The 71849-nt window shown below is 42.0% G+C and overlaps 2 protein-coding genes across 2 annotated transcripts; both read left to right on the forward strand.

Annotated features, from left to right (window-relative positions):
• The first annotated feature begins 286 nt into the window (after window positions 1-286).
• Window positions 287-11094, forward strand: PERP (p53 apoptosis effector related to PMP22). The gene is made up of 3 exons (XM_065834367.2): window positions 287-722; window positions 7833-7976; window positions 8635-11094. The coding sequence occupies exons 1-3, from the start codon at window positions 512-514 to the stop codon at window positions 8868-8870; spliced, it is 591 nt and encodes a 196-aa protein (XP_065690439.1). The 5' UTR covers window positions 287-511; the 3' UTR covers window positions 8871-11094.
• Window positions 11095-19327: 8233 nt separating this feature from the next.
• LOC136100530 (p53 apoptosis effector related to PMP-22-like) lies at window positions 19328-35966 on the forward strand. Its single transcript, XM_065835726.2, has 3 exons — window positions 19328-19688; window positions 33539-33682; window positions 33944-35966. The coding sequence occupies exons 1-3, from the start codon at window positions 19478-19480 to the stop codon at window positions 34156-34158; spliced, it is 570 nt and encodes a 189-aa protein (XP_065691798.1). The 5' UTR covers window positions 19328-19477; the 3' UTR covers window positions 34159-35966.
• Window positions 35967-71849: the final 35883 nt, after the last annotated feature.

Genomic DNA, 71849 nt, shown 5'->3' on the forward strand with positions numbered 1-71849 from the left:
CATTAGTATTATCAACGTTGGGTAATGCTGGCCTGTCTAGTGAACAGAAAGGAGAAAGATGAGCTTCCACACCCAGGAGGAGGCTAGTGCTTGTGAAACCCAGTCAGAACATGAAGTTTTTTGCTCTGGTTATGCTGGCAGTGCCGGTGCCACGACAGAGAAGCGCTTCCGGAGGCGAGAGGCTGTCAGCCAGCAAGGGGCTAAGTGCAAGGCTGGGTCAGGGAAGGACAAGTGAGGGGATAGGGGATTCGCGGGGCAGGGAGGGAGCCAAGCAGGGCGAGGAGCAGGACCCAGCCCCTCACTCCCTCCTCTCCTCCCCGCCGGTCCCACCGGTTGCTGCTGCCGCCGCCAGGCTTAGTCAGAGGAATGTGGGTGGGACTCTCTCCTCCCCGCCGCCTTAAAACTCCGCTCGGACTTACACGCCCGCAGCCTCCCGTCCCGTCGGAGCGTCCCCGCCGCATTCGCGGCGCTCAGTCCCGCTGATTGTCCCCCCCGCCACCGGCCGGGCAGGATGGTGGTGTGCGGCCTCGCTTGCTGGAGGTGCAGGTGGCTCCTGCCCCTGCTGCTGGGCCTGGCCATCATCATGGGCATCATCGCCTTGGCGGGCAGGGGCTGGCTGGAGTCCGAGTCGGAGCCCTATGTGCAGCAAGCTTCGCTATGGGAGAGCTGCACCCGGCGTGAGGAGGACCTCAACTGGAGCTGCGAGTCCCTCATGGACTACGGTAAGCTGGGAGCCTCCTGCCCTCCTCTCTGTGGGACCTTGGTCCCTGCCACCAGCTGCACCCGGGGACAGTGGCTGGAAAGCAGCGTGTGCGGTGGGGGCTCACCCCATGCACGGTTGCTCCACCACTGTTGTGACACACCTGCTTCCTGGGATGGGGTTTCTCTTGCAGAACCAGTACTAACATTGTTGCAGGGCTTAAACCAGCAAAGGAATATAGGTCTAGACTGCCTCAGAGCAATCTTCTCTACTGGTACAACACTGAGCCAGGGTGGTTTGTTTTGTTTTTAGGAGTTATTTTACAACCAAAGTAAGAGAGCCAATTGATCACAAGCCCCTTCAGCTTGCTTTCTCTCAACTATCAGCAGGCTGTGGTCCCAGCAACCTCACCTGGCACTAGCCAGCACCCCCTCTCTGTGCCGGTGGCCTCGCTGGTCAGATAGTGAGCATGGAAACTTTCACGCAGGGCACACCTGGCCAATAAAAAAAATGGTCTTCCCCTGGCCCTCTGGAGGGAGAGAGCACCTTAAATTAATCCTGCTTGGCCAAAGGAACTTGGATATTCAGATGCCTCCTGACCTGCAGCTTAAAATACTCTGATGTGAGTTTGCAGACAGAAAAAAATGCTGTTTGTTCTCTACCTCTCTATTGCACTGGGGCCTAAATGGAGGGATAATTATGCCTTTGTTTCAACTTACTGAGCTGCTTTTACATCTGACATCACTCCTGCACACTCCCCATTTCTGGGGTTTTGGGGGGCTCTTTGATTTTTTTGCTAGAACACGTGGTTCTGGTTATATCTGCTTTTCCCTTAAACAAAATACTTCTGGACAAATAAGCAAACCTGCCTTAAGATCATGGACAAGGGTGCTTTGGGGACTGAGCAGCTGGAAGGGTGTATTTCAGCCAGGAGAGCTGGGACTGTTGGCTCACGCAGATCCCTTCCCACCTGAGCACAGCGGACTGACTTGCAGAAGCTTTCCATTGCAACACTCCTGCCTAAGCTAAATACTGAATATATTAATTTCTCAGCCAGGTGATGACTGCAGGTTGGACTGTAGGTGGAAGAAATCTGGCTAGTGTGACAAGAATATCTGTCTCCTCCATTACACAGAGAAGAAAAGCTAGTGCAGTAGAGTTGCTGAAATTTGCATTGCACAGGGAAGAAGTGCTAATACAGTAGCAGAGCTGCTGAAATTTGCTTTCTGCTTTAGTGACACTGCTTTTCCTGTCCCTGAGTACTCATGGGTGTGTGCTTTGCATCAGCCCTGAGCGTTGTGGGGCAAAAGCAACTTTCTGCTGGTTTTTTCAAGTTAACAAGCTGTCAAAGAAGAGTAGCCTTGACTTCACTTATTTAAGCCTTGGCTTATGTAGTTCAAAATTTATTTAAATCTTTAACTTATTTAGATCAGCTTGTCTTTGCCTCTGATTTTCATGACATCAATGCCACTGTCTACTCAAATACTATTCAGATCTAGAGACAGGATGCAACATATGAGTTCAGGTTTGATTTATTTAGTTTCCTTTTTCCTATGCTAATGGAATTAGTCTCAAAATAGGTGAGGGCATTTACAAAGGAAAAAATGCCTAGCAGGCATTTACTGAACTGCTGCAGGAAAGTAAAATTAATTAATTGAGATGCAAAACTTGTGCTTTGCATACAATAACTACTGTGCATTAAACATCCTGTACCTCTTCTGATGAAACAAAATTCAGTGTGGATCCCCATCAATAGAGAAAGCTCCATTAGACAGTTTCTTAGTTGAGCTGTGGCATGTGTACTGAGGAGGTGGAAAAGTAGGTGAGTCACCTATTTTAAGTGGGGGAAAAGGGGCAGGAACAGACAAACAAAAATTTGCAAATAAGAATGTCCCCTAAACATTTCTTGTTAATGCATATTTGCAAATGCCACATGAGAGGGAATAAGTGGAAAGGGAAAAAGTAGGATGTAATTTGGTAGGGAGGTGGGGAAGGATTTTTTTAGAGCTCTATACTGGTTTGTATCTGGGAAATACCTGGCTGGCAGTGTCTGTGTATTATCAAAATGTTGCAATGTAGAGCTGCTGCACTACACTGTAATATGATTCAAGATGACTTAGTCCGGACCATTGCAGGATTAAACTGTTGATTGTGTGTTTAAAACATATCAGTAAGTCATCAGATATGACAAGGATTGTTTGCAATGTGGTTACTTGGAGAGCGTGATTGTCTTTATAGCGATGAGGCTCTAAGTCTAGGAGCAGTATTTGTGGGTGGCTGTGTCCTCCTGGTTCTGAAGGGCTGCTCCCAGCAACTTTGCTTTGAATTACCACTGTAAAAGATAGGTGTGTATGTGCTCGGTAAAGGTGATCCCATGGAGGTTAACTCTTTCTTATATTCCTACCAGCCACTTGGTAATTATTAAGTACACCCAACCTAGAGAAAGGGAACCATTCATCTGGGTCCTTAGTAAGTGCTGGGGAAAAAAAAGAGGGGGGAAAAAAAAAAGGTGGAACCTAGAAGCAGGAACCCAGCCTTTGTGAATCATGTTTCACTGTGGCTGTGCCACTGTACCTGTGTCCCTAGAGGCATGGACTTTGATACCACAGACTATTGGTGAAGGTGAGTGCATGTGTCGACTCCACAGAGGGGCCAGGTAAATAAAGGAGGAATGTTACAGGTATGCTTATCTTTTCAGTACGCCTCTTTCCAGGCATGCTCCTGATTTATGAACCCAGGATGTATTAGAGATAAACTGACTTAGTTTATAGTGTCAGCCGAGTGCAGGCATGTGGAAAATGCTAATGGAAGAGGTGTAGGAGTTGGTGTCCCTGTCTACACCCATACAACACTCACTGAAACTCCCCAGTGAAAGATCCTAGCAGGCAGGTGAGGCTGGCACCCCACCCAGTGGGTTTTGCTGGCCCCCAGGCAGGTGAGCTTCCACTGCTAGCAACCTGGAGGTGTTAAAAATTGGAAATTTATAGGATCGTACCTCTCCTGACCTCCCAGCAGAGCTGAGTGGGAGAAGCCAAGTTTGTACCAGTGGGCTTTTATTGAATAGTTTGGTAGTATAGCAATTGGTTTGTATGCACCCCTAAAGCCCAAACAGAGCTGTGATTCCCAACCAGCCCTCCCAGCAAAACTTAGATTCTGGGCTGCCCTGTGCTCATGGTGGGTATGCACGTATCTTCCCTTCACCAGTCGTGCTACCTTGGAAGTTTGCACATTATGTGAGCCAGAAAATATTACTGACAGTGCTCTCTTGCCCACAGTCCGCTACTCCTCTGTTTCATCAACAAAAGGAGATATTTTTGGACATGCTATGTAACAGGCTCTCAAGTCCAAACAAGAATTGCTACAGCCATTTATATACAGAAAAATATAATAACTGCAGTGTAAAAACATGCCTCATCATTGCATGTCATGGTAAAAACTTCAGCCCTAAGATTCCAGTTACTCACAAGCTAACTAGCTTCTGCTTTTGTAAGTGAACAAAGATGAGACAGGCTTGTTACTTCAAATCCTGTAGCAGATCATCTTCTGCTAGACTATCTTCCCAGTCCTTTTATTAATTTCTAAAAGGAAATCTAGATTTCCCTATAGAGCTTCCATCTCCTCCCTGGTGAGGCTGAAGCATGGGTGAATAAAATCAGGAAATAGACCAAACATTAAGGCTTTTTTTTCTTTTCCTTTTTAATTTCATCATATTACTGGTGCTCATCATTAAATAATCCTGACCCCTCCTAGTTATTTGCACAATAACATTTTCAGTTTAGTTCCTTTCCATAGTTGTCATTAATGAAGCCATGTAATAAAACTCTTAATCCTCCCTAATAATTATAGACCTTCGGTCCCCCAAACTTTTTTTTTTTAATGTTCTTTCAACACCATCTAATTGACAAATACTTTTCTGCTGATTAGATGCAAAACACTTGACGCTTCTTTGAGGTAAAGCTGACCTGGGGAATGCTAATATCTCCAACCATTCTGCTTTTCTGCTCTCCTATTCTTCTTCTCTTTTATTTATGCAGCTTCAAATTACTGTGGTGTTATTGTTTGATTTCATAAACAGACATCATATTTATGCTTATTCTGAGTAAGAAGTACTCTCTCTACCAAATGAAGAGACCTGAGAATTTTCTGATTTTATGGAAAACTTAAATTCTGGCTAAATGTCTTGTGATTACTTTTGAGCACAAACCAGCTAGACGCTGGGGCTGATGTGTCTTTCTCTGTGTAGGAGCAGGTCTCTCAGGCTCTTCAGGCAGCAAACAGTGAGTGTGTAAACCCGCACCTCTCCCCTCCCAGCAGCTGGGAGCTGGGGGTGGAGGATCTTGCAGATGGAGGCAGCAGAGCTGGGTCTCTGCGGGGGCTTGCTCAGCTCTCCGGAGCCTCTGGAGGGAGAAGGAACCCGGAAAGCCTGACTTAATACGTACAGGATGAGGGAGACCCTGCATGGAGAAGCCTTAGTTTCAGTTGATAACCTGCAGCAGCCCCTCCACTGACCCCTCTCCCCGTTGATGGGGGTAGCTGTGGTTTGGCAGGGAAAGGAGCATGCCAGGGCTGCAGCCTGCACTTAGTAAGGGTGTAGCCTCCCACCCCAACCTCTTCTATCAGTCACTGCTTAAAACACTTCCAGTTAATTTTTTGAGGTTTCTCTTACACTGTGCATGTGTACAAGTCCAGACGTTTTTGCTGTTCTTCCCATGGCTCCCACCATTACTTATGTGGCAGGCTGGCTGTTCAGTGGCTACTGTCTAGTCCAGCCCAGAGCAAACCCATCCAACACCATGCCAGCACCTGTGACCCAGTGTTATCAGCATCAACCTGCTGATAAAACTGCTGCTGGAGAAGGTAATCAAGAAGAGGAAGGTACAGAGTCACCAGCACCAAGCTCTGTCACACGTGAGCACAAAACCCACTGAATTTCATAATGCAGGTACCTACTACTGCCCTGTTTATGAACACCTGAAACAAAGCTTGATAATTAATCTTCCTGACAAGACATCTCCTACAGCTATATGTCTTGTTATTTACATATCTCCAGATATGAGAAAATAAATCACTGTGAGTGAAGCCAGGGCTGACCTGTGTCCAAAAGCTTGTTGCACTTGTAAATTAAACAGAGAGGATATTTGCATAATAGCAGAGAGTGCACTGGGGACTTTCTGGCTCTTATCTCCTCCAGTCGTGTTTGTGTTGCACCAAACTTCAAGGTGTGTGACTTCCACATGCATTTGAGTCTGCAACCTAAATTTTATCAGACAGATGCAAGACTTTGCTTCCCACACTGTGCCAGCATATGTAATGCATCTCAAAGGGAATGTGCTTTGATAACTAAGTGTTCCTGCTTCTTGTTGTGCTTCTTTTTCTTAATAGGGCAAATATCAATAAATAGCATTCCTAGGTCATTTAGTCCAAATCACTTTTCCTGGGTTGGCTGTGTGTAATGGTTAAATACCCCTTTATATTATTTATCCCTAAACAAAACCTGTCATGGAGACAATACCCAGAACCTGTGTTAGGTACGTCAGAGAATATTTTGTATGGAAAGATTTTATCAGACTGCTGACGTAGCTTTAATCTCCAGATACTCATCGGGTGTCCTCCCTCCCCTCCTCCTTACCCCACAGCACTCTCTTAGCGAAGAGGTATGGAACATGCACAACTGGCTGAAGAACTAGTTTGAAAAGTTTTTGCTGTTCTGAGTGGCTCCAAGAAAGGAGAGAGGAAAGAAAACCCTTTTCCTTACTCTTTCTATGCCAGCATGACTGTCTTCAGGTGTCAGCAGTGGTGGTTGTGAGTTTTGGGCTGAGATCTATCTGATGGATTGCTGTTGTATTTCACTTTTTCTGTTGGAATATGGGAGAAAGAAACCAGTTCGGACTGATCTAGTGAAAATAGCCGTAAAACAATGCTTTGCTTTCAGAGAGTAAATTGATGTACGTAGTAAAGGTGTCTGAGATAGTTTTACTGCATTCTCTGTCTCAAATTACTAGTTTCTCCCCATTTATGCAACTAGTAGACTACTTGAGTTAAGCTGGAGAATTTTAACTCTTTAGGAAAAGGTTTTCTTTCTCACCGTTTTTTTCTACTTGGTTTCTGCACAGAAATATTGGAGGCTAAATTGAGAGCAGGGTGTCTCCAGAGTCGCTTCAGCCATGTTGGAACAGACAGCTCTGATGAAAGATTTTATTTTTTTATTTTTTTTATTTTTTTTTAAATGCTCCGACCTAGGTCTCGCCACTCTTTTTATTCTTACGTTAGGGGGAGCTCTGGATCTGGCCCTACCTCTATCTGAATGTGTGAAAGTAGAAAGCCACATTCTGCAGGCAGGCAAAGTGAGCTGTGATGACAACTGAGTGGAAAACAAAGCACTAGCTGGTATGGTTTAGCCCATGTGGGCAGGTATCCTGCCTCCAGGGCAGCAACACCTTTGCTTGTTGTTGTTTGCATTGGGCTCACCTGAACTCCTACTTGGTTTCTAAAGAGGACAGGATCTGGCCACAACGAGGGCCTTTTCACAAGCCTATGTTACTATGAAAGGGGAATTGCTGGCTGTTTTTCTGGAAGGTTTTCTTATCTTTGTTGCCCTCTCTGGTCCTGCTAATTTTGCTCCACATACATTGTGCTTGTCATAAACAAACGGGCAAAAAGCTGTATGCTGACAGCTCTGTTATTTCCCAGCAGTTATCTCCTGCAGTGATACCCTCTTGTCGGCTCTCATGCTTCCCCATGCATGGAAGTGGCTTTGTAAACTTGCATATTGAACAGGAACAGCAATGATAAAGTGCATTCTCAGCAGTTGTGTGCCCTATCTGCTCAGATGTCTGCGGGTCTCTTACAGATACGGAGTTTGGAGGTGTTATCTCTGTTACCATGCAGCACTATATCCCTCTTTTCAGCAGGACAAGTTAGCGGGTAGGGAGTCCTGTGCTGCTCCACTGATGATGGTGACTCTCCACTCTGCAGCTCTGTGCTTTGGAGGCATCCATTACTGCTTTGATGTAGGGCGTGCTTCTTACAGTAAAGGATTTCAACAAAAATGATTAAAGGAAACCAAAGACCTGCAATGACCTATAGTTCAGTGCACTGCTGTGTGTAACATCTTTCTTGTTTTCTCTTCAAGGATGGGGGAGAGCAGCAGCTGCCACATACCTCGTTGGCTTTGTGATCCTGGTCATCTGTTTTGCCCTCGCAGTCATTGCGTTCTCAATCGAGATACTCCGCTTCAACTTTGTGCGAGGAATTGGAGGCTTGCTCTTTGTTGTTGGTAAGGCTGGGCAAAAAGACAAGGCTATTTTAGATGTAAAACAGGCATCAGCAGAAAAACATGCTGGGTGCAGCCTACCTTATGAAATAAGCTGCCTTTGTCTAGTTTATGACTCATTCTCATGGGAAACAAGGGAAGGTTGATTGATGTTCTGGGAGGATAATGGTTAGGGAAGCTCCAGCAGCCTTTGTCAGCTAGCACTTTCCCAAAAGCAGGGTACAAGGGCAACCAGCACCTTTGACCCTGCATATCACATGCTAAGACTTAGGAGCCAAGAGCCCTGGGTGCTTCCCACTTTGCCAAGGGGAGGAGGAGCACCAGGGCTGTGGTACCAGCAGGAGGTACCTGGCTCTGCAGAGATCAGGGCACCTGGCTGTGGGACAGGGCTGGCCACAGTACACAGGTGACTGCTTCAGCAGCCGGGCAGTGTGAGCCACAGCTGCTGCAACCAGACTGGTGTGGGGATCTGCCTTGGCCAGCAGTCACGTACCTCTGCAAGAATGCAGATTTGACTGTAGGACTGAAACTAGTCCATACTTATCTTAAAAGGGTATGCAGTTAACTCTAAGTACCTTTTTCTTTTTGTCAGAAATGTGATATAATTCATTGTCATTTACTCCTGCTTTTCTTGCTTTCTCTTTTTCCCCCCTCTCTCTAGCTGCATTCCAGATCATAGGCTTGGTTATCTACCCGGTGAAATTCACAGAAGAAATTCCACTGACAGGAGATAACATGTTCAGCTGGGCTTATGGCTTTGGTTGGGCCAGCACTGTTGTTGTAATAGGCTGTGCTTTCTTCTTCTGCTGCCTCCCCAACTGGGAAGATGAAGTCCTGGGAAACATCAAGCCTAGCTGTTATTACTCCTCCCCAGAGAGAGCACCGTACTTAAATTGAAAGATTAAATCCAAGTGCAACCAACTGTCAAAACAAGAGGAGCACCTCTGATGTAAATTTGCTGCAATTATAGGAGACTGAAAAAGCCCACCTTGTTTCTCCAGAGTATTTCTTACTAGCCCTGCCAATAAATTAGTAAAAAACATTGGCATCTTTAAGCAAATAGCTTTTACCTGAAGTTTTATTTATGTATTCTAAAGTTGATCTTGTTTTGGTGGTTTACTTGCTCCTTCCACTCCCAACTAATTGAGTCATCCTTATTGTATTCAAAGAAGCTTATGAATAAAGATGTAGTCTTTCAAGGGTAGAAAGGGAGAGGAGAGATTTTAAACAAGCCATTAGAGGGACCTACAAATTATTGTTTTCACCTCTGACAAAATTGCCTTAAAATGAACTAGAAAAACAAAACAAAACAACAAAACTAAACAGCCTTCCAAAGATTGTGGTTTTATCTACCAAAGTCAGTCCCAAGGAAAGAACTTCCCTGAGACTTTTGCAGTCACCTGCTGCCCAAGAATCTCTTCTCATTCCTCTTACTGGACTATTGTTGACTATTAGCTATTTGAATTAAGGAGAAAATAAAATTTCTTTTCCACCAATTGGTGCTGTTGGACAGAGATCTCCTCTAAAGCATACAACTGATATATATAGCAGTGGCTAAAGTAACACTTACTGGTGTTTTTGTGGCCACAGCAGGACTTGTGATGGAGCCACGTATAATTTAATATACATTGTCACAGAGAGAATCAATAAGTCTTCAGTTGTTAAACTACATACGTTTTTACATGGTACTTGAGAAATGCTGGTTTAGAAAATACCTTTGAGTAGAAACATACTGTTCTTTATGTCTACTTTTTTAAAACTGGAGTGTTATCAGCTGTGCTTTGGAGGGAAGTCTTAGCATAAGGTGTTGAAAACCTCCAAAAGTTTCTGAAGCACACTGTAGGTACTGCAGGGTTTAGTGAACTTGGTTATGCTTTGTGAGTCACTAGGGATAATAGGTAAAAATAGAAAAGCAGTTCTGCGAGGAATTTACATATGCAAACTTCATATAGACACCCGTCTCGGGGTATAATCTGGCTGGTTCCTAACTTGTATTTCTGGAGCCAGCAATTCCAAATAGGTACTCCAGCGAGGCAGAGCCATGTCTGTATTGGTCGTGGACCTGCAGCAGCTTACAGCAGATTTAATTATGGTCTATAATCTTTGTCAGAGCTTCCTTTGTCTGGGGAAGAAGGAAGAGGCTCATTTGTGGAGCTCCTCTTCCAGCTATAGGGGAATTAGATCTAGCAGGGTTAGATTTCTGAGAGGGGTACAGGTAGAGTGGAAAGCAAATGCTGCATGTTACTGTGTGTAATGAGCAGCTGGGGGCTTATTTCTTACTGTCGTGAACCTGGTACTTAGGAGAGGGTGTGTGAGTATATATATTCATGTGTATGTACAAAGTAGAACTTATAAAGCATTAACCAGCATACTCTAAAGCTAAACTCATTTAGAATGAAGCCTTTTTTCAATGCCCATTATTTCTTGTATTATATGTTGTATAGCTTTCTGTTTTGTAACACCTTTTTAAAGTTGGTAAATCTGTATATTGCACGTGATTCTGTTTTGGAAAGGTCAGGTGACTTCTGAAGGTCCCTTCCAGGCATTCACAGAATGTGAACAACTGCAAACTTTAGAACTCAAGCTTAATCATGGTGTATACAATTAACTGTATTTATGATTCTTGCTGAAGAACAGAATCCTGTGACAAATGTGTCCTTTTTAAAATTTTTTTCTGTACAGTTCTGGCTGGTGGGGAATACGGTGTAGTCTCCTCTGTATCATAAGTAATGATATTACCTACTTTTTAATGAATTCCAAAACCAGCAGAGAATCCCAAGTCTTGAAAATATTTGCACAGCTAAAGGTGAGGAGAAAATTCTTAAGAAAATGAACACTCTCTCTAATAAGAGAGAGGGTGGTATGGTAATAGTGTTTAGCATAACTTAAGTCTTTTGTATGTTTTTTCTTTTTTATTGTCATAACTTGTCAAAAAAGCACAAATGTAAAATGAACTTGGCTCTGAATATACTGAGGCGTTAGAAGCATAACCAGCATGTTACACAATTAAGATGTTCAGGAGAAAGCTATTGCAAATAGTCATTAACTGCTCTCAAGTGATACTTATCTATGTGGCCCTCCTTTCAAATGTGGTGGCTTAATTAAAACTGTTTAAAAGATGGATGTAGAAACTTGGTCTTGTTTGTGGTTCACAGATTCATTTAATGAACTCAAGCAAATACTTCTCTTAATGTGAATATCAGTACCCATGAAGTGCTGGGTTAATAAAGTTAGGAGGCAGGAGGCAACAACTTCATTTTCTGGTCAAAAAGTTTGGATGTACACTGCAAAACACAGCTGAGTGCTTAGCTCTTTGCTGAGCCATAACCTTTTAAATGCATCACAGTCTGAGGGGGAACCCTGAACATTTTGAGTATGTTATGGTCTACAGGAGGTCTCAGATGTGGGAAGCCTGTTCTTATTTTAATAAAAATTAAACCAAATAGCTTTCATATACTGATCAAGAACTGTAAATACAGAGAAAAAGATGAAGGGCTCACCTGCACTTCTCCCATGATTAGAAACATTCCCATTTCTAACCTCAGATTATGTATGGCCCATACATAGCCCTGTGCTAGTATCATTCTGTATCTTGAACAACTCTTTCTGCCTCTGCGCAGAGAGCAAATCTCCTATTGGTCACTTCTGTCTTAAACCAGCCTGTGACTTCTGATTTCTGGAAAGACAGGTTTCCCATTCTCCCGATTTTATAAGCTGTCCTCTTCCTTATATATCCTAGATTTAAAACACACTTAACACCCTGGATTCTGGCAGCTTGCTTTTTAAGTTTGTTTTTTCACTCTCCTTCCTTTAATTACTCTTAATTTTAAATACAGAGTTAATGAAAATATTTTTGTTCCTCGTAGATTTTTCCTAAATGCTTTGAAGATAATTGGAGGATTGATAATTCTCATTTTTTTGGTGTGAAGAACATTTGTACTTTTGTTTACCCCCGAGTCTGTATTCAGCTGCAGCTTAATTCTGTGCTCACTAAAATCCACTGAATAACTCCAGTGAGCTTCAGACTGCAGCGCAGCTCCTTCTGACCCAACCCTGGAGAGGAGAGAGCAATTTGGGAAAATCTGAGCACACTTGGCTTTTGTCTCAGGGGAAGTTATGAGCAATCAAAAACATGCATGACTGGGTGCTAGGAAAGGCTAATTGACCTTAATGGGATGATTGATGCTTAATTTTTGTGAATATGGAAAACAGCTGCCACATCCCCAGGATTCTGTATTTTTAGTTGGCATTAACAAGTGACTAATTTTTCAGGAAATTTATTGACAAGGTAGAATTCTTAAGAAATATTCACCTGATATTTGCATGCTACATCTAAAGATTTTTGGGCTTAACATACATACATAAATCAAAGACAGCTTAGTAACAGAGTAACAGATCATTCTAGGTGTGTATGTGTGGTGGTGTGGGTTTTTTTTGTTTTGTTTTGTTTTGGTTTTTGTTTGTTTGTTTGGGGTCTTTGTTTGTTTTGTTATTGTTTTAGTTTTGTTTTGTTTTTCGGGGAGAGACAGAGATTGGTATGTTGGTGAACACTACAGAAACAAAACCAGCCATGTGCTAAAAGGAAAGGTTACACACACACACACAAAAAGAATTGCTGAGATCATCGAGCACTTTTAAATTCACAATGAAGCAAACACATACATCAATGGAAACTGAAATTCTTTCGTAGATTCTCAACAGCTGAGAGAGCTCAAGTCCTGGTCCCACAGTCAGAGCAGTGGAGAGTTACTGGCAATACAGAGCAACACCCTGAAAAAACAGGGTTTTCAGTGCTAGTAGGTGGAGCTGCACAGGTTTTTAAATGAACTTGGGAGATGATACAACCAGAATAAAGTATAATAAAATCTGGAGGACATGTTTGCTAAAAACAGGGATGCTGAGTTTCTGCATGCGATTCCTGCAACGGGGTGTCTGTACATAAGTAGCGAAATCCATGTGCAATGAATTCACAGCACCTGGGACTTGTCAGTGTTACTGCAAGGGCGCAGCAACTCACATATGTAGATCCCATCGACCAAGAATCTGTTGATTTTGCTGTGTATCTACTGCATATTGATAAGACAGGTCAGATGCATCCACTGTGCAGGTCTGCGCTGATGCAGTAAGCTGCCTTTTCCCTGGGGTTGCCTGGCATCCAAAGGTGGGGGCCATGCTACTCCAGCTATGAAGCCTGACATCCAGAAATTCCAGGAAAAAAAGCCAATGCTCTCAAATTTTGCCTCTATAAAATTATATTTAAATTACTTGGAAGCTGTCAGAATAATCCAAAGGGTCTTTTTTATTGTGATTTTTGAACACCTAAATTTAATAAGGCTTTATTTGTTATAGAGTCTGTAGTGCAAAACTTGCAGAAATATATAGAGCTTTATAATAAAATATTATAACTATAAATAATATAAATAAATAATAATGTATTATAATCAATACATATTGCATAATATAAATAATACATAAAAATGTTTCCATGAATGATATTCCTAATGAGTTTGTCTTTGCAGGATTGGATAATATTTCATAGAAGACTTGGTATGTCTATTGCTTTTTATTTATTTATGGGATTGTGGGCAACACATGCTACTTTCCACAGAGATCTTTGTGAATACATAATATTTTATAAGTATTAAAAATTACGAAGCGTCAAGGGGACACACTGGAAATCGGGCTTCACTGAGTTTGAGAGGGCCCAGAAAGATCCAAAGTGAGTGCTTCACATGAAACTGTGAGCTTAAAAGCTGGCTAACTCCTGTTCTCCACTCTGCTGCGCTGGGAAAGACCACAGATCAAAGTACATTAGTTGACTTTCTTGGATACACACAGAGGCATATAATTAGGGCAGAAGCTGACATGTGGCCATTACAATCCCTTTTCAGTAAATAGCCTATTTTTAAGCTCTCTTGGTGTTAGCAATCCCATAGGCCAAGAAATGAGCAGAACTTAAAGTGAAAAAAAAAATTTAGATGGATTGTGATGCTTGAAAATTAATTTCTGTCCTGATTTGCAACAGAAAGACAAAACAACCTGCAAAATAAAACTTGGGAAAACTGTAACTAGCATATTGAATCAAGACAATAGGAAAAGTTGAAAATGTTGATAGGAGACCACCATTTTCATTTCAGGCAGCTTCCCAAATCAATTCCATATCATATGTTTAAAACTGAAGAGGTTATCTCCACATAACATTTTGGTTTCATTGAAACCATTCTTTTGGCTGGAGCATCTCAAAATTCATGGCTGAAATCTTAAAGATATGCTTGGTGTGCTGGTGCTGGTGCTGCTCCCAACTGACCCATAACGCACAGTGAATGAAAATTATTTCTTTGACAAAGAAATGTAAGTAGCAAAGGTGTGGCACCTCGGAATTACGTATGTAAGGCTGATTTTTTTCTCCTAAGGCAACTGAGCTATATGTTTTAAAAGGAGTTACTGTTATGGTTCACTACGATGGAATGACTATTTAGCTAGCCTAGCTATGCCACAGGGAAGTTGTGGGGTCCAAAGCATATAGCTTAAGTAAAATTATCCCATATGTAGAACAGGGCTGAACTGTGCTACTCTAACTGTTTACATGTGGCTGTTTACATGACCCTGTATGCAACATACCTCATGGGTGCCCGCCAGAGAGCTTGTGCTCATGACAGCTGCCTGAGGAAGGTACAGACCCCCACAATGGTTACAAATGGCCAGAAGCCATCTCACCTGGTAACTGCGTGGTGGGCTTACAGGATATCCTTGGTATCAACCATGTGCCTTGGGAGGTAGGCTGAATTCATCAAACCTCTACAGAGCAGCAGCAAGATATAACTGGGGATTAAACCTTCTTCCAGTGTAGAGCCCACCCTGAAAAAAAAAATGTCCTTTAGCAAAAACTAGCTGAAAATTAAATCCACGCTCAGGCACACAGAGATTATTGTATTTTCCTAATTCTGTGTTTTTCTGATTTTGTGTCTTCCTAATTTGTGTTTGCCTAATATGGTCTTGAATTGCTCACATAAATAACAACCCTGGATGTAGCCCTATGTTTGCGACCCAGCTCTTAAAACTTGCTCTTGTGATAATCTGATTTTGCACATGTAGCCTCACTAAGGAAAGAAAGTGCATTTTAAGCCCAAGCATTTCTCCCATTGAGGCAGACCTGCTTTTACCGACAAGAGTCAGCGAGTTCTGCTCATGGGGCAGGCTTTCCAGGTCTGACAGCAAGCAGGTCCTGGGTGGCTTTTGATACAAGTCTTAACAAGACCCCGTGGAAATATTCCTCCAAGCACAGCGGCCGGCAAACAGAGGGGTCTCAAGGCTCTGCAGAGCTTCCCTGCTCTGCACAGGGCAGCTCGAGGAACCCTGTCCCAGCTGGGCAGCTGTGGGACTGAGCACTGATCACTCCCAGGTCACCACAAGCCTCACAGAAGATCCTCAGCATCCAGATGCCACGGGAAAGTCCCTCAGAAAGGTCTGGTGCATGGGAAACTGCAAGATCTCAACTGGGCTCAGGAGGATATTCTTATTTTGAAATGAAGTCAAGTCCTGTTCGAAATGCATTTCCAGTATACTTCTAATTAATGCAAAGGAATTGCAGCTTGGATTACCCTGTGAACACCTTTGATGCTGGAAGGTATTTTTCTGCATGTGCTTACTATGGATGGAATACTAGGCATATTGAGAACACTATTGCCTTGGTGCCTACGTGATGCAGGGTACAGAGACTGAACACAAGGTACAATTTAGCTCAAGCAGGATTTGGCTGACAGGGTTGCATCTCTCTACAGGCTGTGGTTCTGGCTATAACTGCAGTTCATATAACTCAGCTGACCAGGTCAGAAGACTAAAGGTGGATGAAAATGTACTGCCAACCATTTGTTACCTTCTTCTTCCACTAAGAAAACCATTTGTGTCTTGGCTGAAAATGGCATATTTTTAGCTCTAATGCCATATAATTGTTTCTTTTACCAATATCCTACTGCTTACACAATAGCTTCAAGTAGCAATGAATCATAGAATAGTTTGAGTTGGAAAGGACCTTCAAAGGTCATCTAGTCCAACCCCCTGCAATGAGCAGGGACATCTTCAACTAGATCAGGTTGCTCAGAGCCATGTCCAACCTGTCCTTGAATGTCTCCAGGGACGGGGCATCTATCACCTCTCTGGGCAACCTGTGCCAGTGTTTCTCAACCCTCATTATAAAAAATGTCTTCCTAATATCTAATCTAAATCTCCCCTCTTCCAGTTTAAAACCATTACCCCTTGTCCTGTCGTTAATACGCCCTTCTAAAAAGTCTGTCCGGATGTTTCTTACAGGCTGCTTTTAAGTACTGAAAGGCTGCAATATTGTCTCCCCAGAGCCTTCTCCAGGCTGAACAACTCCAACTCTCTCAGCCTGTCCTCACAGCAGAGTTGTTCGAACCCTGTGATCATCTTGATGGCCTCCTCTGGACCCTCTCCAACAGGTCTATGTCTTTCCTGTACTGAGGGCTCCAGAGCTGGACACAGTACTCCAGGTGGGCTCTCACCAGAGCAGAGGAGAGGGGTGGAATCACGTCACTTGACCTTCTGGCCATGCTCCTTTTGAAGGCTAAGTAATATTTTCAGATGCAGGAAGTACACTACTGTCTACCAGGCTTAACATTGAGACTATGTCTCCATTTTCAACAAATGAGGCTGATCTTTACCCAGAGTGACTATCCACAGCATTTGCTTTAACGTAAATAGCCAGCTTATACACTGAAAAAGACAGAGCAATTTCCCAGTAGTTTTTCTCTGTTTGCCATAGGAGTATCAGAATTACATTAAATACCTAATTTTGTCATCTTTGAATACATCCCCCTCTCTGCTGTTACAGACATCACAAATTACCCTTGTATTGAATGTGAAGATTGCTTGTAGTTTTAAGTTACTTAAGGATGACAAAGATGGGCAAGGCACAGAAACACCCACGGTGACTGAACACTACTCATCTTTCTTTCACAGCATGATAATGTGTTCTGCAGTATCATCTCACAAACGCTAACATTTGTGACAAGATGCATTCATCCACAGGTGAGTTATAACAAAAACTGATGATAAATCCTTTCGTCATAAATGCCTATCTGAAACATGGCTGAGCGTTCAAAAAGCAGGGAAGAGGATTTTATTCTTCAACAACTACTGGCTCTCAAATACCTGAGAATGCCTGACTTCATACTTGATTTTGGCTACAGAATTTCTTTAACTTGATATGGCTGTTTTCTGTGAGAGGAAAAAAAAAATAAAAAAGAAAAAAAGGCTATATTTTAGAAAACTGTAGCTATTCCTGAAAGACTGAAACTTGGCAAGAGACTGCATATAGACAGCTGAGCGACGGCTACAGTCTATTGCCACATGCATGAGTATTTTGAAGTAATCTTTAAAAAAACCCATTTAATATCCAAATCCAAATCTGTGTTCTCTCAACCTTCTGGTGTTTATTGTGCTCATCTCTATCTCAGCTGTGACAACAGAAAGAACATGTGTAAACAGAATTGGACAGCTTGAAGGTACCAGCATATTGTATGAAGGGTGAACTTCAAATGATATTTGTTTTAATGTAAATATTACAAATAAATGCATAAAACCAGTATATCACAGTGCTATAGAGCTGCTAAATTGCATTTTAAACATTATATTGAAGTTAAATAAGGTGCATTTGTGGACAGTACAAATGTGGACTACAGGGGAAGATACATAATATTCTAAGGAAATGGTGGTTCCCTAAAGTGTCCTTTACAAAAAATACTTGAGATTGTCCCTTATTTCCAACCCAAAAGAAGCAGCTGGGGTGTCTGCATAGTTGGCTTTTTCTTTAAGTGACATTCAAATTCAAAGGCCAAAGCTGTAAAAATGTCTCCTGCACTAACAGAGACGTTGATTGCCCTGATGGACCTCTCACAGCTGCAGGGATGCTGGGCTGTGTGCCATGGGGAAGCCGCTGGTAGGTTTCTTCAGCTGGCCAGAATTGCACCGGCTGGTGAAGGAGTGGCAAAGCAGCCCCACCACTGATAATTTACCACCAGACTAATAAGTTATCTCTTATTAGAGGTAAGGCACAGTGTCACGTTAATCTGTTCAAATTGCATTCAGGACAGAGCTATTACTTCTGCACAGTGCTGCAGCTTATTGCTGTGGATGTTTTAGTGTGGGTCAATGCAAGCTCAGTGCCTCTGCATGCACTCCTTCGTACAGTGTATAAATTCAATTTAAATTATTAATTTATTTTATTTAGTCCATTGTTGGTTTATGAATACTAATTCAGTAAAATGCTGTGGAGTTTGCAGTTCAGTATGGATGTCACATTTCACTGTGAAAGCTACAGTACAGTAGCACATCTCTGTGAGTAAACAAGGCCCGTACCTGCATGCAGACCCCTCTGACAATATCCACCATGGGAACAAAGGATACTTTGCATCCTCTATGCTCAACCGCGTTTCACAGAAACCAGCTTCAATCTGCAAGAGGTGCAGTTGCTTCCAGATGTAAGCATATCTGAATGCTGCCAAAATACTAGCAGCTGTAGCACCCGTACGTTCAAAGGGAGAGTGATACAAACATGGTTCTATTGCTTCTGAGCTGAAAGACAGAAAACTACCTGCACTTGGCTGGTGGCCTCTTGGAGCACAGGGAGATGATGGTTCATCTCTACATTGCTCTCACAGCACGTTGCAGACAGGCTCTGACAGGCCTTGGGCAGTACACATGCAGCCAGAGCCACGCACAGGGAGTGTTCATAAGGCAGAGTCAAATCAAAGCTCAGTTTCTGTTCTCTCACTAAAGCTGTACCCGCGCCATACTATACTTTTAGTGGTAAATCTTGTTGTTTATGTTCCCCTGCAGCTATGCACCAAAGTAGGGAGGGCAGTCAGACATTCTTTATTGCTTTAGCTTTATAGCAGCTAGAGGAATTTCTTTTTAATTGTAAAAAAATAATGTATCATTTTATTTTTAAATGGAGTCCAAGAAAAGCAGCTTTCAACCTCCAGGTGGCAAGTTTCAGAAGCAACCACCCTCTAGTGCAAATAGTTTTCTGTTTTTTCTCCAGTATTCGCCTACCATCATGCAAATCCCTTAGGAGAGAGAAAGGTGTAAACACAGCTGTGAGATGCTCCTGCTGGTGGTAAATGGCAGGAAGGAAAGTGTTAAATGCCGAACATAAACAGCACCCGATTTGTTACCTAGTCAGCAGGACAGAGAGGATCCCACAGATAAACTCAGCCTCAAAGCTTCTCCCCAGCTCAACTGGTTATTGCTCAACAGCAGCTCTTACTCATCTGAATCTAGGTGGAGCTTCCTCCCTCCATCCTTCCCTCCCTCCCTGCCTTGTCTCTCCTGATTAAAAACCTTTTCTCAAACACCTGCACACGCTCTTGCAGGTACTGGCACTCGCTTTCCAGGAGATTTGCAGAAGTACCCTCGCTTCGTGTCGCTGAGTTGGTGGCAGAGACGACCACCCTTGTCCCGCCAGCCTCTCCCCACCCTGGAAGATGGTGAAGTACGGCCTCGACTACACGCGGTGCAGATGGATCCTACCCCTGCTCCTGGGCATAGGTGTCATCTTTGGTATCATTGCGCTGTCGGGCAGGGGCTGGCTGGAGTCGCAGACCTTGCCCTACATACATCAAGCATCATTATGGCAGAGCTGCAGGAGGCCTGAGCAGGGGGGGGAATGGAGCTGCGAGTCCCTCATGGGTTACGGTAAGCACCTGCAAGGGTGGTGGGGAGCAGGCTCTGAAGTAGTGGGTCATGTCCTGGGCTCGTCTTTCCTCAGCTCTCATAACTGTATCGGCTAATATCTGTCATTTATATATGAAATTATGGGTAATAGGGACTGTCTATGAAGTACATCAAGGCTTTTGACTAAGAAGATGAAGAAGAAAAATGCTCTCACCCCTTGCTTTTGAACCATAATTGCATAGTACAAAAAACCCACATGTGGTAATGTACCAGTGCAGAAAATATTACAGCCTCCAAGATTTTATTCCTCTCTTAGAAGAAGCTACTAACCTCTTCTCACAAATTACTACTTTCCAAAACATAACAGCTGCTGCTGATCAAATGTCCAAACAGCAAGTTGTGTTGGCAAGCCTGGCATTAGTGTGATAAACCAGTCCTGATTGTCAGCAAGGAGGTAAAAATGTAAGATGGTGACAAGATATTCCCAGGGAGTGTCAGGCTGCAGAATGCTGCCCTGAAACTGCTCTGGTAGGTGGGTCGTGTGAAAGAGTCTTCTTGTGATTATGAAAGAAAGCTTTAAAAGATGAAAGGATTTCTTGTTTGTATTGAGTTGAGTTTTGGTTAAGTATGCCATTAAATATGTTGACCCAGGTGCAACCTTCGGCTTGAAAAGGTGTAAACCACTGAGAATAGGCCAAGAGAAGGATCGCTCTAGATGTCTGTGTTTCTTTCTTTAATTTTTTTTTTTTTAAGTGTTTCCCCTCCCCCCCCCTTTTTTTTTTTCCTTCCTCTCTCTCTTTTTTTTTTGTTTTCTATGTATCTGTTATTGGTCACAGTCTGAAACATGTTATTCTGAGTGGTGGACTGTTAGTCTAAGCCAGGAGGAAAGTTCAAGTGTTTTTACAATTTATGCTAATTCAAACTAAAAGGAAGAATGTTTTCTCTAAGACTCAGAATCTCAGCTGCTCTTGCTGAAAATGGGAGGAAAACACTTGCAGAAGCAATCTCAGGGATCTTTCATTACAGTTTTTAAAAATTGTTCCTGAAATTTTATCTATGGTCAAACTCTGCCTTCTATGCACAAAATTCATCTGTGAGGAGTGAATTGTAGCAGGCCTCTGTGAGTCTGGGGTTCCAGGACAAGACCGGTTCCATTCAGCATCGCTCCCAGTCCTGCCCTCAGAGCTCCTGCGTCAGCTCTGTGGCTGGGCATAGATCCAGCCAGTTTGCTGCCTCTGGTACATGGTGCTGGAGAGCAGGACAGAGACCATGATGTTTGACAAAGGGCTTCTCAGTCCTGAGTTTCCACGAAAAGTGAGTCCTCCTCCTGATCTCCAAGTTAGGCACTATCTGTGTCATGAATGCCAGGTTTAACAGGACAGAAAGTATTTAGAAGTCTCACCTTGTTTCCCTTGATAGTACAAAAGAAGTTTCACCTTGCTTCCAGGTCCTACGCGGTTGTTCGGCATTTCACTTCATTATCCTGCCTCACTCTTACATGCTTAAATTCTCAATGGGCATGCATCTATCTTCTGACCCCTTCAAGCCTACTAAGTACCTAGAAAACCTAAGAAAATCCTCCAAATCCTCTTGGACAAAATTTCAAGATGAAAAAGGAAGATATGTCTGGAACAAAAGAGTCATTCAGTCAATGGGAGAATATGTAATCCTGTATGTAAAAAATGTGTTCATAGGCCAAGCGATAGTGGGTTACGCTGCCTGCTTCCACCTCTGCAAGATCTTGCCATTACAATGTAGATTTTGGCCATTGCAGGAGTGGGTTACCCCTGACCTGTAAGAGGGCTGTAGGTCTGACTGTTAAGGATCTAAACTCATGTTACTGCCTTGATCCTTTCCAGCCTCTTCCTACAGACACCTTCTCTCCAGAAGCCGGATGTGTTCAGATCCAATCCTGTCTTCAAGTTTTCCCATCATTCTGTTCTTGCTGAGTTGGTGTGCTGTTGGGATTTTTCTTCTGGAGCTCCTGCCTTTCCTCGTGCAGGGTGCAGGCACCTGATGCTGGATTTGGATTCCAGTCAGAAGAGCTGGCCATGAGACAGCATCTTAGAACATCCAGGTCTTGCGTTGAGCCTGATTCTACCTGCCTTAGTGCTGAAACATAGGGTTTTAATAATTCTAGAATTACATTCATCCACACTGCTCCAGAAAGATCACAGAAAACAAGCATTCAGCATCGCATTCTGTGGGATGTTGAACTTCATCTTGTGCCAAGTTAAACACAGTGCTTGATAAACAAAGTGTAATTACATACCTTCCTGAGCACAGAGACAAAAGATGTAGTGTAAACAGAAAGGATGTAAGTGTTTTACATTTTTCCTGAGATGAAATCTTTCTCTCCCCCTTCTATTCCACAATTCTCATCTCTTCTCCTCTGGGCTTTGCTCTCAACATCCCCGCCTAATCTGCCACAAGGTGGTTAGGTTCTGAAATTCGGTCTTCCTACAGGGATGGTTTCACTGATATAAGTAATACACAGATGTACCCCAGCAGCTGCCAGCAAATATTCTCAACACGAGTTGAACAATGTAGCTATCTTAATCCACTACAGACATCTTCATCCTATCATAATTAGATATATTTGTAATGTAATTCCCCTTGAATCTCAGCCATTTGGCTAAACATATGTATATACACAGACAGAAGACAAAAAGCCAACATTGTTGAGGTCAGTCAGTTTGGAAGGGAAGAAGGCTGAATGTTTCATTGGTTGCACCAGTGGAGTTTGGGGTCTCTGGATAGCTGCTGAAGCTGACAGAATTCAAAACATCACAGGGAAGACAAGATGCCTGTACATTTTTTTTCTTTTTTTTTTGAGAGCCAGGAGAATAACTCCACCAGTGCAGTTATCTTCTCTGAAAGCATCTATACACTCTAGGCCTTCTACAAAGTTAATTAACTTGGTGGAAAGTGAGAATATGAAGAGTTTATACACTCTGTGATCTTCTCCATGAGTTCAGATCTTCCGTTTTAACCATATGACACTCATCTAGACTTTTCATCAGAAGCCTTTTGCTTTCCAAGCATATTTAGCTGAAATGAATGGAGCTTTCAAGGAAAAAATATTCAGTGCATTAGGACACTTACTTGAAAAGAATTGAGTTTAGGATGAGGGACTGAGAGATGCAAACTGCAGCTCTGCAATGTTCTGCCACTTGAAACAAATAGAGGACTCAAGTTTATAACATACTTGAACCTTTACAAAGACAGAGACAAAGACTTTTGGATACATAATGAGTACAATATGGAATGTATCTGGCTGGGACATGGCTGAGCTTGCAAAGAAAATGCAGAGCTTAAATCCCTTCATGAAGCTGGCACAGCACTTCTTTGTTTTTCTTGATTTTTGGCTATATAACCTCTCTTGAATAAGGTGTGTCTCACAGACCTGAGATATTTTTTCAGTGTGTAATTTATTCCACTGCAGGCTTTGAAGATGTTTAAACATGTGTGGGTTTGGTTGGGGGAATATAACTGATTTTATTTTATTAGTCCCAATATGATGCACAATTGGATGAAAAACTCTTGGCCAGACTTGTCCCATCTTACATTCTACCTGGCCCTGCAGCTCTTCCACATGCAGATGCCACTATTAAAATAACTGCAAGCTTAAAGCTCTAAACTTAGGTTGAAGTGGTCCACTGATTTGCACGTGCAAACAGAGATCTCGGGGAAACAATCACGAAAAGACATTTCCACATGACAAGTGGAATCTGGTTATTTTCACATCATAGTATTCAATTATAGGCTTTTCGTGGGACGTGTTCAGGTTTTAGTGACTGTGAAGATTAGTGGAGGGATGAATGATTTTGCCCTCTGGAAAGGACACCTTCCTGAATCTTGTCTTACAGACAAATAATTGGTAACTATGTTCTAGCCCATTTCAGTTTTATTTTGGTATTAATGCAATACTACAAGATAGGATAGTTAGTACAGTATAATTATAATGAACAAAAATTCCTTCAAACATGGCACCAGATGAGTATGTCTACAGGATAAGTGAAAGAAGGGAATGCTGCACAAAGTAACATGGTCTTGAGGAGAGAAATATTCTCCTTTAGTCTCATAAGACCCCCATTGATGGATAGATTCTGTTCCCTGTTTTGCTTATATCAGGCCCTTAGGTCTGGGAAATCTTTTGCTATGATGAAGCACCATTTATTATTCTGGAGGACTAACAAAATGGAAATCACTTGCTAACAATCCCCAGCTAATGATACAACAGTGAGGTACACAGTGTGGTCAGGATCAGTCTCTGAGCGGTGAAGAACATCTCTTGTTACTACATCTCCCACTGGCCTTGCACTGCTGGCCCTGTGGCTCTCCCTCAGGAAAACTCATTCTCCAGCAGACCCATGACTCATCACACCCGGGGCACAGGACAGATCAGACACCGAGTTCTTTGTTGCCACGCTGCCTACGTAAAACTGTTTCGCCTTCCCCCATGTTCCCATCAGATCCGACAGTCAATACCTAATCCCAGGCATGGGGAAGCCCTTGCCTGCCTCAAGCTGAAGCAGCGCCCTGGACAGAGTAACACGGGGATATTTCCAGGGTGATGGGCTGAGAATCAACCCCTCCCAGCAGGGTCTGGGAAGAGAAGCAGGCTATCCTGGTGGCTCTTTGGCACCCCAGGGTGTCTGCAAGTAGGAAGAGAAATGAAGCAAACAAGGAACTGTGCTTTTGAAACAGGAACCAGCTCAAGTCACAGGGCCCTCATTGCAAACTTTCCCTGGAGTCAAGGTTCTGCACCTAAAGGCTTTCAGAATTCAGTAAAATTCAAGTAGATTTCGAAAAGTGTCCTTGCAGCTCAGAAACAAAGGCTGGGGAGGTTTCTGGTCAGTCCAAGGAAGCCCATGGGAGAGCCCAGGATGGAGCCCAACTCTATGCTGTGTGCATTGTCTGGATTACAGGGCAAACCTTAACTCCTTTGACACAGGGTGAACTGAAAACAAAAGCTTGTTGCTGTTCCTGCTGCATTGTAGCATGAAACAGTTATATTTATATATGCTGTCTGCCAGTAGTTTTAATGACAGTGTATAGAGAAGCACATAATTTCCTAAGTCATTAGTCTCCTTAAAGTGCAATGTTATCTGGGACTAACCAGTGAGAAATGAGAATACAAGATCAGTTACTTAATAACATAGAATATTCAATCATTATTCAAAACAGAATGCTAGCAAACACAGGCCCCATTAAATGTATTGAAAATATCACAAGAACAGTATATTTGAGGAACTCTGATGCAAGAAAGAGAGAACGAACTAGATTTTTCCCCAGCTTGTAGGAAACAGTCTGTTGTTACTAAAGAGGTGTAAGAGAAGGGAATAAAACCCAGAACATTTAATTACTATGGCAATTTTCATTCCTCATCTGCAATTATTAACATGCATTCCCTTGTAATTTTAGGGCTTGTCCTCTTATATGTTTAGTGGCAGATTCATTTAATCAGACTATTTTCTAAATAATAGTTATGCTCTTCAGCAATTAACTGTACAGAGAGCAATTGCAGATGGCATCCCACTGTTTATTATCAAACCTCCTTTTAATAATTACAGTTAAGTTGTGAGGAAAAATAGCAATTATGTGGAGGGTTCTTATCTCCCTATCAGGAGATATGATCTGCTGGTGTTGAGGACTTTGTGAAGATGCTTAACACTTTGCATTGTCAGGACCTTAAGTCCTTGAGAGGACACCACCCACACAGACAGAGGGGAGGCATCTCTACTGAAAACATATGGAAACTTGTGGCTAAACTCTCATTTCTCTTCACCTCATCTCTTCCTCCAGCTTATTGAGGTAATCTGATACAGTAGGGCTATAATAATCTTTCCATTGGAAAGTGGTGGATTCCCCAGCACTGAACAATTTTAAGATTCAGCCAGACAGGGTGCTGGGCCATCTTGTCTAGGCCATGCTTTTGCCAAGAAAGGTTGGACCAGATGATCCTTGAGGTCCCTTACAACCTGGTATTCTATGATTCTTAGTGTGAATGGTGATAAGGACTACAAGATGGATTTTGAATTTCACTGCAGGGTTAAACAGTCAGGTTACTTAAGCAGGAAAGCAGCTGTGCAGGAAAATAAACAGAACTCTCAACTACTGTAATTTTACATTTCCATGTAACTTCTCTCTGACAGCTTGTGTTGTTCTAAGCAACCTTGAACACGTTGAGTCAGTGACTATTGTTATGCCATGTTTCTTCTTTGTCAAACACTAACTCTCATGGATCAAAAATTCCCAGGAACTCAAGTTGGTTGTGACGTAACAAGAGTAGCCTGTGTCCCAGAGGTTTCTGGCTTCCTTCTGCTGGTACTAAATAACACTTCAGATCACACACAGTCCTGCTGAAGTACTAATCTGCAAGTGAATGCATCTAAGGTCACCTGTTATGTTGAATATGCACACAGTGCCCAAATCAGGCCCCAAACATAGGAAGCCTCTGTGCAGTTCATTAACAACCCCATCAACAACAAGCAGCAAGTGATGCTGCTTATTTTGAGATGCATTGTAGAGCTTATGATGTATTTTATGAACACAAAGGACCATTTCTGCTTATATGCTGGGTGGTTATTTTGTTTTGCAAATAGTAAAATTTTGCTTCTAACAGAAGATTAAATCCAGATTCACAGCTCTTCTCCATCAGAAAGAAACTCCCTGGTGCAAAAGGCAACTTTCAGCAAGGTTTCAGAACAAAGTTTGTTCACAGCATGAAAACTGTGGATTGAGTGAGAACAATACTTCGTGCACATGGAAATAAGATGTAAATTCAGTGCTCTTCAACCTCAAATGTCTCTGGGAAAATAAAACTTAAAAAGAAATTCGTGGAAAGGTTTCACTGTGCTGTTTCAATTAAAATTCCTAGTTCAATAGCCTGTGTTATCATGGACATTGATTCTGTTTAATTCGCATTTAATATTTTAACCCAGCTTTAACTCAGGCGTAGTCTTGCTACTCTGATTAACTGAGCTTATGCATATGTACTGATTAGTCAATACCTTACCTGTTTTATTTACCTGACCCACCCACCCAACCTCCATATACACATTGAAGTGTAGGTAATCCTGCTTTAATTTACAACAAATAGGAAAAAATAGGAGGAAATATGTTACAGTATTCAAGTGTAGAAGACTGAGTTTTAATCCCAAGGTGTTCTCAGTGTATGCAACTGCTTCTGAAGATAATGTGAGATAGGGGTACTCCCTGACTCTCATGAGCAAACATTTAATTTTGAGGCACTGCGTGCAGATCATTTTAATAGCTAACTTACTCCCTCGGTGCTCCCTTTGATGATGGCTCTACGCCCTCTGCCACTTCTGCCTCCATAGCACTAAGCATCAGGGAGCAGCCCTCATTAATACAAGATCTGCAGAAGCCAGCTCCTAGTCAAGCTTGTACATGCCTGGGCTTATGATGAGATGGATTTGAACCACTCCCTCAAGGTGTAACTGCTCCTCCCCTCAAATTCAAGCTGGAGTAGCTTCTGAGTTGAATTGCTTACCTCAGTAAGAGACAAGATTTGCAGAAGTAGGTAAAGCCTTGGATGCAGGCTTTGCCTGTATGTTTGTGAGTGAAGTCAGTGTCAGGGAATTAATAAGTTTTTGCTCTAAAGGAGTTAAAGTCCACCAAGCCAAACTAAACTGTTGCCTTAGCAGTAAGCTATGGTCAAGACTGTATGCTGGTCAACGCCAGACTGCTTTCTGCTATTATATACTGTATTTTACTGATAGATGCCCTATGCATAAAGTTCTTTCCCTTACTGTTGCCATCTAAAATCATTGTCATGGCATAATTGGAAGTCCTAATTATTTCTTATATATGTGGGACCCTCTACTAATCACCAATAAACTTTTGCAATGACATTATCTTACTGTGAACCTAAATAGGTCATTCTCTGTTTCCATAGTTGTCTCTTAAGTAGTGTCAAGCTAAAAGCTGGTTCCTGCTCACAGAAAAACGGCTTGCATGTTATGAGATAATGCTCTGTTATTAAATAAGAAATCCATATTAACTGCCAATGAATTCTAAAGAAGATATAATGCCAGGGGAAAAAGAACAGAGTTACCAAAAAGGATGTCAAACAGAAGGACCAGTTATTTTGCATTCCACTCCAAATTATATAAACTCACACAAAAAAATCCCCAAAAAACCATCCAGTATTGACTTCCCAAGGGAAAGATGTTCAGAAAATGCAGTTGTTTCAAGAAGGATCCAGATGCAATGTACAGTGTGTTTCAAAAAGATTAATCCAATTTCAAGCAGTATGAATTCAAGTTGGATCCACCTTTTGAAACACCCTGTAGAAACTCAGAGAGTAATACACACCCGATCATGCCTTTGATTTTTTTCCTCATTTTATTCTGTTCATAAATGATCCATGACTAATATGTGATTTTCTTTATTTGTATAGCCTTCCTTTGAAATTATTTTCAGTCAACAGCTTCCAGTCTGTACATAAAGATTATTCAGAAGAAGCCGCTTTTAATAGTTCCTGATTTATCTTGTCTGTGTACAAACAATGCACACTGGCATTTCAGTGTCAGCTCATGTGGTCAACAAACAGAGATTTCTATGTTCACTTATTTTCAAAAAAGCACAGAAATTTCTTGTAGTTGGCATGCTACAGGGTTACTATTTCCAGAAAATGGAATTTTGCACTGTCCAATATTGCACAGGTAACACAGGGAATTCAGAGTCCTGGATTACAGTGGCTTGCAAATAAACCAACAGCTTGTAACCCTTAAGCTGATAAACCGAGGTGTGGATTGAGTTTGATGGGCCATCTTAAGATTCATGCTAGGGAGAACACTTGTTCTTGTGCAGACATGCTCACTTTCACATGGAAACTTTCTTGAGGAGAACAAAGCAAAAGGAAATGGATAAAACTTGGCCAGAGCATTTCCTTTTCAAAGCAAAGCATGGGCTCTGGAGCGCTCACCACACCCTGATGAAGAACATCAGGTTGAGAAACCAAAATGAGTTCAGCTTTGTTTCCAAAATAATGCCCTTTCCCTTTAATCAGAGAGATGTAAAACAGGTTGAGCTCTGCAAACTCAGCCCAGAAACATTCTCATTACGTACAACACAGGGATGAATCACCACCATGGCAGATTTTAGTTCTTGTAAGAATTGCTTTGCAAGACTGGAGCTAGAACTGCAGGGTTTGTGTTTCTTTCCCTTGGTGGTATGAAAGATAACAGAGCAAAATATTAGTCTGCTATGTTTTCTTCCACCTCCTCCCTGTTTCTTTTGAATTAAAACTAACCTTCCTAAAATCGCTGCACAATTCACTGCAGTTGCTGATGTGTTAAAATGATCCATCAGCAAGAAGCTGTAGGTAATTGTTGATGTCTGTGAGCTGGCAATAAACTCGTGTTTTTCTTTCCAGTGTATTTAGCTTCAATACAGGAGGAAAATTTGGAGAAGCATATTCTAATTGATTAGACGAGGAGAAGTACTTCTGAACACTCTGGGTTTGCTTTCAGAAAATGCCACTTGAAGAGCAAGACTCAATAGATCATGTGGCTTGATGGTACCAGATCAAGAAAGACATGAGAATGTCATTATGAGTGTTCTCTCATGTTTTGAACCACATACACCAGAAACAGAAATTTTTATTTATCAGACTTCACATGATATTTTCAAGGCATGACAGCTCTTTTCTGAAGGCACTGTTTGGAGCACAAAACACATCAGGCTAAGGGAAGACTAGATCTTGGCTCCATTTACTGCTGAGCAAGGAAGTTTATTTCCTTATATGTGAAGCATGAACAGTGTTTACACTTTTGCAAACTGGAAAATGCATGAGGGAGTAAAATCAGGAAGGCAGGAAACCAAAGACATTCTTGGTTCCGGATCTCTAATGAAGTTGGTCAGCTTCCCTCTGGCTGCAGTTAGCAAGAAGGTATTCAGAATGTGTTTCAATGGTGTAATACAAGAGGTAGTCATGCTACTTCTAAACTGTGTTAGCTTTATTAGCAGAGTAATAAAGTGGCATTGTTACTGTATAGTGTCTCTGCTAATTATCTTGCTCATAAGCTACAGTGAGCTCTGCTGGCGTGGGTGGGCTCTTTCTGGTCTCTAATTAGCTCAGGGGTCTCCTCACACAGCAGGGAATTTTAGAAGGCAGGCATTTATTTTCATTTTCCAGTAGTCACATATTACTGCATTCACTATGGGTAGTCTGGACTCTTACAAATTGAGGTACAAAACACTGTAACTAGAAGTACTGTCCTTGTTTTGCTTGAGATAGGCACGAAAATGTGAGTTCCTTTTGACAGTTTGGGGTAGCAAGGTCTTGGTTTAAGATAAAATTGTTTGGAATATTGTCAGCTAAAAGGAGTTCTCAGCAGCTAATGGTGTGCATCTTCCTACAAACCCTCCCATGGTATTCATTGGTGTTCTCTCAGCTGACACAGGAGCTGAAAAAGGGAGAAGTAGGACTGACACACAACTGTTTTAGGATCCTGCTGGTATGCAAGAACATACTCACATAAACACATGTCGTGGTGGTTGTTTTTTGATGTTGTTGTTGGTTGGTTGGTTTCCTTTTGTGTGTGTGTGGCCGGTTTTTTGTTGGTTTTTGTTTATTTGTTTGTTTTCTTTATTTCCTAATAAGCACATTTTAACTCTTAAACAGCCAAAAACTCACTGCCGTTTTGGTGGGCTGAGAAAACAGGTCTCACAAATTGCTGAATATCTTCACAGACTCAGCCTGATGTCCTGTAACCTGCTGCTCCCTCTGTTTCTGTTTTTTATTTTTTTGACAGGTGACCTAGATATTTTCATCTTTCAGTTGCCTTCTCTCTAGAGTCAAGTGTACTTTGAGTTAGTGTTGCACCTGTAATCATTCTTCAGTGTGGATTCACATTTTTAGGAAAAAGCTTTGTAGTTTAGAACAATTTATTTATGCTTTTGGTTTATGTTAAAGTAAAACCAAACCAAAACAAACAGACAAAGAAACAAAAAATGAAACCCAATGAAACAAAACAACAACAACAAAACCCGCAAACAAACACTCCACCTACCCCCCGCCCCCAATACTGGCAGATAAGGAGAGATTTGGGACCAGATTAGCCACTCGCTTGTTGATGTTTTCTGACCAGTTTAATTCTTCTAAATTTGGAATTTTTAAGGAATTTTAAGTATTAATTATATTGGTAAATACACTAAGCTACTCTAGTGCTTCTGGCTGGCAGAAGGAAAAATAAGTATGTCAGATACAGAAACAGTTGCAATCATTCCCACATGTAGCTTTTGCTGCCTTTTACCCTAGACAGGTAAGGTGCTTGCACACTGTGGTCTTAGACTACTGATAACTGCTACTTTTTATAAAGGAGAGATGAAGTCAGGGTACCTCAAAAGATCCCACAGTGACTCTTCCATGCAATCCTATTGCCTTACCTGGAGCTACATTTTGATTTTCTTATGATCTTGAGTTAACATTTTCTCTCTTTTCTGGAAGTGAGAGTCACAGAATTGGCTGTTAGGTGATTAAGCAATGCCTCCTAAAGTTGTGAGCACCCTGCAACAAGCATGTCTCTTCTTGCCGTATAGCCTGTGCCTGGCAGGCTGGGTGCGCACCCAATCTGCTTTCATACTGTCATAGCATTTGTAACACTACTTCAGGAAAAACACCTGAACCAGCCTGACAGAGGAGGGAGATGGTGGTGTGGGCAAGCTGCCACCACACATGGCTGTGGCCACCAAGTGCTGCCCCCTGAACCCCACCCCAGGTGATACTCCCACCGCAGGGGACACTGCTCTGCCATCAGCTCCTCTTGGGAAGCAAGGCTGAGCTTCAGCAGACCCTCTGCTGCCCACAGCAGCGGTGGTGGCAGGGGGTGAGGTGAAACCCCCAGGTCTTGTGGTGCCTCAGCACTCCCTGGGTGGGCAGTGGTGCTCTGAGTCTGCTCTGGAAAAGGACACCCCAGGAATTTTGCCCCTATCCACAACCAGTTACGCACCTAACAAAAAACATCATCTCTAGATGTCCTTGTGATTTCAGTCTGCTCCCAGAAGTTAGAAAACTCGTATCCAAGAGCAGTGAGGTGACTACTGCTGAAAGACTTCTCTTATTGACAGGTGCTCCTTTTTTTGCTGTCTTAGAGGGATGGCAGAGAGGCTGGGAGCAAGAGCATCCTCAACACAGTAAATTGAGCTGTAGCAGTATGAGAAATTCCTCTTCCTGGCTCGTTCCCTTGATACTTTGCCTGATGTGCTGCCCTCCAATCTGTGCCTCCACATTGCATGATCTACCTCCAAGCCTCCTGTAAACTCCCCAGGAGAAGAATTTGGGCTAAAATTCTGAGCTAGAAGCTGAGATAAAGGCACAGCTTTGCTCCCCCTTTGAGTCTTCGCAGGCAGCTGTCTGTTTACAGGAAAAATAATAGAGTTGAAAAGCCCTGTAAGCAGATAAAAACTTTTTGACATAAAGAAGAAAAATGACATGGCACAAAACTGAAAATGTAATGCTGGAATTAAACAAAGATTGTGAAGTGAGGGTGGGAGGGGGGATGGTGAAAATCAAACGAAAAGGGAAATTGTTTTTGATGGGCTGATGGGAAAAAAAGGAGAGCTGGAAAATCCTGATCCATTTTTCTAGTTTAATAGCAGAGGTGTTGTGAGGCCTGGGGGAAGAGAGGTTGAGCACCAAGGTGTCACTCACCAGGGACAGGACAGTAGCTTTTGTGCCTACCCAACACTGGCCAGGAGAACATAGGATACTTTGCACTTTATTATTTGTGTGCTTGAAACAAGCAAATTGTCAGGTTCCTGAATATCAAAAATCTTAATTTAGTTCCATTGGGAACTTTTCATGAACAGTGTGCACTACATTTGAGTTGTAATTATTGTCAGGGTTGTTTGGGCTATGATAATTTTTTGACACTGCTGTTGTATGTATTTGGCTAGAAGCCAACACCTTACAAACATAGTGTAAGAGTGGAGGTGAAGTCTGTAGATGCCCAGCAGACTTTAACCACCTACTCCATCTACATACACAATTTAAAAATTGTCAAAGTGGGCTTTTCACATTCAGAAGGGGAGATACTTTGATCTCTTTTAGCAGTGGTTGTCCCTCAAGACTTGAATTATTGAATGAATAAATAATACTTTTTTTTCAGTTGTTATGCCAACACAATATGCTTAGATCTGGCATGTTATAACATAAAGTTGCATACTTTGAAAATGAAAGTATTAGTACTCTGAACAAGCTTTTCAAAATGAAATGGTTCTCACTCTGGATCAAAAGCAGAGGTCAAATTTCCCTACAAAACAGATTCCAAATCTTTAGATCAATTTAGCTAAACAAAGGCTGAAAAGGCAGAAGCCACTGAATTTTGACATTTATGGACTATTGCCATACCTTTAAATTTGCATGTCATAGTGGCAGTACTTGCATTAGCACTTTTTATTAAAGGAATACTTTAATTAGTTCCAGGAACAGTCTATTTCTCCTTGTCCATGCAAAATATTGCTGGTTTTATGACATCTGCTGAGGCAAGGGCATTTTTTATCAACAGAGAGTGTTCATTCTTTAGATTTCATCTTTACAGTATTTTTTGTCTCAACATGCAGTTGTTAAAACTAAAGAAGCAGCTTGCACACAAGCCCCATTGCATTTTCTAAAAGAGGTCTAAGATGGCATTTTTTTTCATTCTGCACTTTGTGAATGATTTCTTGTGGAATTAAAATGTTCGCCTCTGAGAGGGGAGAAAGCTCCTGTGCTTTCCTTCTTGGGATCTGACCTTCTCTTCACATTTGTTTAAAATTAACCTTTCATTATAAACCAGAGAAAAATACTGTGAAGGATATTTTTATTATTTTGTGATATATTTTCCTTTCGATTTCAGCTTGGGGAAGAGCTGCTGCTGCCACATACCTGGTCGGTTTTATACTTCTAGTCATCTGTTTTGCTTTGGCCATCATAGCATTTGCCATTGACACGCTTCGGTTCAACTTCATACGAGGGATTGGAGGCTTGCTTTTTGTCGCTGGTAAGACAGTATATGAAGTCAAGTTTAGCTTGTGCAGGTATATCCATACTAGAACTGGTATTTCCCTCAGCTGATTCTATATCCAGGTCTTTGCCTGTGCGCACCTGAACTATCAATGAAAAATAATGCAAAGTCTATCACGGCACCAGATGAGTTTTCAAATCCTCCTAAAAGTGGGTGGGTTTAGCAACAGGTATTATGAAGGCAGGTAATGTGGCATGTATTAGCTTAACCTTTTTTTGTTTTCTCCTGTTTCTTCAGCTATGTTCTCTATCATGGGCCTGGTCATTTATCCAGTAAAGTTCTCGACTGAAATTGAAATGACAGGAATCAATATGTTCAGCTGGGCCTATGGCTTTGGCTGGACCACAGCCATCATGGAAATATGCTTGGGATTCTTCTTCTGCTGCCTTCCTAACTACGAAGATCAGATCTTGGGTAATGTGAAGCCCACATATTTTTACTCTTCCCCGTAAGCACCAGGAAAAATGTATACCTATTCCAGAGATATCTGACAGACCAGCTACATTTTCCAGAATATCATCATTGGATGTCAGTTGAAAAGTCTGGAAACTTTTCAAATGCATGTAGAAAAACAGTACTGGCATTCTGCAATAAAGTTATCTACTCTCTTTTGGACTTTCATATCTGATGTGGGTTGCTTAGGTAAAGTCTAAACATAAAAAAAACTTGTGTTTCCTCATTCATTCCCATGAGTGGGGTGTATGTGGGTTCCATTGTATCTGAAATGGATTCATATTTTTTATTAAATTCAGAAAAGCTTTTTAAACTGCCAGTAAACAAAGCAACATATATCAACTTCCTGAAGGAAAGAAGCTCATAAAAATCTCATTTTGTATGTATCATTTTTAACCTGAAGATTTTGCACATTTTTCAAGAAGCCAAATACCTTTATCCCCTGACTGCCAAAGTCGTAGATTATTTAGCCAACTCTTCATAGCTTTGCTTCCATTTTCCATTCATTCATTCATTCATTCATTCATTCATTCAAGCCATAGGGACAGGGCAAGTAAATGACAGGAGAAAGCCCCCTACTAAAGCCAGCATCTTGACTTTTACCCACCCATGCGGAATGTAAGTATTTATTTCTGAATATTTGTAAGAGTAAGCAATGACCATCAGTAAACCCTTAAAATTCCTGGCATGCCATTGCTGGGTCAACGCAGAGCAGGCAAAGGCAGAGGGGATTTCAAACCACCTCTGCAACCCATAGAGCTGGTTTGAAGAGGTGCCTGGTATGGCTTTCTTCACGGGCGTCTTCCTCCTTTATCTACCTATGGATTTAAAAAGCTCTGTTATATTGGCCCAGCTCTTTTCTTCAGCATAAAAGGGTCAGGAAGGATTTAAGCAAAAGTGTGATCCCCCTACATATCCAGAATGGACCTCGAACAGTGTAAATGTAGGTATCAAACATTTGTTAAAAGGCCCTTTTTTCGTTGTTTTGCTGTTCATATGTATTTTAAAAGTGGAAAGTGTATACTGTTGTACCTAAGTGTAAGATGCGTAAATGGCCCTTACCATCTCATACTTAGGCTCTCATAGAGCAAATCACATCATAAAATACCTTCCAGTATCTTATACTCCACAGTGCTGTGACTGAGGATATACTGCAAACAATGACATATACTCAAGACTGCTGTTTTCTGCCTTGTTAATCCTAGCTGTATAAAGTTCCATTTTTTATCTTATGTGAAAAAAACGGATACTTCTGCTACGTGGAAAAAGAAGCCTTATCTAAATCCTTAGCTACAGAGGATTCTTAGCTTGTAACACATTTGCAGTTTTCTAACTTCCTGTAGTTTATGGAAAGCGCCCTGGCTAATGTTCTTTACTACAAAGAATGAGAGGTAGAAAAAATTTTTAGTAAATTTTTTGGGTAGCTAAAATTAATAAAGACACAGGACTCAACCTTTTTTTTTAAAAAAAAACCCAAACAAACAAAAAAAAGAAAATGCAATTAACTCCATTCACTTTTATGTATGGAGTGACTTTTAACTTCAATCAATAAACATGACAGGTGAATCATACCAATGGGGAGAGTATATGTGACAAGAATAGTTTGACAGGAACTTGCAAATACATTAAGAAGATGTTTCCTAGTTAGAGAGAAATTAAAAAGAAATAGAGTTGAGAAAGCAGTTTGCATAAAATGACTTGCGATTTCTTAAGTAATATTATCTGTTCAGGAAAAAAAATGATCATAAATGTTTTCATCATGCTTATTACAGCTAATAAATGATGGTGTCTATGTGTTGTTTCAAAAGTGAGTCTTAGCTTTTGTTCCTTACTAAGAGGAGGGCAGTGTGGAAGCCTCCAAAGCCTCCTCATGCACTGCCTTGAAGCACCTGGCTACGCTGGCTGGATTTTGAGAGGAGAGAGTAACTTACAAATCTGACATCACAACAGCTTGTATTTTTCTTCAGTCCTGTTCTGGCTGTCTCCTGAGGCTTTCATCACAAGTGCATGAGAATACTGGACTGTCTTTATTTGCCTGTGGGCTACGTGAAATCAAGTAACTGTATGCACAATTCTGTGCTATAGCGTGCTACAGCTCGTTTTGGCACAGAGGGCAAGGCACTCCTGTTTACCAAACAGGGAGCCGGCGTGGTCCCAATTGGTGTTTTTATACCAATGGATGTGACAATCCCCTGAGGAAGCAAAAGGGAACTTGAGCAACCACTGATTGCATTTACATATGCTTTAACATTAGCTGGACAATGACCCAATATCTGGAGGTGGGAAAAGGTGCACAAAACAAGGTTTAGGACTATGACTCCAACCTTGATGAGACAGCTGAACATAATTAAAAGGCAAAGAAAATTTCCAGTGACAAATCATTCCCCTTCCTCCCTCCTCTCCCTTGCTGCTCTCAGCAGCTTCACCAGCTCCTCCTTGTCCTCTTTCCTCTTCCTTCTCCTCCGCACTAAAGGTGGCAGAGCACTGTCAGGGCTGGTGTCCATTGATGCAGCCCCAGTCCCCATTCCCCACTGCCACTTTCCCTTTCTGGGAGAGAGGAGGAGTGAAGCACCTTGGCTGACCTCAGCACAGACGCAGAGACCCCAGCCTGGCTCCCTGGCCCAGGCTCCACAGGGAAGGGCTCTAAACATAAAAGGAAAGGGATGGGTGGGTATTCAACAAGCAGAATCATCACAGGGGCTAGAGCTCCAGTGTCTGCCTTTAGGGTAGTTTGCCTCTAGTCACACCAAGCCAGTTCACCACAGATCCCTAGAGAAACACATCCTAAATCCTGCAGCAAAAGGGAACAGCGAGAAAAAGTGTAAAAATGTTGTACAGATGCCAGTGCTGTCTCCTGTGACTGCTGCGACAGGGGAGCATGGCAAAAACAGCATGCAAAATGCAATTGATTCTGACAGAAAAAGAAGCTGAATCCAGAAGCCAAGGATGTGCTTCAACTACATTATTAACTAATTATTTTATCAACTGAATTGTTATATTAGTCCACAGCTAGGTCAAGGAGATTATTAACTAATCAAATTGTTAGATTAATTTGAGCTACATCAGCATCAGAAAGCCTGGATTTTTAAGCAAAGGGGAAATTAGAGTGAGAGAAGGCATCCCTTTAGTTCTGCACCTCTGTTTGGCAGGGTTCTTGCTCCAGGTCTTGCCTATAAGAGAAAAGTGTACTTTTAACTAGTAAAAGCAGCACAATAAACGACTTAAAGTTTCACTGTGCCTAATGGCAATGCTAAATCTAATTCAACTACACTACTGAAAAGGAAAGGAAAAATTATGTTGAAAACAAGTGGAACGTCAAGCAACGCTACAGATAAAAAAACGGAGGCAAAAGAAATAATGAAAACTTTTTACTGGTAAGTTAGTATGTTAAATTTAATTTCTGGTGTTTCTGACAGAGCTTGTATAACATGCGAGCGTCTTGGTCTTTTCAATTTTCTCTGATGTTATGTCCGTATTTCACTACACATGTTTCAGGCACCTGACATTTGGTCCTAAAATACAGCCTGCTTAATCAATAATTCAAATGCAATCTAGTTTGCAGCTGCATTAAAGTTGTGCATATTTTGTTGTATGAACTAATGCTGTTAGTGAAGTTTTGACCCTATTGACATCACTTGCAAAACATTTATTGATTTTCTTGAGGCTGACATTTCATCCATGCAGCACAAACCCTTTTTTTTTACATGTGCTCAGGATCAATAGTATCTCTATGCAATGCTCCATTGATTTCACCAGCTTCGTTTATTTCAGGAATAAGGCACTGGTCTGCATGAGCAAGAGACACGAGTTACAGCAGACAGGATCATTCCCAGAATAAAAGGCAATTCAATGTGTGTAAGATTAGCAGAATCTGGATCACAATTAAACCACATTTTGTTAGATAGACAACATGGTTGCATTCATCTTTCCTTTTGACACATCTCAGTTGTGCAACAATTATTACTTTTTATCATTCAGTTTCTTGGAACACTCACTGTATATTTCTATATTCAGTTAATTTCTGTGTGCTCTGAAGGTGATTATATTTAAGAAAAGAAAGAAACTACCAAGTTTGTGATAAGGGAGAACAGAATTCGCCCATTTGTACACTCTTGGAAATTGGGAATCAAAATGTCTTGCTATGATAGTGAACTAAACAATGAAAGAGTTACTTCTGAGTCATATCGGAAGTTCAAAACTGAGAATTGAAACACTCTAATGTAGTTAATAATAGGGGAAGGGAGACAGTCATATGTATCTTCCTTTATCTTTTTCCTCACTGTCCTTTATCTTTTTCCTCACTGTTAAAATATTGCTTTTACTAGAAATTTTGGTTTCAAGAAAAAATATTACTCTGGTGCAGCTGCATAATAATGTATAGGGCTAAATTTAATCCATAAAGTGCTAAGTGCCAAAATCTAGAAAAGCACCTGGATAAGCTTAGGACTGAAGATGGTTCTGATGGGATCATCAGAGCTCTTTACACAGAGGGTTCCTTAAGTGATTTAATACATTAGGGCTCATGTCTGTCTACACACACTGCTTAGTTCCACAGTTTTCCTGCATATGAAGTGATGCAGTAATTTTTTTAAAATGTTCATTTTCACTTTTTTTATGATCAGAGTGAAATGTGGATGTATCATATAATTTTTCAATGTGACTGCTGGGTGTGAGGAGAATTCACAGGAACAACTTTCAAAATAGTTTTATTGTTTATGACAAATGTGGTGAGAGTAGATCAAACTGCTCTCTCTTGGGTAGCTTTTATGATACATCCTCTTACTTGTGCCACTGTTTGTCTAAGCCATCTGTTCTTTTGTAAAAACAGTTTTGTGAAAACCTACTCTAATGACTGTATCATACTGAAAAGAAATTATATTAGGTATCCATGGAGAACCCATCATAAAGCAGAGTAAATAGCCCTTCATTGTTCAAGTTCAGTTCAGAGAGAGATGTTGCCTGCAGGATTTTTCCACAGAATTTGTAAACCCAAGAGAAGCAGAGTCACTCAGTGACTGCAGGCCTGGGTTATGTGCCCAGCTCCCCATTTCTTACAAAGGAACTAGCGCCCTAGAGCCTTGTCCTTAGCAAAACATGAAACAAATAAGTAAAATGCAAACCAGAAAAACAGTTAGGGGAAAATGTTTGATAAAGGCATATACATATATACATACTTTGTATCATTGATTAGTCCATAGTTGATCTCCATGTGAGTGAGAATGGACCACAGTTACGTAAAAGACACTTGGGTTTCCACCATTATTTCCAGTTTTTTATTCTTTTTTCTCCCATATGGAAATTTTCTCACCTCACTTCTGTAAAGCTTTATTGCTCTTCGGTGAGTTGTCCCAATTTTACCACAGCCTGTCCTGACAAGCACACCTGTGCTTGCCACACTCATATCTGAAGCTTATAAGGAGTATTAATACAACTAGGCTTTTATCCCTTAAGCCTCCCTCTTTGCTTCTTAAATAAAAAGGGTTTGAATAATAAAATCTAGCAAATTAGAAGAATGGCAGACTTTCTCAGGCTGCTTTAGAATTCACCCTCAAAACAAGAAAGAAACAAGAACTCTGTTTAAAGAGAAAAACCCAGTCTAGTCTGAAAATGGTACCCGAAACCTATGTGCAGTCCTGATGGTAAAATGGTTTGGGGTGATTAGCAGCCAAATTACCTTTGCAACTCCCCCATTACATATGAGCACATTCTCTCTGCTGCCTTACAGCTGCTCACTGACATCATCAAATCCTCTGAGCACTGACTTATGAGTCCTCCAGTACACAGAAGGAGGAGCTGCTCATCACCTCTGCCTCCTACAACATCCAGGGAAGGGAGTTTAGGGAAAGACCGAAGGGCTTATTTGCCCTTGTGTGTTGTGGCTGATGCCTTCAGGGCAGGATGGAATTGTTGTCGACCTGAGCAGAAAGTTTCTCTCGGTTTTAGCCTACAGTCCCAAACAAAACACTAGCAAGTTGAAGCTGCCATTTCATTCAGCTGAGAGGGTTGCACGTGTGAGCAGATGGAGGTTGGAGACTTAGTGACTCTCGGTTAGTCCAAGATGGAAAAGTATTCTCATATAGTAAAAAATTCACTGTGTCAAGCCTTCCTCAAGATACTGTGATGTATAATACCTGGAAAAATTAGGGGAACAGCCACACCTATTTATCGTCATAATTGTTAGGCCTGGTGCTTTGACACCAAGAAATACTCTTTGGATTAGTAACTAAAGGACACGTACGAAGAGCTGAGACTTTATACCTTGCCCTGTCACAGCACGGGTGAGGATCTCCTGAGTCACTGAGTGTTGTCCCTGACTACCAGAGAAAATTTCTTATAATCTCATTCATTATCTGATCCCAGCTCATCTTTGCCATCCATCTTCCATAGGAGGCTGGTCTGAAATATTATCTGAGAGTCAGTCTCTGATTTCCAGCTGACGTGCGTCACTAGCCAGATGACAAGAGTACCTCCCTCTCTGTCACTGCCTGTAGGGATACCCAGACCTCACCCCGGGGCAGCATCACTGCCTCTGAGGTTTCCTCCAGCAGAACTTCTTGTTTTGACTGCAAGAACTTGCATTTTGTCTGCTCCATTCCCTTCAAGACATCCTTCCCCGAGCAGTACACTGCCTTCCAAACCTGTGCTTATTTCCTGACTGCTGCCTCACTTCTCACGACTGCCACTCTGGATAATCACTATCATCCCCAGTATGTCCTGGGCATCCTTCAGGTCCCTCCTTTCCCTTGGTCTGCCTAGAGAACAATTATTCTAAGCTGGCCACACAGCAGCCAGATGGGGAGCACCCCTTGCCGCATCCATATGAGCAGGCTGGAGGGGAGTCTGGCTCACCTCTGTGACAGTGCATGCTTAAACAGCATCTAGGCCAGCACAAGGGAGCATTGGAAAGGAAAAAAAAAAGAAGAACAAGGTAAAAGCAAACTTCTTCCGTCCTCCATCTGTGCAGCAAAGACAAATAAGGATGCAAGAGCTGTCTGCTAAAACACTTTTTTGCAATTGTGCACTTGAAATGACATGTTCTGCCTTCACCTCCCAAGCTCCTGAGGGCACTTGGGAACCATGGTTCTCACAGGAATGAGCCCTCTAAAGGTTCAAAGAAAGTGGGAGGGTTTCTTGGCCACATACTTTTCCACCTCCTCTTAGTGATACAACTCAAAGATGGCTCTGGAACCTGCAATGGGAGTGTAAATAACACAAAGCAATCAAAATAGCTCTGAAGAGGAAAGATGGCCTCAGGCATCATAGTGGGTTATCATCTCCTATCTATAATATTAGTTTACATAGAATATTACACAGATCATATATATTGCATGTTTTGGGAAAGGATACTTTGTTCTAATGTATTAAACATTGCTACAGGTGGGGTACTGGCTTGGATTAATATTGGAAATAGGACTGATATTAAGCAACCTTGTGTCATAAAGTAGCTCCGATTTGATCTGTATTTATTTGTAGTTTATTGTGTGAAAAAAATCCAGAAGTGTGGTGTTCAGTTTGCCTAAATTATTTTTTCTTCAGGACATTTTAAATTTCTTTTTATTTGGCTACTTTCATGAACTTTAATTCAGCTCAAAACAAAATCTTTATTTCAGTTTCCTTTTGCCAGTGCATTTTTCCCAGATTTTAGAATAATAATGTTTTGAAAAGAAATATTTTAACTTTATTTCTAAAGTATGCAGGTATGACATTTTACTTATTTAATTTTTATTTTATAGTACATCGAAATATTCACAAATAACAAGCCTGAGGCATTAAAGTCAAGCTGAGATCTGATTTATAGAGAAAAACCTATTTGTCCCAGTACTGGCCTGGTTCTGCTGTTGTAAATATAGTAGCTGCTTTGCTCTTAAAACCAGTAGTATAGCTAACCTAATCCAAACAAATTCTTTCTTTCAAGTCACTAGTGATAAGATACAAACAGAGAGTGCAATGCAGAGACAGGCACAGCTTTGCAGGTTATCAGAGGAGAGATCGCAGAGGACTAAGCCAAGTTACAGATGACTGTGCTTGTACATGGGTTGCTCCTCACCCATTTGCCCAGTTTTCAGAGTCCCTGCCAAGTCAAACACAAACATAAAGATTTGTTGACAGCCTGTGAAAAGCATTTTGAAGGCAGGGAGGTACTGCAGACAAATGCCAAATAATTACAGTTCTGCTGCTGTATGCTCCTGTCACTAAAAATGTGATCTGTGCCTCATCATAGCTGCACGGATGTTTTATTTTCCTTACATTAGGAAGCCTCATTTAGTCTGTGTTAATAAAATGAAGATGTTTTATTGCTAGGACTGACCTGGCAATAAAAAAAAATTAATGAGATAACGTGCAGGGGTTGTTTGAAAAGGGAATGCTTGTGTCTGTTTTACAGAGGTTTACCATCATGCTTCCTTGTTCCCTCATGGCTATGATAAGTAGTGCTATAATCCACCTCTTGTGAGCAAAAAATATGAATTGATACCCCTCAAATACCAATTCCCATCAGGCTTTGGGACTGCCAAAATACCGTCTAGATGCAAATAGTAGGCATCTAGAATATCTGCTCACATGAAAATTACAAAACTGTTGATCTGGCCACCAGAAAGCCTTTGTTCCAGCTTTAGGGCAGCCACTGTATTTCTACTGTCACAACAGATTAAGAAATACACTGCACACTCCCAACGAGCTGAATCGGCAGAAAACCCTGGGCTGAGACGCTGGCGATGAGACATTCAGTATCAGTTCTTGGGCAGAAAATGCCCCTCGGGCTAGGGCTGGGTTGCTCCAAACCTTCTCAGCAAGGAGGCAGGAGGCGCAGGTGGTGCAGTGATCCAGCGCTGGGTGCTGGAGAGCAGCTCCTCAGTAGTCGCTCCAGGGCAGTGAGACACTTGGCAGGGAAGCCGTCACAGCACCCAAATTAAAGTTACAAGCCGCTTTCCCATGGCAGTGCTGGGACACAGCATGTTGCCTTATAATTATGTTTTGGAAGCCTCCACCCTCTTGCCCTGATTTCCAATTAGCATTTATCCCAATAGTGATTGCAAACACTCTGCAAACAGGCAGAGGAAGACAGGAAGGACCATTCTGCGTAGGTTAGTAGCAGGCGGCATTCTGGAGAAATCACTTTATGTCACCACCACCAGCTTCTCGGCCCTGTCACCTAATTCATTTTCTGTTGTAGACTCATCGACAGTGTATTTAAAGTCCCGTGAGTGGAATGGAAATGCGGTAGGAATGGCAGGAGAAGGGAAACCAAGACGAGGCAGCAAGGCAGTGGGATGCAAAATCTGAAATGCTTCAGCCTGGACATTATTTCTAGTGTCAGCCAACTTTGACTTGTCCAGGTTGAAATGCTAGGCTAAACGTGTCAGCAAGGGATGTCCTTTTTTTCTAGTTTGTTTTCCTAATAATATCTAGATCTTAGACTGTGTCTTCTCTAGTATGGGTCCTCCGGTTATCCCTGACTAATCCTAGACAACACAGAAATTGCACTGAGAAACAAATCTTATTCAGTAATCTCATGATTTTTTGAAAGGTATGTACAACTAACAGTATTTTGAAATGTTTTTTTTTTCTTAAGTTTTGTGAACTGTTTCGCAGGTTTCATAAGCCACTGCAGGCTTGTATACAGATTTTTAAGATGTTTGCAACTCCTGAGTCAAATCCAAAACCTACGAGACCCACATCTTCATCTCCAGAAATGTGTCAATCGAAATTCCTGGTGCCTTTAAATGACTGGTAAACCACTCTGAATGCCAAATGGTATAGAAAAAAAATGGGGTATTTGATTTGTGATGCAGGCCGGCAGCACCTACTTTAACAAGGAAGAAAGATGTAGGTAACTGCTGAAAATTCCCTGTTTTACCACCACTGAATAGGTAGTCCTTCCCTGCTGAGTAATGTTACCTGGTCAGTAGATTGCAACTGTGAAGCAAACACCACTTGCCCATCACATGGATCCTCCTCTGACACTCTTTCCTTCTTCTCGTTCAGTGGTGGAAGGAGGAGGATTTCACAACTCTGCAGCCATCCACTCTTTTCATGTGGGCATAAATTAGGGAAAGACCATAACCTCATGGGGGTAATTTAAAGCAGCAACTTTGCTCATCGTAATGATAATAATTGAATATCTCCAACAGGACGTTTCTTCCTCCATCTGCGTAATAAAGTTTCCTTTTAACTTTAATAGTCCTTGTTCTATCCTCTGTGACTAGCAGAATGTAATATTAGAAATAAATATAACTCATATAATTAGAGGTTTATGGACTTATATTGAACACTTTACTAGCCTGTTCCTGTTTCCATACATTGCAGTTTTCTTGTTTGTTTTTGCAGCTGGTAAGAGCCTGGGTGGCTGTTAAAATGGAAATTGTGAGAAATGTTCGTATAGCAATCCTTCCTGCTGGAAAAATCAGATTTGGATAAAAAAATCAAAACAATGCTTGTGAACCAGTTTGGTTTAATATGGACTCCTATTCAAAAATGATTAGAACAGTTTGTAGCACTTAATTTGCAGACTTAGGCACTTTATTTCAATATTATTTTTATTCACGTGAAGCAACAGAAACAGTATTTAATGAGATGCATTTTTTAATCTTATCAAAACAAAAGGACTTTGACCTTATGAAAATAACCTGAGTAAATCCTTAGGTTGTGTTTTTAAATAACTTTTCCTTCAAATTTTTTAAATCTATCTCACAAGGGGTGGAAATACCAAAATATTACAACATAAATTGCAGAAAATAATTTTCTCATTGACCACTGTCAATAAAGGCAACTTTGGGGGATGAGTTTTACGAAAGCTTTGACTCTTGGGAAGTGATTAGGACAGGTGGTATCAACCAAGATTTATTATTCTTTAAGGAACTGCTTTACAGGATAAAAAAAAGAAGTGTCAATAACTGTGGAAAAGAAAAATATTCCTGCAGTTAGATGTAAAGAGATGAAAACATAAAAGAAATGTCCATTCTGATGAGAATGATGAATGCCTTGACCATTTGAAGAATGAGTACCAAAGCTCAAGCCCTATAACTGTGGCTTCAGCCCATTTGGCTGGGTCAGAGGCTGCCTTAAAGCGAAGCCAAGTCCGAACTGACACCCAGCACTGGCTACACTGCTTGCCTCGAGTCATCACGCACCTGGCACCTCAGTCTCCATACACTTACCTGAGGAACAATCTTGGGACAAGGCTACAGGGGAAGCACAGCTGGACCCAGAGACAAAGGTGATAATCTTTCTTCATGATGGGAGAAGTTGCAACACCACGGGTTTTATGAACAATGCAGTTGCTATTGCTGAGGATAATGCAAAGTATTGGCTTCTGCTTCAATCCAGGGTGGCATCTGGGATATTTCCTTTCCTTCCTGTGTAGTACAAGATGGATTACAAGCAAAGGGAAGACTGTTAATTGTATAATTAGCAAATGACTTAAGCTGAAATGTTACTGATTTAGTAAGAGCTTTTCTTGCAGCACAAACAAGCCGCCATGTCTCACAGAAAAGACATAAAGATTTTTGCTCATAGCTCTTCAGGAGTTATTAGAGTTGAAGCTTTTTTCAAGCTAGCCTGGACTAAAAGGTTGAGTGACTGATCAGCAGCTGCACTAATTGGAAAGCTTTCAGCCGTCAGTCGAGGAGGCAGGGGCAAAGGACAAAGACAAGAGTCTGCATTCCAGTTCAACAAGTTAATATTAACCCACATTTTTATGCCCTCTTGTCTGACTACACTTGAAGCCATCTGATAGCAGAAATTCAGGACAGCTTATTTTTCTGTAGCCTAAAGAAGGCTTCCCTAAGTATCCAGGAAAAAAAAAAAAAAACAACCCTCAATCCACACAGAAATGATAAAAAGGATCTAGTTTTCTTTTCTTTTTTTTTTTTTCCTTTCCTTTCCTGAGAAAGAGCAGGTGGTGTGGAGGAGGAGGAGGAGGAAGAGGAGGGCTTGAAATGACTGCGAATCCTGATGTGAAACACCAGTGTTTCAAGTACCGCAGTGGATTGATTTCAGTGTTATTTTTCGATTACATCTTGTGACAACTGCAGCTAGTGATCCATGTGGGAGTACTGTGGGGAAAGATTTTAGCGAGCTGCATGTACAAACTGGGCTTTCGGTGTTATAATTTGCTTCAGGAAAGCCGTCATCTTTCAGCACTTTGTTGTGTGTGAGGGTTTGGGTGGAAAGGGAACCTACTGGGAGTTGAATTTAGCTGTGATTTATTGAGTGGAAACCTCAGTTTTGCCTACATGCACGAGTATGCAGAATGAACAGAAAAGTATGGCCAATAACCCAGTGAGCGCAGGAACAGAGCGCTGTAATCCTCCAGTGTCACTGACCTCCTCCAAACATCTGTTTCCGTGTAAAATATGCATAACAGCATCTTGTAGAGTTGTTGGGAGGATGCGTATTTGAAAGGTACGCTGAAACTGTGGATGTTTTTGCATTTAGCTGTAACTGATTGCTAAAGCTGGCAAACAATCTGAGCCTGTTGTTCTTCAGGATGCCAATGCAGACACTCCTGAAAGGCAACACCCAAGGCCACACCACCACCACCCTGATCTGAAAAGAAATTAAGAAGCTGGTTTCCTTTCTCTTACTTCTTTGTCTCCCAAAATCCCAAGTCGCTCACATCAGACACCACAGTGATTGAAGTGCGTGAAGCAATACTGCCCTTTGTGTCATTTTCCATATTTTAGAGAAAGGACAACTGTGACACCACAAAGTAACTTCATTAGCAGCACATTCAAAATACTCAGAATATTTTCAGTAACTTTTGTTGCTGATTCGGAGCAGCCTGAATACTCTTTGTGAGTTGTACCTGTTCTGCCAGAAATCAGCAGAGTTCTTCTTTTTTGCTGGCCTGGTTGAAAGTTCAGGCTTCATATGTCAGAGAGGTTGAAGCCTCCCGCACTGTGACCCACACCAGTGGTGCTGGTACTGGGGTTGCTGCAGTGCACCAAGGACACCAGGATAAGCATCAGCGTTACATTAGCAGTGCTAGCGTTGTTATTCTCCTCCCAGTTTATGGTACAGGAGTGATTACCTCGGTGTCTTGGAAGTTGCCAAACGGTAGAATTTGGTTTGTTCTTGTAACTGAGCAACACGTTGCTATTGCACAGGCAGATGATGAATCATGAGGGTGTTGGTTCAGGCTCGGCAGGGTTTGGCTCAGAGAAAGCACTAAACAAAGGAGTCTAATAAATTATGTACAAACCCAGGACAACACTAACATTGTAATTGTCCAGCACAGTGACTGACCCATGCAACAGATAAATAGCAGGATATGCACATGAAAAATCCCTGGCTTCGCAGCCAGAGATGCCAGGTAGCAGAGGCAGCCTCACCAAGTGACCAGAAAACTAATGCTGCTTACTCTGATTGTTTTTTTTTTTTTTCACCCTCAGGGATTACTCTGTATTTAACAAAAGCAAGGCTCTAATGCTTGTGCATGTGAGTAAGAGAATGAAAACAGAGACTAACAGCATCCAGGCAACAGCTTTTGGAAAAATGATGAATGGATTTCAGGGCTTCTGGCAGAATAAGAAGCTTTGGAATTTGGTACCAATTTTAGAAACATATGCAGACTTAAGGAATGGATTCTCTTAATCTATTTTTCTTCTACCTTTGAACAGATTTATGAGTTTAATATCCCACGGCAAATGTTATGAAATTTTCTTATTCACTGCTAATAAAACAGGAAATAATGAATGGTGGGGCCGTATCAATTACACGGTTTGATAAGACTGGTAAATAAACAAGCAAATCAGCCCTTGAAACATAGTTCTTGATTGAGTATGTATGTAAATCTCTAATTTCACTAATGAGAGGCTGTAAAAATAGAGATACATTTGGTTCAGGGAGCCTCCAGGTGGGAATATACAGGTAACTAATTGAAAGCTTGTCCTTTACACCAGGTATCGTGGGGCTATGTCTTGAATCACTAATTTTCTGTTGTTTATTTTTAAACATGAATTGACCTCAACTGAGTTTCAGCACAGACATTTAGAAATCCCTGTTCTAAATTGATCTGACTTGAGCCATATGGATTTTTGTCCATATCAGAAGCTGTCTGACTCTTAAGTCTTCTCATTTGTCAATATTGGAAGGATCAATTTTGTCTCATAAAAATGAGATGTAACTAGAGCTCTTGCTTTCCCAAAACCTGGCAATGGCTGTGACAATCTTTCAAAGCTTCAGAGAAGGATCCTCTTCAATTTTAATTTCTTACTACTCCTTTTGTTAGTCGTACACCTCTTGCCACAGGTTATATCTTGCTGATCTGCCTGCAGAGTGACTTGTGTTAATGCTCTCTAACTTGTTTCAGGCACAGTCAGTTGGATTATTTCAAACCTTTTTTCTACCAAGTCTCTACTTTCCTCTCATTTACATTTTTTTTAGCTTTGTTGATTAACAGTGACATGAATTAGAAAATGTTTCTGCAATTATAGTGTCAACAGAAAAGCTGTGGAAGAAAAAAGCAGCCTGGAATCACTTTTTCTGCTGTCACTGTACCCAGAAGAGGGTACCATCTTTGCAATATCTCTGAGAGCTTCTCCAGCTGGGTTTCCATCAAGGTCTTTGGTAAGCCCTTTTTTAGGTGTACAAGGATATGATTTATTTTTTCAAACTACACTTAATTCTTTGCCTGTTTCCTTTGAAATCCCACAGACAATGTAAAGCACTTCTCTTCAGCCTGAATGCAGAGTTAATTCTCCATTGATGTTTTCTCTGGTTTCAAAGGAAAAATCCATTGTACACTGGGGAAAAATAAAGGCAACAGCACACAAACGGTCAAGATATTTCAAGTACACAGGTAAAATATCTACAGTATCTCAGGATCTTCTGGCTTTCTGAGTACACACAACAGATAATCCAAAGTAATCAAGCAAAACCAAGACTATTTGTATATATTAATATTCCAAGTCATAAACTGAGTACAACAGATCTGTATTTGGGTTTGGGATTCTACAATTTTAAGAAAAATTCTCCTTTGAAATAAAAAGCAAAAATTAAAACTATTTTCTACTAATCCCCAAAAGCAAAGGGAGTCAATTTCTTGGCACCATCAGCAGGAAAGATTGATCGAACTGAACTACCCTTTCTCCTTTCTTAAATCAAGAGCTGAAACACATTAATAAGCCAGCACTGGGGAGCACTGGGGAAGCTTCCATCATTGCTTCTTACACCATATCTGCTGGTAAACAAAGGCAGGATTGCATCTTCCACCACAAGTGGTAGCTGTGTGCATCTCACGTGAAAGAAGTGTGCAGTAAACATGAAAATAAGGAAGGTTAAGAACAGAACTTTGAAATGGATCTGAGACGAAAATTTAGATAGCTGCAGTGCAGCCTCCTTTGACAGTCAGTAATTTTATAGTCAGCAGAGTCTATGAGGAAAATCATCTCATGCACTCCTTTGCTGAGGAGAAAGTGAGGCCAGACAGAGCAACTTTTGTATAGACATTTAAGAGAGGTTAACCTATCTACATGTCCATCTCACTTTCTCTTGACTTGTGTATTGATTCCAATAATCTCAGATTTTAAGGCTGTAAGGGACTTGTTACTACAGTCTTGCCTCTTGCATGTCACAATTATAAGTGTTATTTTGTAATGAATAAAATGTCAATACTGCCAAACTCAGCCTTTATAGATAATCTGTCAGAAGAGTGAGATCACTTTTCCAACTTTTAAAGTGCTTACTCTTTTGAAGGATCAATATAAAAAAAAAATAAAAATCCAAGCAAACCCCCTCTGCCTATTCTAATCCCTGATCATCTTAAATTGGAAAGAAAAAGCTGCTTGAAATTACAGTTTTTGTGCGTATTCTCCACACTGAAGAGTTGTGGTTAGCATGAGACTAAACTGTCTTACAGATCTGGGCCTGTAGGACCCAATGCTTCGCTGTTGTGATTGGGCACCCATGAGAGACCTCCTGACCCAGAGAAGCCTGTGTGGGCCAAGGATCTCCTCTCCTGGAACAAGCTGGGGGTGACCCTCTGAGGACAGGAGACTGCCAGGGACGAGGGATGGCTCCCTTCTCACGCTGCAGGAAAGGGGCCAGAGGCCTCTGTCATTACCCTCTGGCAGGTCTCAGGCACAGAAGGTCTGTAAAATAAAGAAAGAACTGGAAAGATTTGGTTTTAGTGTACTGGCTGGGAAAATTTTAACAAGGCTTGGGTCTGTCCTGGATTACCCAAAGTCAGGAGTGCTTCATGAGTCAAAATGTGAGGTTTTACTGATACTGACACCAGTAGTACTGACATTTTTGTTTGTAATACGAGTATACAGTCAGTACTCATTTTGCTTTTGGTCAACTGAGGACATCAGGCATAAAGCGATGGTCTCCTCCTTTCCTAGCCTTCCCAGATAATGTTTTCTGGAATTACTGAGTAAAGACTTTCTATATAAAATCACATAACTGGCCTAATTAAAAAAAAGGGGGGGGAGGGGTGCATGTTAGAAAATAAATAAATAATATTGAGAAGATACTAACTTTAATTTCACCCTAGTTACCAATACTCCTTGTATTTTGTACCCTGCCCATTACAGCTGGTTGAGATTTCTCTCCCTGCTTGAGTCTCTAAGTGTGAATTCCTCAGAGCTGGTGACATTGCTGGAAGCCACCAGAGACATCTCTACAGTGCTCCTTATCAGCAGTCTGAGGAAATCTACTTCAACCAGGCTGCCAGAAAGCACAGTAATGCTAACTACTGTGCGTTAGAATGTGAACTTTTCCATATTCGTGGCTCCTGCGTCTTTTTGTAAGCCTGCTCCCTGTGAAAGTGAATGGCAAAATTGCCTACGACTGCATTTTATGGAACACAGTTCAAGTGCTGGGTTTGTATCTGCTTTTCTAGCCCAATGAACCTGTAAAGAGGCTCATTAACATCTACCCCTCCAGAGATAATGTAATCCTGCTTTCTGTAGTCAAAGCCCCATAATTTAAGCGAAGTTAAGCCTTCGGCCCTGGTCTCAGCTTAGGCTGAAGCATAGGAGCTTTTATTTCAGGTCTTTGTTTTACACCTCACTGAGCTTGACCTTTACCATGAAGATCTCTTAGAGAAAAGGTTAAATCTGATTGTAAGGCTGGTGTTTTGCATCCACACTCCAAAACAGAAAAAGTACCCTCAGTCCAATCTGCCATGCATGTTGCATAAGTAGGGGACAGTACTCATGAAAGGAAGAATTAACTCAGCTTTAGGAAAGACTACTAGTACTTATTGGCACTGTTACCCTCTGATATCTGTACAAACAACCTTCATGTACAAATATGCTACTAAACACACTTAGAAGCGAACCTTCTGCAACTCTAATAGAGTATCTACATGCCTATTCCAGTTGTGTAAATTTTCCTTTTATGCACAAAACAGTCAAAATATAGTCTTTAGGAGCAATGCCTTTTTCACCAGGAAGACTGTCACAAGCTCAGCTGCAGCTTATCATGCCCTGGAGTTCTTTGAAGTTTATCCTAAAAAATTTGAAGCAAACAAAAATCAGCTGTGGATCATTGTGGGCCTTAATCAGAAGGAACAAAATATTCATATTTATTAATCCTCTTGTACCAAACAAGTTTATCTCCCAGGTAGAAAAGCATTAGGACCTTTAAGGGCTCTCTTAAATATATCTCACAAGGATCTCAAGGATGTTACTGTTTCCAAACTGTTCTAGAAAGTAGTCTGCTTTCTCAGATTGAATACCACAGCCAGAATAGTAGCTTCTAAAGTAAAACTTTAGGTATCAATGATCTGCTTTAGGCATTTCACCCAGGTTTTTTTACATCTCAATTTGTTTTTTATTATGTAGTAAAAATAATAACTTGTTATGCAAGGCTATAATGGCTTTAAAAATTGATCAGTGAGTCCTCCCACATAAAACGTAGTTGCTGACCACAGTTTAGTTTATGATGTGGTTGCTGGTTAAGCTTTGAAGTGATGCTTTTCTCATTTGTTTGACTTAGAAAGCAATCTTAGATTTCTGTATTATCAGTAATTACATTGATGTCTTTTTATTTCATTTCTGGAGGCTTAGCTTTTAGAGTAAGAAGGTTGTAATCCTTGCTAGAGATTACCTGGCAAACTATAAGCATGTGCCCTCGGGTAGTTTCCTCGGTGGGCAGAGCCGGTTGAACCTTGTGGCTATAAAGGTGTGCTATTTTTTGGAGGAAAGAGCTGTCAACAACAGTACAGATGGTCTGGTGGTCTTAGAGAGCCTTTTAACAATCCCCTGCCCCAGCGATTACTAAATTTATTTGAAAGTCTGGAAAATTTATCAGACATTTCCAGTAGCCACTCATTATTGATCTGTCTCATGTCCCTTTTGGCATTAAATCAAAGCAATAATGGCTAAAGACCTGGAAGTAAGAGCACAGCACTGCTCCTGGATAAGGCTGAAATTCAGTCGTACAGATATTTGTATGTCTTCTCTTCATTTGTTTATTTTGTAACTGATCTAGTTTACCACTTGTCATAACATTAAAAAGAATATTTGTAAATAAGAAAGAAAAGGCGGATTTTTAAGCAGAGGTTTGTAAGGATCCCCATTCTTATTAATTTTTAACACAACTGAGCACCCAGTTCCCTTCAGATCTTTTGAGAAACCCAGCTCCTTTGATACAATTTATGTTAGACCATATATATAAAAAATAAGGGCCACCTGCACTTTAACTGTCTTGAAAGCTCTAAATATTACTTTCATCTACTCTAATAGAAAGTTTTACCCCTTTCCCATGGACATATACCCAAAACAGCTTACACTGAGATTTTGATAATGGACCTAAAAGACTCAATGATATGATGAGTTTCAACTGACGGAGTAAGTTCAGTAAATAGTTCAGATTTCATAGCTCTATAAGACATAATTGTTTCCTTGTACATAAATAAAATCAATTCTTCCCCTATATAGAAAGAGATGCACACAACATTGTAGCAACAATATTGGCTTCTCTGCCTTCTGTGGTAGCAGGTGTTTTTTGCTGTCCCTGCCCAGGTTGCAGGTCCCATGATCTAAGGGTATTTTGGATGTGAACATGGTGAGTGAGAAGGCTGAAAGTTCCCATAGGGCTAAAAACTGCAAACAGAGCTGTTGTGAGTAATATGTCTCGATTGGGTCTCCTGTTGTCCTTGTTCAAGCCCACAGCAAAACTTCAGCTAATTCAGCCCAGAAGCAGACCTCACATGCAGAACTGTGATACTTTGACTGTTTAGACAGAGAAACATATAGAAATCCCCTCTTCCATATATTCTCTGACACATTTTCTAGCATGGGATCCTGTTCAAAAGTGCTAGACCCTTGGATTAAAAACAAAACTGAGTTTCTCTGTTATGGTTTCAAGTTGTTGACAGTGAATCATTTAATGGACTGGCCAAGTCCTGTCATCATATGCCACTTGGTGGGCATGTGTCTGCATTGCTTACCAGGCTCGTACACATCTGCAACAGGTGAGGTCATAGTTTCCCTCTTTCATGTCACATTACAATGACATTGCCTGCACATTCAAAGTTATTAAGCTGTTGGGGTTAGGGGAAGCTACAAAGCCATTCGACAGCTGACTTCTATTCAGCAGATTAGAGAAGAGAAGGTTCAATTTTCCAAACTTGCTGATGCAGAACATGCTGCATGTGAGTGTGTGGGGCAGAGTGACCTGTAAGGCAACAAACACAATGATAGTGATGTGGCCATACTGGTGCTGCTAATGAGCAGAGTGGCATTAGCTGCTGGCAGGGTGCCATGCTCAATAGGAGTGCTGGCTGCACTAATTACCAGAAGAAGCAAAGTTGCTTATGTAATTTGTTGTCGCTAAGGTGAAATAAAAAAAAAAGTAAAAACCAAAACAGTCTAGAAGAGAGCACAATCCCAAGAGACTAATATCCCCAGTGCAGCTGAGCTCCTTGATAGGCACATGGATGGTGAGGTGCATCCCATGCTTGCTCCTTAGTGCCTAGCGCTTCTGGACTGCAGTGCAGCACCCTCCCAAACCCATAGCAGTGCCCTGAGCAAGAGGTCTCCTGGTCTCAAAATACAGATTGTTCTGGCCTCAGAAAATTATGAGAAGAGAGGTATAGTCAGCCAGCCATGCTAGGCCTCAGGAGTCTTAGAAAACAAGTTCATTGTTTTGCCTGCTAGTCATACCCCCGTGAAAAGCAGTAAAGGACAGCTGTGCTTTTATGGATGCAAGATGGGAAATGTTTGAAGACAGGAGCAGTTCTTAAAAACTACCTTAGCTGAAGTATTAGGTACTCTTCAGGGCTGAGGAATGCATTTTTCTTCATGTTGGACCTATAATTTAGCATCCCCAGTAACAAAGACACCAAGTGCTTCCTAAACTCAGCAGTGGTCATTCTGACACTGAGGGAGCTGGTAACTCCTTTACATTTATTAACTCAATGGGGAAACGTGCTGTCAGCTCTGAAGGTGGGATGCCACATGCAATTACCCCTGCTGCCTGGGGCAGCTCACACCCACTGTCCCCCTCTGCCAGGTGGCACTCATGCTCCCTCCTGAGATGGGGACAATTCAGAGGACAAGGTAAATTAAAGGGCAAAGCAAGAGACAGAAGGGATTACTGCCCTGAGCTCAGACACTATACAAAAGATACTGCCTGTTCTCAAAGTACTAGTTATACATTTAAGAACTGTTATACAGTCCTGAATATGTATGTATGTTCATGCTCACAGACAGAGGTGGCTTTAATCCAGTTTCCACGTCTTGTCCTTTCTCAGTCACATAAACATCTTCATCACTGGGCTGCAGAACTGTGCTACTCTGTAGCCGAGACAGATGTGAAGAATTGAGACTCAACCTGAGGGAAGTGGACATCACCATGTTTTCATGGGAAGCAGCTGAACCTAGGGTTCCCATGGCCTTGTGACTACCCTACCTGCTGGTGCCTGTCAAAAAGCCAGGCACCTGTGGTATTTAGAAACCTTCAACAACAGACAGCAGGCGAACAGGAGTTTGCTGATCTGAGTCTGAGAGCTTCATTCTGACAATGCACCATTTCATTACTGATGTCTTTTCAAGTACTCCATATTTCTGACCAATAGTGACGAGTGGAAGAACATTTATGAGAGAACTGCAGGTACAAACATACTTAAAGGTTGTGAAATTATAGATGTTGGAATAACGATCAAAAATACTTGATATGTCATGCCCTCTGAGGTAGGGGTAAAGCAGTTACCTAAGTGATTCCTTTCCAACCAATGCAAGACCAACATTAATCATGTCTAACCATATAATTTCAGCTTGTACAAACACGTTCTGGGTCCCGTCCAGCTACTGAAAAGCTTAACCACATTGTAACTGCATTTTGATTTTCTGTTGTTTAGGGAATCAGCTTCAGGCCTTCTAAAGGCCCAAAGGAACAGTGAATGAATGCCGTCAGTAGCCTGGCAGGCACAGTCTTTATTCTAAAAGCACTTTAAGAACCGTGGCAGAGATCTCCATCTCTCTTGGATGAATCCTTTCTCCTGGAGCAGGTGTCTTCTCCAGCTTCCTTCTGCCCTGCCCAGCTCTGCGCCAGTCCTGGGGTGAGGAGAGGGTATGATCTCTGCCAAGTCTATAACAAGAGCTGTCAATTTGGGAGGAAGAGTCACTGCCCTTGTGCTCACAGGAAGAGCAGTAAGCTGTTAGAGATCCACGTTTACAGCTGAGTAACAAATTGTTCGGTAGGCAGTGTGGCGTTAAGGAGTTAATCAGCAGTGAGGCAGAGATTAATGTCTAATTGTAGCAACTCCAGGCAGTTTAATTTGCTTACCTTGGCCTACTGACAGAATAAAACGTCAGCTGGAGCTGCGATGCCTGCTCCACCCAAATCGGGGTGGTTTCAATCAGAAAGCGTCTGCCAATCTGCCCTTCCTGCCTCCCCCTGTGCACAGAAAAGCAGAAATCATGTACAACTCTCCAGTTACTAATCTCCAACTCCTAAGCTCCTCTGCACCAAGGGAATTACCCATGATTATATCCTTGATGGAAGCTGCGGTCTCCTCAAATTGGTTAGGCATGTCCAAGCGCTGAAGAAAAGATAAAGTGGCTGAACAACCCGAGATTACTTTCTGCCTCCTTTTTTTTCTGAGCCATAATCACAGTGCATGGCCCCTGCCCCCACGCAGGAAGGAGAACAGGATCACAGGGATTATTCCATAAATTGCAGCTCTACACTGAAATACTGTTTCCTTATCTCACTTTTCTGTCAGTCACACTTCACTGCCCTAGTTGGCCTGCATTTGGCACTGGGGATTAATTTCCTACCTGCACATATTTTGGAAAAAGACTTGCAGAAATGCGTCCACTGTAGCAGCTCTTTCAAAAAGAATCCAATATCGCCACTTCATACAGTAATTTATTTTTCATCTCTCCACATTGCCCAAGTCCTACATATCACAGCAGTGGACAACTACTGGGAAAATACCTATATGTTGTGTTAACAGCGGTTGAACCTACAGGGGAATATACGGTAGGATGGATGAAGACACTCTGATTGGAATTTGGCAAAAAATGTGGATTATTTCCTTCACCTTAAGAAATATATGATTGAGACCCTAAGGGCTCACACTGCATGAAAAAACATGGTCTCCCTAATACAATAAAACCAGTCATTCACCAAGGTAACTTGAATTACTTTTCCCATACAAGGCCTTGACTGCTTTAGGAGAGTGTCCTTGCCAGCCTTAATTCTGATGATTATGTTTGCTAGAGAAATAATTACTTTGGGCTCCTTGGCGTTAGTTCTTATGCAGAAGTACAGAGAATATTTATGAGCAAACTGCAGACATAAATATACTGAAAGGCTGGGAACTTCTGTGCAGATACATGGTGACCGCAAGCCGGCACAGTGTGGCACTTGTGTGAGGAGCTGCTCTTCGAAGGTGTCACAGACTGCAGCAAGTGCCACTTTCAGCTTTTGCCGAAACAGTTACTGAATTCCCAGTGATACTGTGGAGAAATTTGCCACACAAAAGAATGTGCTTTTTCCGATGTGAGATAATTACTCTCCTTTTGCGCGTGCATCTTTTTAAGTGGCAAAGACAGGGTGCCTCTGTTGAAAGACTAAGACACCAGTGACTAAAATTATCAGGAATGACTGCACACAAAAATCAGAAAATGCCTGAGCTGCCCAGATGTCTTTGATACTAAACGGTGCCATAGCAGGGAGAGGGCAATTTTTTTCCGGTCTCAAGACCCAGGATTTGACTGCTTAGTCTGTCCAGTGCCGTGATGGTCAGCAAACCTTTACATCCAGACACAAGAAAGCTGCCTCCCCGAGAGGAGGGCTGGGTGGGCAGGGCCTGGGAGAGGGTGTTTCCGTGGCCCAGGGGAAGGTGGGAGGCACAAGCCGGACTCTGTCTGTCCTGCCGGGTGGTGGTGGCTCCAGAGAGCGGAGTTTATCGATCCACGGAGATGTTGTCAGGCCCCGAACTCATCCTTACTCCTTGCACCCACCTGGAACTGGGAGCTCCACCTCGTTTTCTGGAAATAATAGCTAAACGGTGACTTTCCCAAGGGGACTCCATCTGAAGTGAATGGTTACCACTCCCCAGAAACTGCTAGCTGTCACCTGCCTGCTTAAATCGCCCCTGTACCCTGATACAGGGATTTTTACCGGTGAGAAGAGTGTTTATTTATCCCCGCAGTGAGGACGGAGAAGTATTCTCCTACAGGCACCCAGTGCCGAGTGAAATGGCTTCTCGGGCTGCTGCTGCCCACACCGCCGGGAATACCTTCCCCCTCCCACGGCCGGGGCTGCCCCCGCCGCAGCTGTTCTGCCCCCGCCGCAGCTGTTCTGCCCACGCCCGCGCTGTCCCCGCCCCCGCCGCGGCTGCTCTGCCCACGCCCGCGCTGTCCCCGCCCCCGCCGCGGCTGCTCTGCCCACGCCCGCGCTGTCCCCGCCCCCGCCGCGGCTGCTCTGCCCACGCCCGCCCCCTGGCGACACTTCTAATTTTTCTGTGAAATGTTAAGCCACAAGAAAGGACAGACTAGGAAACTCCTGTCGCAGAGCCTTGTGGTAGCTGGAGCGTTTGGCAGCTGTCCCTGGCCCGGCAGAGATCAGTCTCCGTGTGCCTGGGGCAGAAGGAGCCCCTGTGCCTGTGGTATGATGTGTGTAGGTGGAGTGGTTCTGCTCCGTGGCATCCACAGTGCTCCTGGATGCCTGTCAGCAAGTACAACTTCACACTCTTCACCTTCCTAAGAGAAGAAATTAGCAGCAGCCAGGCAACAACTTAGTCTGCCTTCTTGCCTCATGCATCTTAGAGACTGCCTTCTCCAACTGCAACATGTCACACAGCTATAAAACCCTCATATGAAACCTGGGACAGGCTCCCAGAAGCATCTGTGATTTAAAGCTATTAATATGTCCTCTGCAGACTGGGATGGACAGATGGATTAGTGACCTCTGCCCAAGAGGAGGAAGGGTGCCACAGGCTGGCTGCATGGGAAGGTCTTGACCTGATGGGTGGAAACCCAGCAAGGCCAACTCAGCTGAGCCTTGTCCCCATAGGAGCTGTGGGCTGTGACCCTGCCAGCTGCTTTAGGGTGTAGCTGCTTTGGGATGCTGCAGGGGTGTTGAGCACACACACACAACACACAGAGCCCTGTGTGGTCAGCTTCTAGCCAGCTCTCTAACACTCCAAACCTCAGTGACACTGAGTAGAACTAAAATGGAAGAACTTACAACATGACCCTCTCTTCTCCAGGGAAATCCTGATATTAGCATCATTCCTCATTGGTATTACTATGTTCTCAGCGCAGTACAATTTGTAACTATCCCTCCCCTGGTTTGCTGTTGCTCAGGCATCTCTTGCTGTGCAGGAAAGTTGTGCAAGCACGATATGCACAACTTTACTAGTATACAGCAATAGTCTACTGACTGAAATGCACAGAAGATAGCTGGGGCACATGTGCTGCTGCACTGCGTTTTGGCATGCAGACATGTGATGTGTTCCTGCTGGCCAGGCTGCTCTCAGTGCTGTGGGGAAGTGACAGCCTCCATCAGTCCTCGGGAAAAGGCTGATGCTTGGTCTTGTTGAGCCATTTTAACTCTCTGCTTTATGTCTATGAGTTTTACAGTGTTTCATGTTGGCATTTGTCTCGAGTGCTGTTGTTAGGAACTAATCCTGCCTCAACAACTTTACTCCTGTCTTTCCTTTTACTTCTCTTATGTTGTGTGACTTTAGCTTAAGCACTCTCACAGTGTCCTAACTAAAGCTGCAGCAAGGTCATGCAGATGTGCCTTGCAAACCTGGGCCTTAGCTTGCAGGCACCCTAATCCCTGGGCTGTGAGGTTATGGGTGGCAGAAACATGCCTGACCTGGTAGTGTGTGAGCTCAAGGGGAGCTCAGCAGGACCAGCCCATTGCCATCCTGCAAGGTGGAATAATATTCACGCTCAAATACGATCAAAGCAAAGGATACCAGTGAAATATGTTGCAGATGTGATGCAGGAGGTTAAACCAGGGAACTGGAATGCTTCCTCTGCCCCTAGATTTCTACATTTTTCTCACAAACCTGTATAAATTTACATGGTCTTCTGTGATAATAATGTGTACCTGAAAAGGTTTGTCTTCATTATGTAGCTATAACCTGTTAAAATAGGTTTTCGCTCTTTTGTATGCATTTCATATTAAAATGCTGGTTTGCTTTTGTAGGCAGGTTGCCACATAAGGTAGACCAATCTGTGTTGGTATGAGAACACAAACATAAATGCTGAGAAATATACCATTTCATATTCTTTTTGACAGTTTAAGGGCTAGACTGCAATGTGTGTCCCTGATTGAAGTAAGCAACATGAAGAGACAGAGCAGGGAGCCCTGCCTCCTTTCATGCGTTGCTCTGAGGTGGTATGTGGGGCCCCTAAATACGCTGTTTCCCAAAAAATAAGACCTACCCTGAAAATAAGCCTAGCATGATTTTTCAGGATTTTTGAGGACGCTTGAAATATAAGCCCCACTCAAGAAATAAGCCCTAGTTACAGTTCATTTAAAAAGTCAATTTAAATAGGTCCAGGCAGCTATACATGTAAAAAAGTAAGCATCTTTTGGAGCAAAAATTGTAGAAGACCTTGTCTTATTTTTGGGGAAACATGGTAACTCACACAGCACATAGGCAGCATAGCATTGGGAGACCTACAGCTGGGTCTAAAGGACCAAAACTGCTTTTTCTTTTCTTCTGCTGCAATAGCCCCATTCCTTGGGCTGCCATCCTTTGCATGGCCTGTGGGCAATGGCTTCCTATGTGCAGGGGAGAGAAGGTGGTATGTGTGGTGGTGCCTGTCACACACCAGGAATCATCGCATATTGTCTTGGAAGGCAAAGGCAAAAGATACGACAGAAATAGGAAACTAGTTGAATTCTGTTACCCTGTGATAGTAATTCAGCAGGAAACGGAAGCTGCTACTCAGGCCTACCAGCGAGCTTTTCAAGTATTCACATGGTGATATGGAATATTAGATCAATCATTAGACATTTCTACAGTTTCTTCCACAATTTTATTATTTTGTCATTTGACTATTAGCTAAATAGTAACTATTCCTACACAACCCTGTTTACGATGTATGAACCAGTTTATATGAAACCTGTTACATACTTCTGCTTTTCTTTTTTATTTTAATTTTCATGCATTTCTTTAAGATTCTTGAATCAGCATTTCTCTGAGCTGAAGTAGAAATGCTAAAACTGCCAAGGATCTTTTTAGAAAATAAATAATAAAATATTTTATTTAGAAAATGAACCTGTTCTGTGTAAAGGAAAAGGACCAAAAGTATGCCAAGAAGTTAAGTGTTTGGCTATGGGATTTTTATAGATAAGTAAACACACAAACACTGGATTAATACAAGAAGCAACAGAACCATTGCTATTTCCGTCAGGAACTACTCGTCTGTTATTGATGGGGATTCAGTACCCAGACCTTACCCTGGCTCCTTTTTGCAAAGTCTACCTACAGCCACAGGTTGAGATGGCTAAGTGACCTTCTCCAGTCAGACCTCCAGGGTAACCCTCATGTACTGGACAAAGAGGGAGGGAACTTTATTGCTTGTGCACCTTTGTTCTCTTGGTCTCTCATCAGCGCAGTTCTCTTTTGAAAACTGTAGGGAATAAACAAGAATTAACCACTAGATGGCTGCATTCAGTAACAAAGGGCCACACAAACATTCTTATTTTGCTATAATCCATACTACAGATGTATTATCCTTTTTATAAGCTCAATTAGTCTTTTCATGGACAAATTCATGTGGACAGGCCAAAGAGGCAGGGCAACTCACCTTGACGAGATTACTAGCTGTGTATGGCTAGTTGGGCTACCTCAGATCACAAGGGCTGTTGGGGTGCAGAGTTTTATGCAATAGCTCTTCACAAAACCAGCCTGAGCAGGGTAGCTCAGTCAACATTAAGCCTGAGCACGTAGGTCCTGAGCTGTCCTCTAGTGCTAGACCCAGCCTAATTCTAAAAAAGGCCAAGAATGACATTTCCTGCCTGAACTCTAGGGACTCTCTCCGGCCTCAGTTTGAGATGTTGTTAAAAGCCCAACATATGGAGTAATGGCCAGCCTATGGCTGTGCTCATCATACATTTGGGTGGCAGAGGAAGGGTAAAGCACAAGCAGCATGCATCTACTCCTTCTTCCAAAGGAGAAGTCCACAGATCCCAAAAGAGGACTGTGGTGGGTTAACCTTGGCTAAGAGCCAAATGCCCACCCAGCTACTCACTCCCTCTTCCCTCCTTCAGCAGGACAGAGGGAGAAAATGGGATGAGAAAGCTGGTGGGCTAAAAACAAAACAGGAACATTGCTCACCAATTACTGTAGCAGGCAAACTGGACAGGACTTGGGGAATATCGATGTAATTTATTGCCAAGTAAAACATATTTGAAACATAGGTCAAAGAGGGCTAGTTGTCTGCACGTTCATTTGTTGCACTTCTATGGACATGAGTAAACCAAAAAGCGTTGCATTTTATCTCTGTAATCCCATGCTGACCATTGTCAGCTTCACCAATCTGCCATGTATCTAAGGGTGGGTGACTCACATCTTCTGCTTTCTCTAGTCATGGATTCATAGCCCTAGTGATAAAATGTCAGGCCAGCCTTGTGAAGGTCTCTGTACCCAGAAAGAAAGCTCTCTTCCTCAGTTTTGTGCACCTCTACAACAGAAAAGTCAGCTGTGGGTAAGGCCATTTGTTTGACCGGGACTCCATGAGCCACAGGATACATCTGATGAGGGCATTACGGGGTTAGTTAATGTTATGGAGAGGTCTTGTCAAAGGTGCCTACAAAGATTCTCCACTGGGTATTGTTTGAGACAAGACCTCAAGTGGACACTTAGGCAAAGAAGGGAAGGGCTTGTGATGTGGATGTGGTTGGTGCATCCATAGTAGCTCCTGTGAATTCAGGGAAAGTAGTATTATTTGTCTGACTATGTCTGTATTGCTGTTGAAACACTTCTTCCCCAAGACTGACAATGGCTTCTCTCATTATTGCCAAATCAAGGTAAAGATAGTTTAGGGGTGCCTTCAAAAACTTCAGTGGTGCATTATCTCTTCTCCACAGAGCATCTAGTGACTCATGCTTAGAGAATCACTTTTGTTCTTAGAGAAAGGGAAAAATTAGTTCTGTCAGCAGAAAATGTATTGCTGTGATCATTTAGGCTTCCAGTGAAAGTCAAAAACAAGAGATCTCTGGTCACTGCAACCTAGAAAGCAAAGCTTTAATCCAGTTATGTTGTCCATACTTTGCAAGCCTTTGAAATGGTCTTGAGTATTAATTATACTGTGATAGTCCTGTCAAGCCCTGGGTTCTAGATGGCATCTAAAGTAGGACCCTAATAAACCTAAAACATCTTCAATGAAATGTGCAATGGTGCAATGATTTCAGTGGATCGGGCAGATTGAAAGTTAAGAACAAAATGAAATTGTGTGCCTACTACATAGGTGAGTTCCCTACAGTTGAGTTATTTCAATGGTTCCCAATGGCTTGGCAGTGTGTTCACACTGCTCTGAGCTGGCAACAAGCACAGCATGGGGCACCTCATGCCAGGGCAGAGGAGGTGACCATCAGGTGGGGATCATGCCTCCCAGGTAGGGTCATAAATTACAATAGTCCCATTCAGCTGTAACATAGTCCAGGCAGAATAGTAATGTAAGGCCCTGGACAAGATGAAAGGTGAAGATGAAAAACCCAATATGCTGCTTAGCTGAAGCAATGTGCTGCCATCTAGCATCTTCTGAAAGCTTTTTCCTCTGCTGTTTTGTATGTCAGGAATTACCAGAAAGTGTACTCCTCTCTTTAAATTGCTTTTTTGGCTCCTGGTACCTACTGTGGGTGTGTGAAAGCAGAGGTGCCAATCTCTTAGCTAACGTGGATTTCTGTGTCCTGTAACATCCATTTCTACTCTTTTACATAAATGCAGTCATCCTCTTTGAAGGAAATAAATGCTAATTTTGCATTTTCAGGGGTAGTTTATGCATGGATATAGGTACTTAGCTTTAGTCAGTCATATTTGAAAATGTTGATTCAATCTGAAAAGGAAAGATAACACTCATGGACAAAGAACACATTGTATATTAAACATTATTTTGTTTCTTCTACCATTTAGATATCAAATTGTTATGTCAAAAATCTTTAAGAAAGCAAATAAAAAAATCATTAAGAGGGGTTGAAATTTTCTTTAGTAAAGGATTTTCAAATTGAAACCTGAATGTTGGAATTGTCACCAAATAATGCTAGACAAACAATAGCAATTCAGCAAAAAAGTCTAGGCCTGCAATTAGTCTATCTTGGACTAGCACAGGAATTTCAATTTAACAAAAACCTGTAGTTTCAGTGGTCTTTTTTTTTTTTAATGACAAATCTAAGCAGATCATCTGATTATGTTAGGAATTTCTCATTTCCCCTGAAATAGTATTTTGGCAGAACTCATGTGACATTGTGAAATATTGCTTTGATCGCACTGCCGTTTTTGGTTTTGTTTTGTTTTTTTAATTCAGAAGTGTTCTGCCAGGTTTTTTTTTTTCAACTACTTTGGATGTGACTAACTTTTATAACTCATGTTCTTCTTCACTACCTGCTTTTTATAATCATTACAGTATCCAGGATGATTTCACAGGCAGAATGTGGAAACCTGGCCCCACAGACAGGCAAGAGGAAAATCAGTCGCTGTCTTCACTATGGCAAGTTTTTTTTCCAGCTAGAGTTCCTGGAGCTCTCTCATTCTTGGCTAGGCAATTAAGTTACTTGTTTTAAGGATTTTTTTATTTTCTTCCCTGTACGGCAGCTTTTTTGTTTCTGCCTAGATTAGAAAAAAAAGGTAATTTAAAACATTTTTAACAGTTTCTTGTACATTTAAAATGTGAAAATTGTGGGTTCATCTTAAGAGAGCAGAAGTTCAAGGCAGTTCTGTGTGATCTGAAGTGATGCTGCATCCCAGTGACCAACCATTATGATGAGTGCCCAGTGACAGGAAATCTTTGCTTCTATATCCATATTTGATAAAATCTTTTAAATAGATTCCTATTTCTTGACATAAAGCAGTGAAACGTAAGCACTTAATAAAGCACTGAGTTATTCACTGGAGTAGCCTGGAAAAGTAGTGTGGCACCAAAAAACTTCTCTGCCCATCTAGGTGGAACTCCTGGTTATTGTCATTCATGGGGACTCTGATATGCACTGCCAGGGGTTAAGAAGAAACAGTGGTGGAGAATGGCAGGCAGGGCAGGCAGTAACTGCCAAAGTAGCTGGTCCACAAGTAGGGATTGCTGTGTCTTGTTGACCATGACAACTGTTTTCAAAATCTTGTAGCAAATTCCCAGGCAAAGAGTATAGGTGCTTGTTCTACACCTTTTCACTGCTCCAGCAGTGAGATCTGAATTTAGATTATTAGATAACACATGCAAAATGAAACTACTGGGGTCAGATGAAAGTGTTTGAGATGAGATTTAGCTGAGGCTGAAGCAGTTTAATCAAATTTTTACCTTCACCGTAATCTTTCGGTAAAAGGAAGGGTGTTTCTCCGAATTATATCACGTGAAACTGGTGCTGCAAATTTATTTACAAGAGTTAATAAATATTGTGCAAAACCCTTCTTTAAAAATTTTTTATTAATGTCATGATGCTAGAAATCAGTATAATATTCAGATGATGCAAATGTGGAGTTACATGAGTGTACCCTAGAGACTATTCTTATGCTGAGTGGTGATTTATTCATTAACTTTTTGTCCATTTATGTCGATTGCCAGTAAGTCTTGAGAGTTCTCATGGTTGTTTTTAATAACAGGACCAGGACTCATGCAAATTGATAGAAAATACATAGCTACAGCTTTCTAAGATGGAGAAATGAGGGCTTTCTTAACAGACCATCAAGCTAATCTTGCATCCCTGCTTAGTCAGTCCTCAATGAAACTGCTGGTTGTGATGCCAAATAGAAAGTGAGTTGTGATTATGACCTTCTTATTAGAGCATGCCAGCTATAAGCCTAGCTATGACCATCATCTTCTCTTACAGAAACACCGTACCTTCAAGAGAGGGTGGTGTCTTTTGTTTGCTGCACCAGCACTAGGAGGCAGGATTAGGTGTGTATATATAAGATACATTTTTATATATCTGTGACACCTTATCTAATGAAAATGTTATGCAGAGAATATTACTAGGAATGCTACTAAAAACAAATGAATAAACAAACAAAAACCCCAGCAACAACAACAACACAACCCTGAAGCATGGATAGGTTAAATGACTTGTCTAGGTTATACAGAAAAATTCTGGGAGACTCTAGAACTGCCTCAAGTCCTCCCAAACCCACAAAATTATCTTATTCACTGAAAGACCTCTAGAAATGACTAGGTAGTGGAAACTGAACTCCAAAGTTCTTGCTTCCTCTCTCCATGGAATGAATACTTCGTTCACCTTTTCCTTCAGTTGCTATGTGGCTGAAAGTAGTGGCACGTTTGAGGTGCTGCACCAGTCATACCATATTCCTTACAGGTACATACTGTTTGTTCTGTACAACTTTGGCACCAGTAACAAATGTCCATCAGCAAATATTTATATGAACTTATTATTATTATTTAGTTAAAGATGTAACACATAATGTCAAAGGATGAACACTGATGAAGAAGCAAGCTGTCACATACTGATCCAACAGGCTCAGAACTGCTCGTCTGGAACCCAGGGCACCACGAGGTCAAGTACTTCCCCTAATTCAACCACACTCAATATCCCTGGCTGCCCTGTATTTTTAGTTTCAAGCATTTTCTATCTTTGGTATTGGATTGTTCTAACAACAATCATGGTATAAAAAATGTTTTGAAGTGAAGAGCTGCCAGGAAGTTTTGTTGGAAAGCTTGTGGTGTTAACCCACACCTTGGCTGTTGCCATTTAGCACTGAGCTGTCAGCTAAACAGGAAAAGAGTTACTCATTCACCTTTCCTTCTCTGATGGGAAAGAAGAAAAAGAGGAGGAAAGACTCGTGGGTTGAAATAGAAGGAGATTTATTAAAATAAAAGTAAAACTATACAAAGCAAATACTTGGCCACTTAGCTCCAAGGAATGAACGCTAGCAGGTGGACACTGCAAGAACAGTGAGTTCACTAAAGATGTCAGAAGCAACAGCAGGGCACAGGGAAGATGCTGGAAGAAGGCACCATGAGCAGGAACAGGAGCAGGGCCCCCTCATGGATTGCAGCCATCTAGGAAAGAGGACCATTCCCAGCAACTTCCCACTTAAATATGGAATATCACATTCATAGTATAAAATGCTGCTGTTGGCCAACTTACATCAGCTGTCCTGGATCTGCTCCTCCCTGCATTATACACCGGCTTACTTGTAAAACATGAGAAAATAAGGGCCGACCTTGGCTTCCCTATCAATAAGTATCAACATCAGTGAGTTCTTACATTCTTTCATGCCAAGTCAAAGACACTGGAAGAAAATATGAACTCTGTCCCAGGGTGCTATCTTATTATTCACAAACTACATTCAAAACAAAAGACCATGCTAATTTTCCACAAGAAAATTAGCTAACTTCATGGAAAATTATCTTAGTTCAGCCAAATGAACACACTGGTTTACCTCTTGCACTCAGATTTGAAGGGACAGCAATGAGAGATTTCAAGCCTCATGCAAAGCCATGTGAGCTCTGTACAGTTTTCTGCAAGCAGGTGGAGGTGACACTCTTCTCAGAAAAAGGATGTCAAGTAGTAAAAATACAGTTAGAGAGGCAGTGTGTAACAGTGACATTTTCTAGGGTCTTCTTTATTTGCATGAAGTTTATTTGCTTCTTTATTTGCATGAAGTTTAAAAAGAAGAGAGATTCTTCTCTGATCCTCTCCCCATGCAGTTTTAATCAATGAGTATACTTAAATGGACAGGCCAGGCCTTCCTCTGCTCTGCTGGTAACCCAGCTCTCAGAGTGATGTTTTTGAGCCTGGGAACCTCCAAGTGACACCAGTCACTAGGAAAACTGCCACAGACTGCCTTTTTCAAGGCAATAGGGTCCATAAATAAAGTGGTCAGGCAGGAACAGATTGTTTACCTGATTCATCTAAAGTACATCATCCCTCTCTTTTGCTTTGGGAAAGAAACATGGGGCAAATGTCTAATGAAGCTCTGAAGAGGGAGCAGTAGCCTACATAGCTACATATATATATATATATATGTAGCTATGTACTGTCCTTGCTCATTAGGAGGCATCTAGATTCCCTTTCATAATATGGAGAGGACACAGAGAAAATTACTGAAGAGGGAGAAAACATTCACAAATAGTAGCTATGTGGCTTCTCAAGGGGAAAAAAAAAAAAAAAAAGCATAGTTTAATGGCAGGAAGTAGTTCTTCTGGGAACAATTCTCCCAAGTTCTTGTGCCATTTTTAGCCTTGATGGCCTAAGCAGAGCACAGCAGCTCTTGAAGAACCTGTGCAGGCTGCTGGCTCTATGGGACATGTGCAGGCATGTTGGTGGTTGGTTAAAGGTGAGGAGGGAGCAAGGGCATGCGCATGTCTCTGGGGAGGTGATGCCTCAGAAAAGGTAGGTACAGAAGACATCTGTAGAGCATACAGATAACTAGATTGTTTCTCTGGGAGGTCTAGAGAATATTTTTTCTTTCATTGCTCATTAGGTAGCATTGTCCCATGTTTTTGTTACAGTTAGAAAGAAAACCTAGTCTGGCACCAGGGCAGGTGCAGTGCTGGCTGTTCTGGCTAGCAAGAGACAAGGTGAGGTTGTACACCCACATCACATTCTCCAAAATGTGGAGGGTGCTGTCAGATGGTGAGAGAGCCAGCCCTCCCTCACCCACCGAAGTGGGGCCCCTGTAGTCTGCCCTGCACGGAGTCAAGAAGATTGATGTGGGGTGAGGGGATGGACATGGGGTGAGGGGATGGGTGCAGCTTGCCCAGGGCCAGCCATTCCTGTGGCCTTCCCACTGCTCTCCCCAGAGGACCAGCACATAGTCAGCCCTTTCCGCTGAAAACAACTGCAGCAAAAAAGTGCAAGTAGCTCAGCACAAAGCCCAAAACCTGGGTGTGCTTCCAAGTGCAGGCTGAATAAAAGATACTCATAGCTGGGTAGGCTGCTAATCACTTGGTGGAAACATTGCTCAATTATGCAACAGGCAGCCTTAAATAACCTCCTAGGGAAAAAAAAAAAAAAACACAAACCAAAACAACACTTCTTCCTTCTTGAGGTGCTACCTTCTTAAAGAGACAGAGAAGCACTGAGAGACAGCAGAGGCAGGCAGCCACCATGAAGTCCTGTGGGCTTCACAGGGTGGCCGTGCTGCGAGTGGGGGACCATGGTTTGGGACAGACCGGGACGGCTATTGGTCACAGAGCAACATGTGTGTTTGCAGAGGGGAAAGTGAAATGCAGCAGGCAGGCAGCTGGCCAAGCAGGCAGGAGGAGGCTGTCACAAGTAAGGGGGACGCAAAAAAATGGCTAAAAGAGTAACTGGGGAAGACAATCTACCCACAAGGAAACTTTTCTTAGCTGGCAGTCTGATGGCTCTCTCACTGCATGGTGGCTGCCCTGTTGCCCTGGCTGGCTCAGGATCCTCAGCACACCCAGCCACATCCCAGCACAGGCAGATGGAAACAAGCTGCTGCAAGTGGAAAGCACAGAGATAGAGACATCAGGACACCAAAGCAGATGGGAGACAATGCACACAGCAAAGCTGTGGAGATCCAGCAGCCCCTGGAAGATCGTGTAGTGGTGGCAACTGAAGGCATCCTTTGAGGACATCAGCTGGGTGTGCTTGGGGTGCTGCTCCAGCCAAAGGCCTGTTTCCCATCTGGTGCTTTCTGGCAGCAATCTCTTTGGAAATGGATGGAAGTACCTGTGACAGCTTGGAAAAATATGACTAAGTTTTCATGTTGCTTGGAGACACGCAGCTGGAGATAAGAGCTGTATCTAAAACAACTCGGCCTGAAATAAGGAACAACTGCAACTTACATACATGCATTTCACCTTCAGGTACACAGACATGTGAAAAGCACCTAGGTAAAGTATCTGAAGAACATGATATTTTCACATGAGAAAGGAAGAGGTTGCATGAATCATGATGTACTTCCAACTTAGATTGTACAGCAGTGAGGTTTTAGGGAGGCGAGATACCATGTAAAAATTGGCAGAATTTGCTTTTAAAACATGTCTGTGGAAATGCAATACTTTGAACATAACAACAAAAAGTGTCAGAAGTCAGAATAAAGCACTTTGTTTAGCAAAATAGCTGCACAATCTACAAAACCCAGTCTTATGATGACAAGCCACATGAAATCTATGCTGATAAGCCATCAGCAGTGGCTAGTTTCCCTGTGTCTCACTGACAAGGGGTGGGGAGGAGTATGCACAATTAGTACCCGGGGAAAAAGTAGGGGACATCTGTTAAAGCAATCCCTCATTACTCTCAAGTGGGTATTGATCAAATTAAGTCAAATATGCTATTGTACTCATTTTCCTCTAGATAGAAGAATCTGGAGATGATCCAAGCAGATGTAGTAGAGGAGCTGCTAGGTAGTTTGGTGGTACAGCATCCCACCCACTACTGCATGCCTGGAAGGGTGGAAGAGGTGGGACCCTCTGCTGAGACAATCTGTACTGCCAGTATTCAAAAAGGACAGACTCATCCAGTCTGGGTGAGTATTTAAGGGTGAATTTTTTTGTTAAGATTTTCACATGTGGTCTTTGATTAAGCTAGAAGTAGGAGGACAAAAATGAGTATTTGAAGGTTGGAAAAAATCACCTGTCATTTGTTCAGGAAACTCAGGTTATTCTGTGACTGTGCAAGAGAAGTTTCTGGGTGTGGTGTGACTTATCTTTTCCTGTTTCTCACTGTTTTTCAGTGAGATGATGGCTTTTTAATTGCAGTTATTATCTTCATGTGACAAACTTTGTTCTGGTGACAAGATAAATAATGCTGTAAGCAAGACCTCATTTTCCTCTCACTGGTTTCTTTGGTTAAGTTACTTACGTGAGTTATGGAGGAAAACAACATAGAATGTAAATATACCCTGTCCTTTTAATCCAGCCTTTCAGTATTATTGTATTGTGCCAGGTAACGACTTTATGTTTGATATAGCAAAAAGTTTATGTTGTTTTGACAGATATAATTTTACAACTGCAGTGTTAGTTAAAAACAACAACAACAACAACAACAAAACTAACAAAAAAAACCCAAACCAAAAAGCAACCACCACCAAAACTCTCTGCTTTCTCTTTCTTCCCTGATCATCTATTTTTCAGAAAAAAATTAACTACACAGAATTTTTCCTCCTAAATTTGTCATTACAGCTCCCTTGAAAGTTCAAAGCCTGGAAATATTTAGGGCACAGTTACCCTGGTTCATTTGCTGTAAGCAAGGCTAAGCACAGCTCTGCTCATCGGTTTGTCCCAAGCGACTGGTGCGGTATAATCATGTTTGTCCACACACACGCCTCCAGCTCTCTATAGAATCACCCTGAGAAAAGCTGAGTTGGATCAGCCAGAATTTAAGGGCAAATAAAAAAGCTGTGTCCTTGTGGGTGACTGGGGTGGTGTCAGTGGTTAGAAACTCCCACCTAGCTGATGATTCACTGCATGGTTTACGTAGGAGTGAATGGCCAGGCTGGGCAGGAGATGCACTGCTGAGGTTCCTCCTTCCTACTGTGTGGAAACACACTTGTCTGGGCACTTTCTGAGATATTTGCTTTCAAAATTCACCAAAAACGCGACAAAAACTGAAAGCCCCCCAGATTCTGCTGGTCTGTATTTATGGAAGTAGCAGACAAAGAGATTTTAAGGGGTGTTGCTACACATCCTCAAGTCCCTGGGCATATTTTACATGGTGTGGGGGGAACTGGTTGAGTGTGGTGTGAAATAAAGCTGTAAGCAATGAGCTGACCTCCCTGACTTTTCATCTTGCTTTGAGTCATGGTGGAGAGACTAAAGGGAGAGCTCTGGCTCCTGCACCTGGGGACGGTTCCAGGGCATTGCTGGGCAGGGACGGATGCCCTGAGCTGGGTGAGTGCCCTGCCAGGAACTGCCTCAGTTTACACATATGCAGACCTCAGTGTGAAGTGGTAGCGCTGGTGTTTATTGGCATACAAAATACATGGAGAGGAGGAAAGGAATGGAAATTCTGCTGAAGGTGGGGTGGCTGGGAGCCTGCTGTGCAGCAGGGTGCTGCTGCTCTCACAGCACAGCCAAAATGCCCAAGCACCCTGAGATTGGTGTGAAACCCCACCAGTCTGCACCTG

Source organism: Patagioenas fasciata, chromosome 3 (assembly GCF_037038585.1).
Source record: "Patagioenas fasciata isolate bPatFas1 chromosome 3, bPatFas1.hap1, whole genome shotgun sequence".
In the NCBI taxonomy this organism is placed as follows: Eukaryota; Metazoa; Chordata; class Aves; order Columbiformes; family Columbidae; genus Patagioenas; species Patagioenas fasciata.

Excerpts from the sequence above, each read along its gene's own strand:
- PERP (XM_065834367.2), top strand. The coding sequence starts at position 512 with ATGGTGGTGTGCGGCCTCGCTTGCTGGAGGTGCAGGTGGCTCCTGCCC. Across the intron at positions 723-7,832 it reads CGAGTCCCTCATGGACTACG|GATGGGGGAGAGCAGCAGCT; the intron begins GTAAGCTGGGAG and ends TTTCTCTTCAAG. Across the intron at positions 7,977-8,634 it reads AGGCTTGCTCTTTGTTGTTG|CTGCATTCCAGATCATAGGC; the intron begins GTAAGGCTGGGC and ends CCCTCTCTCTAG.
- LOC136100530 (XM_065835726.2), top strand. The coding sequence starts at position 19,478 with ATGGTGAAGTACGGCCTCGACTACACGCGGTGCAGATGGATCCTACCC. Across the intron at positions 19,689-33,538 it reads CGAGTCCCTCATGGGTTACG|CTTGGGGAAGAGCTGCTGCT; the intron begins GTAAGCACCTGC and ends TTTCGATTTCAG. Across the intron at positions 33,683-33,943 it reads AGGCTTGCTTTTTGTCGCTG|CTATGTTCTCTATCATGGGC; the intron begins GTAAGACAGTAT and ends CTGTTTCTTCAG.